Source organism: Alexandromys fortis, unplaced genomic scaffold, assembly GCF_014885135.2.
Source record: "Alexandromys fortis isolate MF-2015 unplaced genomic scaffold, M_Fortis_MF-2015_v1.1 scaffold_108, whole genome shotgun sequence".
NCBI lineage: Eukaryota > Metazoa > Chordata > Mammalia > Rodentia > Cricetidae > Alexandromys > Alexandromys fortis.
In genome coordinates this window covers 1439452-1511540 of record NW_026067994.1, presented here as the reverse complement: position 1 = coordinate 1511540, position 72089 = coordinate 1439452, and the positions used below count along the sequence as shown (strand labels likewise).

General features: G+C 43.4%; 1 protein-coding gene across 2 annotated transcripts; it reads left to right on the top strand.

The window, feature by feature from the left end:
* The first annotated feature begins 18366 nt into the window (after window positions 1-18366).
* Snx19 (sorting nexin 19) lies at window positions 18367-52687 on the top strand. 2 transcript variants are annotated; one of them, XM_050160037.1, is made up of 11 exons: window positions 18367-20314; window positions 22954-23092; window positions 23991-24091; window positions 24201-24320; window positions 26497-26627; window positions 27973-28069; window positions 28560-28740; window positions 30893-31022; window positions 48418-48602; window positions 49368-49455; window positions 50483-52687. In XM_050160037.1, exons 1-11 carry the CDS (start codon window positions 18944-18946, stop codon window positions 50613-50615), a joined length of 2676 nt encoding a protein of 891 aa, XP_050015994.1. In that variant the 5' UTR covers window positions 18367-18943; the 3' UTR covers window positions 50616-52687. The 2 variants fall into 2 exon arrangements, with proteins under 2 accessions (XP_050015994.1, XP_050015993.1); XM_050160036.1 differs by having other exon boundaries at window positions 18383-20620.
* The last annotated feature ends 19402 nt before the right edge of the window (window positions 52688-72089 follow it).

Here is a 72089-nt window from a genome sequence, read left to right as displayed (position 1 = left end):
TCATCCATCATCCATCAAGAAAATTCCCCAGACCGGTTTTAACCCAGGCTTTTTCAGACCCAGGCCAGCAGGCCTTGGTGAGTTCCTGATAGAACATCCCCATTGTCTCAGTGTGTAGGTGTACCCCTCGCGGTCCTGAGTTCCTTGCTCATGCTCTCTCTCCTGGTGCTCCTGATTTGGACCTTGAGATTTCAGTCCGGTTCTTCAATGTGGGTCTCTGTCTCCTTTCATCGCCTGATAAAGGTTAATTTTGATCCTACTGCACCTATTGGTTTTGTGGGAGCCTAGGCAGTTTGGATGCTCACCTTACTAGACCTGGATGGAGGTGGGTGGTCCTTGGACTTCCCACAGGGCAGAAAACCCTGATTGCTCTTTGGGCTGACGAGGGAGGGGGTCTTGATTGGGGGAAGGGGAGGGAAAGGGGAGGCGGCGGTGGGGAAGAGACAGAAATCTTTAATTAATTAATAAAGAAATAAATAAATTAAAAAAATAAATAAATAAAAAGAAAATTCCCCAGAGACCTGCCCACAGGCTAATCTGAGAGAAGCAAGTCTATAACTGTGGCTCCCTCTTCCCAGATGACTCTAGCCAGTTGAGGGGGCACGGAACTAACTCAACATAAGGCATAGGAAAAGCAGAAGATAACACTTCCAGCAAAAGAATTCTACAAAAAATAATGCTAAGTCCTCTAGACAGAAAAAAATATCAAAATAAGACAAATCATAGAGTCTTGCAGTGTCACCAGCCTCAGTAAGTGTGCTCAGAAATGGAATGTTTTCTTTATTGCTTAAATCTTTTTAAAGCAAAGTGATGTAATAGAGTCTAGTGATTTCAAAATGAGCTGACTTGAATGTATAACAATAATATGTTAGTATGTTAGTCAGAAATAGAGAAACGAATGTACACTGTTGCAATATTACTAGAGTATATGTAAAGTGTGCTGTATTGTTTGATAGGAAATCATATTAAGTTAAAATAGATGCTATAAATCTTAAAAGAAATTGTGTGTGTGTGTGTGTGTGTGTGTGTGTGTATCAAATGGAATGACAAAATAAAAAACACGGTGTTAGTAAAGTTGCAATTTTGGGCAATTTTGCTTAAGAGCACTGGCTGCTCTTCCAGAGGTTCTGAGTTCAATTCCTAGCTACCACATGGCAACTCGGAACCATCTAAAATGGGATCTGATGCCCTCTTCTGGCTTGCAGACATACATGCAGATAGAGCACTCATACATAAAACACATGAATAAATACAATTTTAAAAATTGAAATTTAACCAAGAAAAAAACTTAAAAAGGAAGGGGAAACAGTATAGATAAAACAAGCAAAAAGCAATTCGCAAGGTAATGGGTTTAAATTAAGTAATCACATATATACTTATGATACATTTAAGTAATTAAACACTTTATCTAAAAGATACTGACATATGGGGGAGGGGACCTTAAACTATCTTCAAGAAACTCTATTTATATTTTGTTCAAATTTGATAAGAGGAACTATGTGGTATATATACTGTATACCATTCTGAACAAAAGAAATCTTGGATGTAATTAGATAATTATCTCCATAGCCAATTTGCATTTAGTCAGCGCATCATAAAGAATCATGGCAGATAACTGAAAATCAGAGGCTCCCAGCTCATTTGTAAAAGAATTGCTGTCACATCCAAACAAAAAGTCAGAATGTAAAAACACACGGAAAAACATTTATTTTAAAATGTGTGCATGTTTTTTTCCTTTTCTTGCATTAATTGAATATTTTAATAATACTGTATTTTAGATTTTATTATTTTACACACATATACATTGACTCTTCATAAACATTATTCTGTTCTGTCCTGGTAAGTTTTTGTCAGCGTGACAATATACATAGTCATCTGGGAACTTCAGCTGAGAAAATGCCTCCCTTGTGTGTGGCATACATCTCCAGATAGACTGCTGTCCAGGATCCATCAGCTCTATTATGAAGATGGGTCTGCGGACAAAGCTCTTTTCAGTGGGAAGCATCCCTAGGCCTTGGGGGATACCTTTCCCAAATCCTAGGGTTATACTGCCCCTTGCTGCCTAACTGTGGATGAAAAATGCTGTTGTGTTCAACTTTATTTTATTTTTGTACAAGTAGTAGATATTGCATCTCAATATGCGTGGGGCTGGAGTGGTTCCAGATGGTTTAAATGTATATAGTTGATTTCTTCTTCTGGAGTAACATGACTGATAGAACTCTTACACGGAGAGGAACTGGAGAAACAGCATCTTAATTAGTTTGTGATTTTTTTCCTGGGGCTTCTGGAGTTACTATTCTAAACTGATAAGATTTACAGACAGTAATAACTTTATTATAATAAAGAGGGCACTGATAACTCTTTGGCATACTGTGGAAATAGAAATGAATTAAATATTTCAGGCAAACTCAAGGTAATGAATAGGCAATAGAAAGGGGGGAAAGATGGAGGAAGAAAATGGTTTTTTGCTTGTTTGTTTGTTTGCTTGCTTTTTGTCTATCTGTTTGTTCTTGTCTTTTGTCTGTGTTTGTGTTTGTTTGATATTCTTATTTGTATTTTTATTAATTTTTTAGATTTTTATTTTGTTTTTAAGTTTTCCTTTGAGAGATGCTACAAGGGTAAAGGGCAGATATGGGGGGACTGAAAGATGAGTGGGATTGAGATACATAATGTGAAATTCCAAAAGAATCAATAAAAAATTATGTTAAAAGTATTCTAGAAAAAATGGCAAACACCCATAAACCAAGAACCAGGGAGACTGAGGCAGGCTGATTGAGATGGTAAAGCCCTATATATAGAGAGAGGTTCAAGGACAGCCTGAGCTATGGAACAAGTCTCCATTTCATCAAAAAATAAATAAATAAACACAAGGAAAGAAGTGTATAAAATATCCCTATTGGATATGTCTAACCCAAATACAGTGAGACCACATAATGACATTCATGTAAATGACTGACCTCATTTGCGATGGGGTCTCATAAGCTTTTATCTCCTAATGAAAACACAGCTATCTCGGTGGCGAAAGCACTGTGTATGGTTTTTGAACAACGAGCAAAAACAAAACAAAAAAGCACCCAGTGACACATTATCAGACGCTACCCTATTATTAGGTGGTGCATGTACATGGTTATAAAAGCAAGGTCCTGGATGCCATTGTATTTGATATTTAAACATTTTAGTTCAACTATCTGGTATAATGAAACTGTTACTAATAGAAAAAGGAAAAATGACCTTGAGCCCCGGTATTGAAATTCCCAGCTCAAGCTGATATAAATAAGAGAAAATGTCTATGTCATTTTGGAAAGAAATCCTACCACCTATGGGAACACAGCTGAGATTTCTAAAATCCAAACTCAGAGTCTAACTGGTTTTTTTGGTTGAATTAGAGCCTGGATTAACTTTTTAACTTTGCAGAGTACAGACAGCATCCTTAGGAACCAACAAAATGATTTTAGAACTACTCCTGGATCCCATCAGAGTGGTTACCATCAAGAAAACAGAACAGTGAGTGTGATGTGAATTCAGGGAAGGAGGAACCCTTTCCACGTGGCTGGGAGGAATGTAAACTGGTACAGCCACCATGGAAACCAGCAAGAAGCTCCTACAATAATACCACCGCATTGTTCAACCACACCACTTCTGGGTAGTCAACAAAGGACTGTCAGCTAGCTCACTACACAAACCATTGCGTGCCCATATTGTTCCAGGATTCACAACAGCCAAGACATAATACAGCCAGTCTAGATCCTAGCCAATGAAAAAAGTATAGTCCTATGCAGAAGAATACACAGAGATAGAGAAAGAGAGAGAATAATAAAAACAGAAGGGGAACTAAGTAAAAGAACTAAAAGATCTAAGGTGAGAAGAAGAGGAACAAGAGAGCATAATGGGAAGGAATATAAACAAAAATATCACTTTTTCTCTCCTGAAGAATTATTGGAAGGTGGGGAACGCAAGCAACATTCAACTCTGTACTATGAAACACCAGATAGCAAATAAGTAGCTGGTACAGCAATGTATTAGCTACTCCATGCATTGTTGGGACAAATGCCTGACAAAAGTGACTTAAAGAAGAGAGGGCTCACAGTCTGACAGCACAGCCCACCGTGGTGAGAGAGCCATGGTGCCAGGAGTTTGAGGCAGCTGGTCACAGGGCATCCTCGGGCAGGGAGCAAAGGGGAATGAATTCTGGTGCTTAGACAGCCTTTTCCTTTGCATTCAGAAGTTCCTTTCCATGGTGATACTAAATATTATCATGCTGTGAGCAAGCTTAACCATATAAAGTATTAACTAGAGATACACATTTTCCAAAGAAATTGCAGTATGAAGAGCAGCTTGGAATTGGGATCATTACAGGCAATGGGGATAGTGAATCCCACAGGAGAAAGTCAAGTGGTGGCACTTAATCACCAAAGGTGAGTTAGGTGAGGATACCATGAAAGACAGAAGGTGAAAGCAGCAGGCAGAGCAGTCTTTCTTGAGGAAATCTGCTGTTTGAGGGTTGTGCTTTAAACAGAAATAGACGTGCAATCTATTAAAGTGGTATGTTCTTAGTCAAGCAGGATGACCACTGACTTCCATCACTGAAATAGAAGGGTCATTGCCCCCAATCAATTCCCAGCCTTGAGCTACTTTTGCCCAAGTGACTGCACTGGTGGAAGGGAAGTACCCCCAGCATGCCTAGGACCATGGGTAACTTGATCTGACCTGAAACTCATCCAGGAGATCACAATTGTCATTTGTCCTGCCAGCCATAGTAGAGACATATAGACCTGAAGGTTTAGATCTGGTGTATCTTGCTGTGTTATTTTTTTCCTCCTAGTCCTGGAATGCAGGATTATTAAAGTAGACACTCTCAGCCTCCGGCAGAATCCCACACTGCTTCCCTCACCAGTGGAGTGAGGGCTGTTACAGAAGGAAAGGCCAAATGAAATCCCTAGCACTGATGATGTCAGGAAAGTAGGAAGCCAAAGCACGTTTGCATCTGTGGAGGGACTTCAGGGATTGGTGCCACTTCAAGGCCTTGAAAGTTGGAAGGCTGGTGAGGTCCACCACATTGCCATTTAACTCCTATGTTGAAAAGTTGAAAACAGATGGGTTTTGAAAATGTGATGGGATATTATAAAATCTTAAACAGGTGGTGATTCCATTGCACCTGCTGTTCCAGATGTGATTTCATTGCTGGAACAAACTGACATATACGCTGCCACCTGGCATGTAGCTGTTGAGGTAGAAAATGCTTTTGTCCCTGTGGCTGTTACTAAAGCCCAGCAGGACTCAGTTGCTCTCTCGTGGTGATACAACGGCACCAGTTTCATTTCAGGACTCTATCCCCTCTCATGCCTTAGGTCCACAGGGATTCCGATCACTAGATATGTTTGCCAAATATCCACAGGTCCATCTCTTCAGAGGTATTGGTGACATTGTGTTGACTAAACCTGGTAGGCTATTAGTGGTAACTAGTGTAAACTGCGTGCCAGGTGGTAGGACAAAAACAATGACAAAATTTAAAGAGTCTTCCACAGATTTGATATTGTGGCACATGTCATCGTGTCCCTAGATTATCATGGGAACAATGCATAGTGGCCTTCTTTGGGCTAAAAAAGAACCATGTTATTCATCTAAGATGTCACCTCAGTCTTTTTACAGAGTCATCCAAGCAGCTTTTAATTTTGAGTGATGCTTAGAAGAGAAGGCTCACCAGCTATCCAGGATGATGCCCAAGCTGCTGAGACACTTGGACCAAACCATCCACTAGCTCTACTGGTTGTTAAAGAGTCAGCCAAACGGAAGTGTTCTCTGGAACCTCTGCATGGCCCTTAAGTGTACATTACAGAGTAGACCTTTGGACTGTAGAGCAAATTGTTAACATCGCAAGCAGACAACTACTTTCCTTCTGAGAAACAGCCTTTGGATTAATAGTGTGACTTAATAAACCTTGTTCTACCTAAAACTTGGGTTGCCCCAGCAGGCTGGACGTGTACAACATAGGCAACAGCACCTGGTCGTCAGATGAACATATATACAGGAATGGGCCCAAATATGTGAAGCAGCTGCCTATATATTTCTAGTCACTCTCCTGTTACACCCCTTCTCAACTTTCCCCAGTCTGCACCTGTGACATCATATGGGATCCCCTACAAGTGGATGGTGAAATGGAAGAAGAGACAACTCATGTTTGGTTTACAGATGGTAATACACAAGCATCATACAGAAATAGACAAGGGCAGCACTGCAGTTTCTCTATGGGACACTGCAGAAAGACGCGAGGGAAGTGTAGCCTTGAAGCAGTGCACCGATCACTCTCTTCGCTTGGGAAGAGAACAGACGTGTAACTATATAAGAACCCGCTGGCTCAGGCCAATTGTTTGACTAGATATTCAGGGCTTCAAATGAACATGGTCAGAACAAGGCATCAAAGAGGTCTGAGAAGAGATATTGTAAAGTTTTGTTATAAAGCGAACCACACACTCTGAGAGGAGAATATTAATAAGGCACTTGTATCAGAAATTAAGACTTTAAGAATCCAATAATAATAAAGCAAATAAACCAATAATAAAATTGGGTAAATATTTTAACACACTTTTTCTACCCAGAGAGAGAAATAGAGGGAAAAAAATCATTGAAAGATGTTCACCTGTTATTTTCTTTTTTAATTGTTGTTGCCTTTTAAGTTATGGCTATCCGAGTCAGCAACTGCAACTCCTCCACTACCAGCAGCGGTTAGGCCACCAGAGCCACAGCCTGTAAAAATTCTGCTCTTGCACACACTGACTCTTCAAAGCTACAACAGGAACTTGTTTAAATCTCTATCCCTCTAAAGAACTCAAGATTCAAAAGTTGAGTACCCTGCTCCCCAAAGAAGCTGAACAGCAGACAGCTCACCTCCTTCCATCTCCCAAGAAGTTCTCCTGCTTCTGTTGGTGTACAAAAGAGTTCCACAATAGCCTGAAATAGAGTATAACTAAGGTTTATTTATTTGGGGATAAACTCACAGAAAGAGTAGCAATCCATGGTCCTCTATAAGCGCTGGGAACTAGAATTGAATCCAACAGCCAAGAGGCTTGTGTACACTTTCCATCTGCATTTACAGTACATGAGCCCATGTCCAATGTGGGCTGGTATCTTAAAGGCTATTGGTTAAAGGAGTTCCCACAGCACCTCCCCCTTTTGTCTAAATAAGAGAGCTCTAAGTTTAATACAAAACTATATACAATAAGGTATATATTGATATATATATAAGGTATATATATATATAGTATTTTCCAGGGAAAAGAAGAGGCAAAACATACATAAAAATTAGAATTACAACCAGCATAAACAACATCAAACAAGAAACATATGTTAAATGTTTCAATAATTATCCTATCCTAAGAAGTCCAAGTCTTAAATTGAAAATGACTTGGCTAAGTCATGAGAGGAAAGTAACTATGACTATCTAGTCTTCAACCCCATCAAAGACCTGAGAAGGGAAATAATATTTCTTGAGTAAACAGAAGTGCAATCATGCAACTTCCAACAGGTACAAGAAATAACAGAGACAACAGGCTTCCTGGGCAATCACCCAAAGTCTCATTTGCAATGTTGGGGCAACCAACTGTGGGTCCTGCATGTCCAGCTTATCAAGCAGTCCAGGCAAGAGCAGTTTCTTTCCCAAATGGTCAGCAATCTCCATAAGGAACCTCTTTGATGCCCATATTCCTCTTGAAGTAGTTTGGTGCTGCCAGGAGCAGATGTGCCTCATTGTCATGAAAAGTTCCAAGTTCTTAAAACATTTTAAATGCCATATTATGTAGTCTTTGAAAGGTTTGAATATTATCTATCTAACTGAAATATGTATATGTGTATATATATAAAACCTAACATAATAACAAGTTTGACTATTATACATGATTATCTATCAACCTATATTTCTTAATTATACATTACATTTCTAAACAAACTGCCAAACACAAGACCTTAATCAAGAGCAGAAATATACATGTAACAAAATTGACCTTAAATTTGTATCAATAAACCAAGATCCATACCAATGCAAAGTATCCATCTCTATGGCATATTCCCTTTTAAATGTAAACAAATATTTATAAACAATTTTTTAGGGAATTTGGTCATAGTTCTCTCCAAACTGCTTCCTGCTTTTTGTTGGACAAAGTACTTTTGGGGGTGTTGACCTTTCAGGGTGTCTTGGTCCATTAAGCCACATTAGTCTGGAAGGATTTTACAGGTTCTCATCTTCTGTGGAAACAAAAAAGAACTTCTTTACCAAAGCAACGAATCCTTAGACATAAATTTTGAAGATGAGATACCTTTATGTTGTTTTAACCTAGCAGTTCATACAATGAAATGTCTTTCTGTACTTAATTCCTTCACAGTAAAAAAAAAATTTAAAGAAAATACAATAATATACATAATCCAGCCTATATGTATATATTCCATCTTTACATGGCTTATTTGTTTTTATTCCATTACTTTTTAATATTTATTTTATTATCTTTACTCCTTTATTTTATGACTGCCTGTATTCTGTGTCTTTAAAGACTTTGTTTTTTTTTCTTAAACCATTTATTTCTTTTTATAACTCCCTATACTTTTTTCTTCTCTCTCCCAAGTCTACATACATTCATCCAGCACTGTGACTCATTTAGAGTTCTTTTATGTCTGAATCTGTCCTATTGTGCATCTGTAATTCTGTCCAGGAGTGTTTCTTAAAATGCTAAGTGCTTATAATGCTGCTTTGCCTTTTGGCTCCACCTAGCCCAACATGGTGGGGCAGAGGTCTGTTTAGCATGAGCCATGCTCACAATCCCATTTTTATGCACACAATGGCTCTATGTTTCCATTAAGCAAGTTGTAGCGCTCTGCTCACAAATCCCATTTAAATGCTCGGCCTCCTGAAAGAGCCAGAGTTCTGGCTGGCAGCACAGCCCAGGAAGCTGCTGTTTTGAAACTGTGTAGTTTTGGCTGCTACTGTTGAGTCAGGAAATGTTCTCTTAAAAGAATTGTGCCTTTAGCAAACAGAGCCCACCAGAGAAAATGCTTAACTTTTTTTGTGTATCTAGAATTCCTTTTGAAGCCCCCTCAGGTTTTACATGGATTTAGTTAGTTCCATGTTAGTACACAAATTTGTTGTAGGAGGCTGCTTGTTTCCCAGCCACCTAGACTCCTGAAATAACCACACAGAAATTGTATTAATTAAATCAATGTTTGGCCTGTTAGCTCTAGCTTCTTATTGGCTAACTTTTACATATTAATTTAACCCATTTCTATTCATCTGTGTATTGCTATGAGGTTGTTGCTTACTGGGTAAAGTTCTGGCATCTGTCTTCATTGGGGCTACATGGCCTTCTGACTCTGACTTCTTTCTCCCAGCATTCAGTTTAGTTTTCCCCACCTACTCTGCTGAGCCACTAGGTAAAAAAGATTCTTTATTAACAAATGGTATTCACAGCATACAGAGGAGAATATCAGTAACCCCAAAACCATCTTAAAGTGGTATTGTCAGTATAATGGCATCATATCAACCAGGTGAAATCATTGTTATAGATCCCCATCTTTTTCCTGGAACTTTAAAGATTACTGAAGGAAAATTTATTCTTCGTTGTGGAAAACGTAAACGTTATTCATATAGACATATATTCAGCGAAAAGTACCATAAAGACAAAGATGTGTAAGGGAGAAGTAAAATTTTTTTGAAAGCAGAGTTTTGATAATAGTAGTCCCGAAATTTTATCTTCCTTCTGTCCTACACTACATGGCTCTTGATATGAGACAGAAGCTTCGAAATTTTTAACAACATTCCTTTGGTTTAGAGACACTAAAGGGTTCTCTTGGGCCTTGTATAACCTTAGTATATGATTCAATTCTTCTTCCTTATTTTTGAATCCTGTCCCAACCATTCAAGGCTGCTTCATGGCATAGGGACAAGATATGTTCATTGTAAATAGTTTGACTCTGTGGATCAACATTATGGCCCTCGCCAAGAATTTGATCTTTGGAAGCCTCAAATCCTTTGACTCTACCTTGCTGTTCTAGATCCTTAGTCTCCTCTCCAATAGCCCTTCCACTGTAACTGTGGCCCATCTTCTAGTACTGCTGACACTAAATAAAGTCAATCATGTGGAGTAACCCTATTGCTTGAAGTCCATGTCTTTACCATATCCCTAGGAAATGGTGACTGTATGCCATAAGATACTATTGCTTGCTTAATTTTTTTTTTTAGATCTTTCATACCTATAGGTTTCCATTTATATTCTTTGTATCTATTTAAGTATTGAGCATTTGCTGGCTTTTCAGAGGTAATTACAGGACAAGTAGTTAAAACTTTGCTAAGTCATCTCTGACTCTGAGAGGTACTGGCAATGCTAAATCCTTTGCCAGCAAATTCCCCTTGCTCCTCCTTAAAAAAAAATTCACATGGTTCCTCCCAACAATTCTGGTCAGCTAGCTACGGAGGCAGCTCCTGACCACAGGTGAATTTTATTTAATCAAACACATCTTTGCATCATTAAACAAATGTTCCAAAGTATAAACAAAAGTAACACACCTTAAAATAATATTGTACAACATTCATCAATATTATTCATTAGAGACTTGCAATTAAAAATAACAACTGGATTAAAGCTATACAATAAATAGAATATTTAAAGTTCAAAAAGTAATAAAGGAGGCCTGGAAAGGTTGATCAGCAGTTAGGAGTGCTTACTGCTCTTCCAGAAGACCAGAGTTTAGTTCCCAGCACCCACATCAGGCAGCTCACAACGGACTGTAACTTTAATTTTATGACATCTGAAACCATCTTATAGCATGTACTATTACCTGGACACACATACACACAAGCATGAACACACATCTTAACAAAAGTAAAAATAAATCATTTTTAAAGGCCATAAGAAAAATAATTTTTTAAAAAGAACCCAGGTGAGAGTGTTGGTGTATGCCTTTAATCTCAGTACTTGAAAGGCAGAGGTAGGCAGAACTCAATGAGTTTGATTACAGCCTGGTTCACAAAAGTGAGTCCCAGGACAGCACAGCCAGGGTTGTTACACAGAGAAACCCTGGCTCGAAAGAGAGAGAGAGAGAGAGAGAGAGAGAGAGAGAGAGAGAGAGAGAGAGAGAGAGAGAGAGAGAGAGAGAGAGAGAGAGAGAGAGAAGAAGAAGAAGAAGAAGAAGAAGAAGAAGAAGAAGAAGAAGAAGAAGAAGAAGAAGAAGAAGAAGAAGAAGAAGAAGAAGAAGAAGAAAATAAAGAACCCTGAAACCCTCTCAAGCTTCTTGTGGGAATACAAAGCTGTAAAACTTGTCTTGAAGACAGTTTATAAACTTTACCATGAACCTACCATAGCTCAGGCATTATTTTAGTAGCTACTTTTTCAAGAGAAATGAAAGGACAGTTTTATTGAAACACTCATATACTTGCAGACATTCCAGCTTCATTGGTAACAACCCAAACCAGAAAACAATCACCCACACACAGGTAAGAGGAAACACATTATCATGTCTATGCAGTGGAACACTACCTATCTATCAAAGGCATAAAGTGTTGATCAAACAACATGAGTGACTTTCCAGATAATAATTATGCAAAGAAAGAAAAGTCAAGCACAAAGAAAGTGAATCATGTGTGGCTACACTTGTACATATTTCAGGGAAAATGCTGATAAGCAGCAAGATGGCAGATCTGTTGGTTGTCTTTGTGAATTTTGTTTGGAGAGTATCTATGTATGCCAATCCACCCCAGCCAAAATGTGACCTGAGCCAAAATGTATTAAACTGTACTTAACTCATTGAAATCTGCCTGTCAATTGCACCTCAATTGAGCTATAGAAACATAAGAAAACAAGTGAATGGAGAAAGGTGCTTCTAGTATTGCCCATTCAGATAACCACTGGGAGGAATTTCCTAGGCAGGTTCTTTGTGTTTACTTGAAATCATGAACAGCTTTAGCAGTGGCCTTTAAGGTGTATCATGAAAGAGATTAAAAAAAAAAAAGCCCATGACCAAACACACCTGATGATGGCTAAAGCCTCTCATGTGGCCAAAACAGTGCAGATTTCCTGTCCTCCAAAAGTGTCCTTGTTACAAATGTTGTCAGGAGGGTCACCGGGTGAGGGCCTATTGAATGTTTTTTAAATGCTTGTATTAAATCTTCTGACATAACATAAGGATACCCCCCTTACTGTAGCAACTGATGAGAGTCATCTTTCTATTAAAACATCCTGCAGGATTTTGCTTCATGCCCACAGCTCCGGACCTAGTCAGCTGATAACTGTGGGTGTTTCTCCGCCCAGATCAGTTCAGAAACAATGCAGTGTCTCTCGATTTTCTTCCCTGTCCAGTTATTTCAAGCTTCTTATATGTTCCAAGGCTGTAAAACATGTGCCCTTTACCCTCTGAAAATTCATATTCAATTTCACAAGTTGAAAATGATCCATTCTATTTGAAATTAGTTGGAAAGAGTAAGTAGTAGGATGGCCTAGCCATAAACTTTTACAAAGTTATTTAATTTCATAATAAATGGGGATCTATCCAGTCACACCAGTGCTTCTTGGGTTACTTTGAAGTTTTTAATTTTCCAATATTTTTCTACTTTAAAGTTCCTATCACGAAGTTGAATTATTAAGCTCTTATATGTCTGTAATTATATATCTTTTCTAGACTTTATGTTGTTTATTATCTTTCTTTTTCAACAAAGATCAATTTCCCTTGAATTTTACAACAATCACCCTTTGGGTTTGTCGATCTCATTTAGATTACTAATGCGTCTTAAAGCTATAGTTCTATACTTTGATCACAACTTTAAAAATTTCTCTGCCCGGTGCTTCTTAAGGGTTTCTTTCTCCCCCATTCCCTCTATTAACAGATGCTGGACTACCGAGTGTATTCAAATTATTACTCTGTTCTCCATCTCTCTTAATTTCTTTTTTAATCATCTATCTTCCCACTCTGTGTGCCGCAGTCTAAGTAATTTATTTCAACAAATGGTCTAGGTCGATAATTCTATCTGCCATTATNGGATCCAGGAAGCAGAAGAAAGCCTGCTTCCTTTTAACTGTTTCCTTTAGGCATTTGGTTACAATAACCAAAAAGCTAACAAAGGCCCAGAGAGTTCTAAACAATTTATTTAACACACTTATTAAGGATCTTATCTTATTGCCATAGTCACACAATGAGGAAAATTCTAGTCAGTTGTATTTTGAATCTGGACAACCACCCTGACACTCTATTTTTGTTAAGTCCTATTTGTGTGTTCTTTCTTTGAAGTTCTTGCCTAGATCTTACTATCTGATGACTTCTGTAGCTATAGCCTGCGTGTCCTGTAAATATGTTTCTTCAGTCTTCACTGCATACTACATATATGTTCCTCCAGTCCTCACTTTCTTTTCCAAAGACTTAATAGTCTCGAACTGAAAGTTCAGATTTAGTCCATCTTAAGGTTATTCTTATCTTATAGTCTCCAAATGAAAATACTTTCTTCCAGAAAAGGTTCATGACTATCACTCATAAGGTTCTGCTAAGATAGAATTTCTTCAAGCATCTTTCAAGGACTATAGCTCAAACTAAAAGTCTGAGACTCAGTTCTACTTTCTCATGGCTACAACAAAGTTGTGAACTGAAATGTAGTTCTACTTAGAATCTCTTTCCCTGTGGCCACCCTTCCCTCCTCATCTGACTACTGTTCACTACTCTCAGTTCTACCCTGATCTCAACATTTGTTTCTTTACTTTATTTCAAGATTGGATTAGATATTGCAGCTCAGCTTCCTGGATTACTATACATCCTCTTATGTAGCCATAAATCTGCCACAGTGTTTTCCCTTCAGTGTCTAGCATGTTCTGCAGTGGGAGCACCTACCAGAACATGTATGTATGTTCCAAATGTATGTATGTAGCCAGACACAAAAGCTATTCCAGAGCTCTATCTTATGAAATTAAAAGAAATGTTGGAAACTATCAGAGCTATTTGCCTCCACTTAGTATCCTGATAATTGAAACACACACACATTTATATAACCACCAGGTAGAAAGGAAGTGTTAAGGATCAAAATTGCATCCTTTCAAAAATCAAATTGTACAGCCGCACTGTTCAGTATATTTCAGAGTGAAGCTGTGTTTGGAGACTAGATGTTTAAAGTGGTAATTAAAGCTAAACAAGATCATAATAGAGGGACTCAGCATCCTCAGAAATGCCCAAGCACTCCATAAAGAGACAATAAAATGATTATTACCTTCAAACCAACGAGAGACCCTCAGAAGGGCCAACCATGTCAGCACCTTGACTTTGCACTTCCAATGTCTAAAATTATAAGAACCAAATTCTGATATTGAAAAGATTTAGTCTGTAATGTTTTCTTGTGAGTCCTATCAAACTTACAAAGAATTAAGTGTCCTTCTCTACGTAAATTCCCTTAATCCACCTCATTCCCATATTTTGACATATTTCCACTGTAGTACTTTTACACTGTATCAGTGTTTGTCTCTGTCATTAGATGTGAATTCCTGAAGAGAAGTTGCCTAAAGTCCATCTTTAAATTCTCAGTTTCTATGACAGTCCTTGTAGAATGTGTGGCTAAGATGCAATTTCTCAGGCAACCGCACTCGTTGCTGCCCTCTGGTGTCCATTTATTTTCCAACACAGCATTCAAGGTAGAACCAGGACAACACCCAGGCTTTCAAGGCCTCTTTTAGGCAGTTGACTTTGAAATTTACAAGAACTTGTTTATGTCTCCACCGGCATTAACGTCTCCACTTTCTACAGCCTCTGCAACTTTCTGGTCATGAGTGTTTATTAGTAACTTGTGTAACGACATTCTCAATCCTCTCTATCCTAAAATCGATGACTTCCAAGCCTAGCCAGATTACATTCCTTATAAATCCAGACTCACCCGGGCACTGTGGTACAATATTTAATCCCTGTATTTGAGAGGTATGGGCTCTAAAGTGGGTTTGATACCTTATCTTTAAAAAGAAAAAGATTCCAAATTCCTAATAATTTATTCATATTTTACTTAATAAACCCATTATTTGCCTGCATTCAGACTTACCTATCAAAAGCTTTCATCTATATACACTTTAGCTCTGCCCCAGCCAGTGTCTTCTAGAAGATTCTCCTTGCTGACTTATGCGTCCTGAGAATGTGTTGCTTTACTTGGTCAAAGAGACTTTGTAGGTATGATGAAGAGATGGGAAGACCTCGGGATGGGAAGAGAGCTCTGAAATACAAGAGAGGGTCTGATGCAATCACAAAGGTCCTCATATAAAGGCAGGAGAGGAGGTTCAGAGGTAGGAGAGAGATGTGACGGCAGATGCCGAGGAGTGGAGGTAGCAGGAATGTGGGGCCAGGAGCCAGAGAGCACAGGTGTTACCTAGAAACTGGGAAGGACTAGAAAGCACATTCTCGCTTCTGGCCTCCAGGAAGAGCACAGTTCTGCCAACCCATTTGAGGCTGCTAACTTCCCAAAGTGCCTGAGAATAAATTGTGATGCTGCTAGCCACAGGGCTCATGGCAACTTGACAAGACAGTAATAAGAAACTCCAGTAGACGGATCGCCAGCCTATCAGAAGCCTTTTTCTGGTTTGCATATACACTTTTCCTACTATATTCAAGCATGTTCTTCTGACCAATTGTCCATCCGATGGCTTTATTTCGTTTTCCATGCACCTCGATAGTATGGTTTTTAATTTTAGTACTCCACTTCTCAGGGTGTTGAGGTTCTAACCACTTGCCGTTTCTCTTTATCTATTCTCAAAATCTCAACATGGCAACATATCCAAATCATACATCTTGTGAGAAAACAACTGAACAATAAATATTAATGAAACTCCAGACTCATGCCTGGCGATCTCAGCTAATTCCTCCAGCCCTCTATTTCCTTTATGTGAATTTCACCACTTCCTGTTTTCCAGCAATAATTCTATGCCATTATCCCTTCTGAACTCTTCTGTACTGTCATCGGAATTATCTCCAGTAAGCTCCCTTATCTTCTTCATTATTGATTAATGCAAGGCCTTCATTCAGGCAAGAAGCTTGACAACATTTGCCCACGGAACAACTCCTACACTTGCAGCATTGTTTCTTTATGTTTGAATAGGGTTTAAGTAAGTTGCTCAAGCTGCCCTTGAGCTGTAGCCCAGGCAGACCTTTCCACCCAGCTGCCTTGGGCTCCCAAGTTTCTTTTAATACAAGCCCACAACATCAAGCCTATCTTGTCTTCTGTGTTTAAGAGAAATGTGGGGAACGGTATGGACTTGTTTCAAGCTGGCCTCTTGCCACAACAGTGCCTTTTGCTCTCATGGCACTAAAGACCTCCCCCATTCTCTCTGGTCTACATTTCCCTAAAACATGTTGACCTCTTTTCTGTTTGCAAATTTAGGGGTAAACATCTATGAACCACCCTACGTACCAGGTGGCTACCGACCCTTTGTGTGTGCAGTTTATTGAACTCTCTCCTATGCCAACTGTCACGTCTCATCACCTTAAGCATGACATCATGTTTGAATGCATTCCTCTTGAATGAACCTCTCCTTTGGTTAGACTGCAGATTCCTTTAGGTGAATGAATGGTATCTGTCTTCTCAGTCCTAACACTCTAGCTCTATGTCTAAGAAACAGTAAGTAGAAAGGGAAGAAGAGACGCGGGGGAGATGAGTGGCCAGTCACCCTCCCCCATCTTGGGCACATACTGTTCTATACTAAGCATGACTCTCACCTCCTCCCAATGATTAATCTGCTTGGAGACTCAGATCTGTCCCAAATCCCCGGGCAGAAGCTCATAGCCATCCAAATGACAAGTGCCTTGGCACGTCCATCAAATCTGCTTCAGAATCAGGAAGACACTCTTGGCTACCTCAGTACTCCAGACCATCTGGTCAGGTGGCATAACGCCCACTTACAAGGTCAGTTCCTTACTGCCCTGCACTCCCCATATTGTGATAATGGGAACTTTTTCTCCGAGCTTCATAGTGAAGTCTTAAGTGGCGTCTCCGGTTCCTCCATCATTTAACTTTCTGCCGTAATTCTCAACGAGGCAGCAGGGATATTTATTTCTCCAGAACATTACTGTCAAGCAGCTCTTCCCAAGAACAAAAGAATGGTTTGGGAGGGCATAAGGAGTTATATGCCATTCTCATGTCCCCTTCCATTGGGGGGATGGTGGCAGCGAAGTGACATTCACCAGAGAAACAGGGACCAGTGACTTTTGACTTCACAGATTGCCTTGCCTGTTTAGCGGACACGTTGATCCTAAATTATATTGTTGGCCTTAGAAGTGATACGCCATCAGCTACATCCAATTGCAAATGATGGTTTCTTTTGCATTCAAGTGAAATCATTGCCTCAACAGCAGAGGTGAAGATGAAAAAGGCAAAGGTAGCTATAATATGCCTCTTGGTGGTATAGGGTATTTTGGTTAGAATTTACCTGAAGATTCCTTCAAGCCTCTTGGAAGTAAATGGCTCCTGACAGAGGATGGAATGACAAAGAACTGTGCAAATGACATTCATCTGTCCCAAAAAGAAAGGAGAACCACATTGCAGACACGGTTCCTAAGGACCAAGTTGGAGGCCTATACAGACTCCATACAAAACAGATACAAACACTTCTACACACGGTCGGTCCCACCGCCTTCAGATACTGACTCTCTTTGTAGGCCACCCTTTTGAGTAGACAACTGACAGATGAATTCAAAGCTGAACAAAATCATAGGCATATCCCAAACCAAATGCGTTAGAGGATAACCTAAAAACTACATCTCTATCTCTGCCTCGCTTACCTATGCATCTGGAAAGAAACGGAAGGGAGAGAAATCCTTCAAGATTCAGTACAAAGGCTATTTTCTCCACAGGCTCCCTTTAACTACTGCGATTCTCTGAGATTGCTCCTGAACACCCTCAGGATGTTGCGTTTCACTATGTCCCATACAGACTGGCTTTACTGAAGATCCATTTATTTCAAACAAACTCATTTCCCCCGATTAACTGCAAGGTCTATAAGGACCCATTCTCCAACCCAGTAACTGAACATAGGAAATGCTCACTAGAAACCTACTCCACACCACAAATATGACTTGATATTTATCTTTCACAACTCCGGAGAACAAATGAGACTCTTAAGGATTTAAGGACTTAAGGGCAGTGTGTATAGGAGAGGGCGAAAGTAATGATTTCTGGAGGAAACAGGGATATCAAAAATCCATGAAGCTACTAAAAATACGTGTCCCAGGGAATTAAAACAAATTAGATTAGTGAAAGTTTACCTCGGCGGCTAGGGATATTTACACACAACACTTTTCAGAGCCTGGGCGAGTTCTGAAGACTGGGTCTCAGGCCAGCCGACTCCTGTGCGCGCCCGCCGGCACCACGGCTCCTCACCAGCAGGGGGCGCAGGTAGCGCGCATCCACCGGGCAGCTCTCCCAGCGTACCCCGCTCCCGCAGGCCACGACCCGGAAGCTGTCGCCGGCTGGCGGCCGGCTGGCGGCTTTGACCGCTTTGGAGCTGCGAAAAGCAGTTGCCCGGGCTGCCGGGGCTGGCTGTGGCTGCTGACCGCGGCAGTCGGAAGGAACCCCCAATGAGTCCGCTCCGGACAGGGGCTCAGTCTGGGCACGCGACCCCCGGCGACATGTGACCCGATCTGCCGGCCGCTTCGGCGTTCGTAAGTGTCCGTGGGCCGCGCGGGGCTGCGAAGAGACTCTCCGCCTGGGCCGTGATGAAGGCGGTCAAGTTCTCCTCACCTCGATGGGAAGAGACTACTCGGTGGGCTCTGTTGACAGAAGCGAGCGGGAGAAGCAGGGCTATCTCCGTCGCTTTGCAGTGCCCGTAGTGCCGAGGGTGCGGAGTTCACTCAGTAGCACCCGGACTTGTTCTTTTACTGGGCCAATTCATGCTCTCACTCCTGTCACCAAAGTGAAATAGGTGGCTGTCATCTGTGGAAACCATCTGTTCTTTGAGCCATGAAGGCAGAAACAGTGTCCCCTACCCAGGAGACTACCCCAGAGTCCAGCTGTGGCTTCGGTAATCTATGGAGTAGCCGGAAGCTGATGGTTGTGGGGGTCTTGCTGGGCTGGCTACTTGTCATCCACCTTCTGGTCAACATGTGGCTTCTGATCCTTCTGTGCGCATCGTTGGTGGTGCTGGGAGGTTGGCTAGGCGCCAGTGCTGTTGCAGGGGCTTCAGGTCAATTGCACCTGGAGCGGTTCATCACGGTCACCGCCTGTCCTCCGTGCCCCGAGGCAGAAAGGCAGCTGGAACAGGAGATTAACTGCACCATCCAGATGATAATCCGAGATTTTGTGTTATCCTGGTATCGTTCAGTGAGCCAGGAGCCAGCATTCGAGGCGGAGATGGAGGCAGCCATGAAGGGGTTGGTTCAGGAGCTTCGAAGGCGGATGAGCAGAGCGGACAGACATGCTCTTACACAGAGGGTTCTCACTCTCTGTGGTTGTCACCTGCAGAGCTATATTCAGGCAAAGGAGGCCGCAGCCAGGGAGCAGAGCTGTTCAGTTCAGCCCTCCCAGCTGTGGGATGCTTACTGCCAGGCCACTCCTCCCCATCCTGCCTTGCACAGCCCTACCACTGAGGTCACCTATGCACGCGGCATTGTGAATTTGTTACTTAAAGAGTTAGTGCCCAAGCCCCACCTGGAGACTAGGACTGGACGCCACGTAGTAGTTGAACTCGTCACGTGCAATGTGATCTTACCACTGATCAGTAAGCTATCAGATCCTGACTGGATCCACCTTATACTTGTGAATATCTTTTCCAAGTATAGACACGATGCAGCCCAAGGAACCAAACCCCTGGGCTCAGGCAGTGTCCTAGAGCAGCCGTCAGTGCCCACCTCTCTGCCACTGGTTGTTGAAGTAGAGAGTCTGCCCACAGGAAAAGCACCTTCTCCAGTACACATAACCTGCAGCGAGCCAGCCCCCTCCCCAGAGGTCGAAGAAGGTCATGAAGCTGCAGAGGGAGATTTGTCTGGGATGCTTGAAGAAAGAAGAATAGGAAATAACTCATCCCATTTTCTACAGCCGGATATTCGAGGCCCCTTGTTCTTATGCGAAGACTCGGAGCTGGAGTCACCACTGTCTGAACTGGGCAAAGAAACCATCATGCTAATGACCCCAGGCAACTTCCTCTCTGACAGGATTCAGGATGCTCTGTGTGCACTAGAGGATTCCCGGGCCCTGGAGCCTAAGGATGGTGAGGGAACTGAAGGGATGGAAGGATCCGAAGCTGAGGAAGCTCCAGGAACAGAAACAGACACGGGCCTACTGGTCTCCATGCTGAACTGCCCAGAGATCCAGATTGACACAGCAGACAAGGAGGTAGAGCAAGGAGATGTCACCTCTCTTACGACTTTGTTAGAGGAGCCAGAAAAACCCTGCCCCCCAAGACCTTCATGCTTGGAAAAGGATCTCACCAGTGGTGTGAGCTCCCTTGAGCCTACCCTGCCACCAGTTCCACTTTCCTCCTCTCCCCCTGGTCCTCTCAGCTCAGCCACCTTCAGCTTTGAGCCCCTGAGCAGTCCCGATGGCCCAGTTGTCATCCAGAACCTTCGGATCACTGGCACCATCACCGCCCGAGAGCACAGTGGTACTGGATTCCACCCATACACGCTGTACACTGTGAAGGTAACACGACTACAGCTGTGGCCATTCACTCTGGGAACGACTGTGCAGAGGAGAGTCGGTAAACAGAATGCTACAAGGGCAGAGAAGAGTAGCCTGCGTTTAATTAAACACATGTGTGGCTGGCGCGTGGCTAAGTTGGAAGGCAGAGCAGGCTCTTACTCCATAGCCGTACAAACAGTCCTAGAAGCTCAGTGTTAGAGTACTGCAGGTCAGATTTTTTTTGTTGGTTCTCCAACCTGGTTTCGCCTCAGAATCACTTGGGCTCCTTTTTAAATAAATTGATTCTGATAGGCAGGCAGATTCTGAATGAGAATTTCTAAGAATGAATCCCAAGATTCTACATTTAAAAAAAAAAGATTTACTTATTTTTATTTCATGTGTGTATTTTGCCTGCGTGTATGTAAATGCATTGTGTACCTGATGCCTGTGGAGGCTAGAAGAGGGGTCTAGATCCCCTAAAATTGCAGTTACAAACAAAATGTAAGTTGCCATGTGAGGGCTGGGAACCAAACCCTGGTTGTCTGCAAGAGCAGCAAGGGTTCTTCTCCATTCCCCCATGTTTGTTTTTTAAATGAAACTTTTCAGTCAACACATTGGTCCACAGCCTGGCTTAAGGGGACATCTGTGACTCTAGTCAACTTTCCTCGTATCTTCTCTGCATAGTTGTTCCCAAGTCTGTGCTTAAATACCTCAGGAATAAGGAACCTGCCACCTTCTGATGTAAATTTTTGTTCTACCTTTCTATAATAAAAATGCAAAAGATACTAGTATTTTATAAAGAAAGAAATTAGGAAGAAGAAGTTTAGAAAGTTTCTTGGCAGGAGGCACTGGTTGACTTTACCTGCCTTCTGGAATTTCTGTGGAGCTCACCAGCCTTGTACTGGTGTGTCCAAGCACCACCACCACACAGGGCTAGATACACACTCCTGGGGAAGTCCAAGCCAATAAAGTGGGCAGGGCCTGCTGAAGGAGCTGCAGGATGACCTGGCATTTTAAAACTCACATGACATTTAAAGTTAAGACGGTGACCCTAATTAGATGCACCTTTGCACTCATTGCAATGACATCAGTCACATGGTCTTTATAGAACAGGTATCATTTGGAAACACAGACATCTGGTCATGAGTAACTGGCGACTGTCAACCAGTTACCTACTGTGTTGTTCCCCTAATTCTAGGTGTCACTCTGGCATGCCCTGTGCTCACGTAGCAATGCTAGATTCTGGCTGTTTCATCTTCTTCTTATGACATATTCATGGACTAATAGCAGAGAACAGTTTTTTCGTATTACCAGAAAATTCAAGTTGTCCTCAAGGGTAGAATATTCCACAGAAAGCATCCTAGCTCCTAGGTGCTCAAAGCTTGGAAGCTCTGTCCTGAATTCTGCCTGTTCTTTTCTTCTCAGTACTTGACTTCCAAGACTTCCTTGCTTACCGCAGCTGTAGTGGATTTCTCGTTCTCTCTAGCTCTCAAATATTTAAACACCAGCTCAAGAACTTTCAACAAGGAGATCGTTTTTCGTTTTGTTATTTTAAATCACTTGCCATCCTATAATATTTCACTCAGAGAGTGATCAGTTTCTGCTAGGAACAAGCACAGGCTCACAGCAGCTCTGCATCTTAACTCCTTTGTCACAGAATTTCTCGTGCCATAGCTTCCATGCTGCTCAGGGCTTCCTTCCCTAGGCGTGTGCTGTGTGTGTCGTCCCCCCTGTGACGCATGAAGGCAGCAGACTGCCCTCAGAACATTTCCAGTCATCATGGGATGTCTAATGATACAGCTAATATATACCTAAGACAAAGAATTTTAGTTCAACTCCAGGAATAACAATTAGGAAGATTAATCTGCTCAAGGCAACAAAAAAAAAGAAAACATTTCAGGCAAAGACATGTCTTAAGGTTATCTGTCTGGGTTTGCTGATTCTTCCCCCAAACAAGCGTTAGTGACTAGGTGTGATGGCAAAGTGATTTGCTCCTGATGAGGGCACTCCTGTCATTTAGCAGTAGTCCCTTTTGAAGGTATTATGACTTCTGTTTTATAATGTCTTTAGGATTTAAAAACATTACATAGCTACTTTGGGGGTGAAAAGTTTTGGATAGAAGTAATGGAAGGAACAGTGAAAAGTATTTCTGACCAAACAAGGGGTGCCGGGAAGTACAGCTCATTCTACCACCTTGGAGTTTGGGTCGTTAGTTACAACTGAGGGTGGCAGTCCGATGCAGAAGGCTCAGCAGCATAAAGGAGCAGCCTTCTCCCTTTACTAGTGCTCCACTGTGACCACTGAATAATTTCCCAAGCCCCCTGATTTCATTGATAATTCTGTTCCTTCCACAGTATGAGACAGCCCTTAATGGTGAGAACAGCAGCGGCCTACAGCAGCTGGCCTACCACACCGTGAACCGCCGCTACCGGGAGTTCTTGAATCTGCAGACCCGCCTGGAGGAGAAACCAGATCTACGAAAGTTTATCAAAAGTCAGAAGTTCCCTAAGCCCCAAATGCCATCTTGCATATCACATCTGGCCACTCTGATCTGCATGCTTGGTGGCCTCTGGGTTTGTGGGGAGGAGAAGACAGCGTTGAGAGTGTCTTGCCCCCGAGTTTGCTTGAGAGGCTGTGGGGTTTAGAGCTGAACAGCTGTGATGGCATCCTTACTGAGGTTGTCCTTGGTTACATGCTTTATTCTACTGTCCCCTCGTAGTTTACACATTCCTACCCATGCTCACAGAACCACTTGAGCTGAGTAGCTTTTCCAGGTCTGTGGGTTACCCGTCTTAAATAACCCAGATATCCCTGTCTTTAACAACCAAGCCGTTTGTGTGCAGTTAGACACATCCAAGGCACAGAGAAGTGTTTAAAATATAATAAAATTTAATTACAAATAAGCTAGGAACTGGCTACTTTGTTCCCCTTTGTTATTGTTCTAGATGCTAATGATCACCTAAGTAAATGATAGGTTGAATATAACATAGGTAACACTAGGACAGGTTTTAGAAGTGTGTCAGGTTCTCTTCTACATGCTTTACATGTGTTAGCTCATGTCCTCCTGTAACCATGAAGGTAGATTCTATCATTCCTTCTTATAGAAAAGCAACAGTTGCAGATCATGTGGCTTGCCTGAGGTCTTTATTATAGCAGGAATTGGAGCGAGAACTTAAACTTTGGACCTGCCTTATAACCACTGCATTATGTGCTCTCTTCACACTAATGAGAGTAGACTGTTGCGTCACAACCATGGGAACAGTTGGAAGTCCCTAAATTAACAAAAACCTAGAAACAAAGCCTAGTGAAATATATTCAGTGATTCTGTCTGTTTTATATGGAATACCTCTGCATGAATGCTAACTAGATGAATTTGTTGTTTGTTTTGAAGATATTAAGGGTCCAAAAAAGCTCTTTCCAGATCTTCCATTTGGAAACATGGATAGTGACAGAGTAGAGGCCCGGAAGAGCCTCCTGGAGTCCTTCCTGAAGGTCGGCATCTGATCCTCTGGCTTGGCTCACATTCTGACCCTAAAACATCCAACCCAAAGTGGTGAGATCTGGGGCCTAGGGTTTCTTCTGAAATATTTGTCTTTTGCAGCAACTCTGTGCCATTCCTGAGATTGCCAACAGCGAGGAGGTGCAGGAGTTCCTTGCACTGAATACAGATGCTCGGATCGCCTTTGTCAAAAAACCATTCATGGTCTCTAGAATAGACAAGGTAACAGCAGAGCTACTCTGCTCAGCATTCTTCCTGTCTGCAAGTGTGACGTGTTTATTAGACTGGAGACCATGTTGGGAAAATAAGGGCTTAGGTAGAGGAAGCATAGAGGGTCAGTAGAACATGCACTAAAATTTTCAAGACCTGTTGCTAAATACGGGCTGGATCATCGACTTGCTGAGTCACGGTGAGCAGTGGTTAGAAGACAGTACCCTCACGCTATGTGTTTATGTACCACCAGGAGTTATTGCAGTCTTGTTCTAATAGAAGCATGTGAGGATAGACGTGAACCTCTGACGGTGGCAGGAGGCTCTCTTTGGAGAGATAAGTTATTCACATTATTGGGTACTCAGTAGAGAGCTCTAAGCCAGGACATTAATCTGGATTTGGATTGGTGTAGTGATCCTCTGCTGGAGAACAGAATGTACAGAGAACCATATATTCTTCAAGAGGGCGTCTCAGCACCTGTGTAGGTGGTAAGGGAAGCATACTTGGGAAATACAGTACACTGGAGCCTCGGTTGATATCATCAGCAATTTTATAAGCAAACTGAATTCTTTGTAGGAGGTATGCCTCCTGACTCTGGCTGGATTTTCATGTGGTAGATATTAGGGAACATTCTTTATTATGATCCCAAACTAGAAGGGATCAAGTAGGTAAAAACCCCTGGAGTTCTGAGCAGATGTGTTCATTGGTTCTTTCCTTATTTCCTTATGGGGAAATTGCTTTGTTATAGCCTGTTTCTTTGTTTTGGGCTTGTTGAGACAGGATCTCACTGTACCCTAGTCTGGCCTGGAACTACCAGTATAGTCCAATTGGTCTCAAACTCTTCCTCCTTAGCCTCCCAAATGCTTGGATTACAGACATATGCCATCACGTTCAGCCAGACTGACAATTTTGAGCAAGGCACTGTGCTAATTTCCAGTAAGGCCAAAGTGGAGGGCACAGATAAAGGCCCTCCCCTCAATTACAATCCTGAGACAGGAAAGAAAATTAAATAAATAAATAAATTTCATGTATATGCATATGCACACCAGTGTATTCACCCACGCATGTGTGTGGAAGACATGGAATCTCTTCCTGCATCATATATATTTGAGACAAGGTTTCTCACTGAACCTCAATTTCTCTTCTAGCTAGGCTGGCTAGCAAGCCTGTGCGGTCTGCCTCCAGACCAGCAGCACTGGAGTTACAGATATGCATCATGACACCCAGTTTTTATATAGGTACTTAGGAGTCTGAGCTTGGGTTCTCATGAGTAAAGACTTTGCCCAGTGAACCATCTCCTCAGCCTGCAAGGCGTGTTTTATAAGCAGTATTATTTATGTTCATGCATTCCATCCTCTGTTCCCTTCCTGGTTTGTTTTTCCTGGTGTTCCCTGTGGTCTTGCTGGTTGTCCGGTGTGCCTTGGCTGTACAGGCTGTGCTCCTGTGGGGCATTCATTACCGTTGCTTACTTCCTTTCCCTTGATGGTTCTCCTTTGTACACTTCCTTTAATAGCAAATATATGCATGTCAACTTACTCTGAAAAACTGTAGATGAGTCTTACTTTCCACAGATAGTTTTTTTTTCTTTATAGCAATTCCAGATAACTTAACTACCAGCCTGTGTGATTTTTATTCTTTCTGTACCTAAAGAAGAGAATTGTTTGATTTGACTATAAACCCAACTTATTACTCTATGAATCCTTGCAACATGTTTATATTATTTAAGCTGCTACACTGGATTTTCTCTTTTCTTCTTATCATCTTCATTTTTCCCCTTACATGCCTTTGTAATTTCTACTGAGTCACACTTTGGTGATGGTATTGTCAGTTTGGAAGCTAGGAATCACCCTTTAATGTAAAAAAAAAAAAAAAAAAAAAAGAAAGAAAGAAAGATTTACTGAATGTGTTCTCTAGTGTGAAGAACTTGCTTGAGTTTTTATTTCTCCCTGTTTTGCTTTTGGCTTCTTGTCCGTGGTATTGTATGTCTTACTCTGAAGAAAAGATTGTTCTAGACAGGGAGCAAAAGACTTCTTGTCACTGGCTGTTGTCCAGTTTTCTCAAAGGCTCTGTGGATGGCTGCATCCTTCATCCTTTGGTATAAAGCACAGAGAGATAATGGCTCTGTTCTCCTTCACTGCCCATCAGGAATGTGCATAGTCATACTGACCCTGTACCTCCAACCTTGCAGATGGTGGTGAGTGCGATTGTGGACACCTTGAAGACAGCGTTTCCTCGCTCTGAACCCCAGAGCCCCACAGAGGAGCTGAGTGAAGCCGAGAATGAAAGCAAGCCCCAGACAGAAGGCAAGAAGGCTAGCAAGTGAGAAGCCCTTCAGTGGTCCAGGGCCCCTGTCCTCAGGTGTCAAAGCCCCATTCCATTCTCAAACCCTAGAAGAGAGGAGGTGCATGGTACCCATCAGCTTCTTAGCCAGGCCAGAGGCTGGGTTCCACAGTGCTGTACCCAGGGAGTCTGAGTAGGCAGTACTGCTGAGTGTTTGCTCCTACCCAGGGAACCCTGGGCCCACTCACTGGGAGTTGTTGACTAGAAGGGAAAACTAAAGGCGTAATACTCTTCTTTTTGTAGAAATTGAGGTATTTCTTTCCTAGAAAGAATTAAATTAAGACTTACAATTGATTTGTTTGCCATCATTTCCGGAAACTTTGGCTCAGAGACTACTTACTCTAGCAGTAATTGGGAAGGGACTAGAATGGAATCCTGCGGGGTGTACTTTAGTAGCTGGTAGACTGTTGCTGCTCTTGCCGCATTGATGTCCCAGCTGGTCCCTGGAAACACTCCACGCCAGCAGGTGGAGGGGTAAGAACAACACATGCACCCTAACTCTACTGAAAGCATTGTGTGAATGTAGTTCATTAGAGAGAGAGAGAGAGAGAGAGAGAGAGAGAATTTAAATGAATATGTACCTGACTGGTTGTCTTCATTTTTATGTTCATATTAAGAGCCAGAAATACTATCCTTGTAGCAGGCTTTAAAATAAAAAGATTTATTATTTTTATGTGTGTGTGCACGTGCGTGCACGCTGGTACCCACAGAGAAGAGAAAAGGATATCGGGTCCCCCGGAACTGGAGTCACAGGCAGCCCTGAGCTACCTGACACGGGTGCTGAAAGAACAATAGATGCGCTTCTTCTCTAGTCACCCGTGGTCTCAGTACTTGGCCTTCCAGCTGTGCTCATATATGAAACAATAACCACGATGCCTGTTGTGGTTGTCATTTGCAATTGCTTGTCCAGTCTTATTTGGAATATAAGGGAAACAAGTGATTGTCCCAAAAAGATACCAAAACAGTAACAAAAGACCTTAGTCTGTGATATTTGTCTGTTAATCTGTTCAACAGATTTCTTATGCAAACCTGTCATCACGGCTCTGGGAATGTAGCCATGACAGAATAAGCACTATTTTACTTGAAAAAAATCCTTTCACAAATGCACTATAGAAATAGCATAAATATGGCACTATTTGAAGAATTACCAGGTATACGTTGTTTGAGGGATTTCGGGGTCCCATCTTCCAGGTAGTTGTGATCACACTAAGTCCCCCTGGAGTAAGAATGGATGCTTCTGCTTTAATGTGTTGTCGATACTTACCAGACTCTTTTATAGGGACTATGATCTTGACTTGCATCTCATTCTTTGTCTCTGTGTCAGGTCCAGACTGAGGTTCTCCTTCAGTAAAATTGCTCCTGCGCTGAATATAGCCGAGGTGCAGGACAGGGTTCTCTACTGTCTCCAGGAGGGCAATGCGGTAAGAGCAAACCAAGAGAACTGCTAGAATCACAATTGAGGTTTTGATTCTGCAGATATATTATGTAGGAGGCTTCTCTGAAGTCAGATAAGAATCAGGTGTCCTGGTCAAGGACTTGGCTGATATCTGGGTCTGGAAAGTTTATGCTAACAGTGTTTCCTCTGAGTACTTTAGAATTCTCAGTTCTGAGTTGGTAAGTTGGCTTCGTATGGTAATGGCTTTGCGATAGTAATGATAGGATGAGAAGAAAAAGGGAAACCAGTTTCTCAATGAGAACAGATGACCCAGCAGTGTACAAAAGTGATTGTCCCAGAGCAGGCTAGTTTTACTTGCAACTTGGGTAAGGAGTGAGAACTTTCCTGAAGTGGCCTAGGGTTAGTGGGGCTCTGTACCCATTGTACTTTTGCAGGTGGAAGATAGGAAACCTAGATGTTACATTTATTCTACCTCCTGCATTCTTGGTGATCCTTGCCACTGACTGTTTCTCCAGGAGTCAGAGATCCTGTCCATGTCTGGGATGGAATCCTTCATTGAGAAGCAGACAAAGTTACTGGAAATGCAGCCAGCAGATGTATCAGATAAAGATCCCCAACAAGTCCCTAAAGAATGTGTGGATAACTGTTTGCGAGATACAGCTGTAGTAGCCCAAGAATTCACCAACAGTGACCCAGGTGAGTGATAAGATTTTTGCTTTCTCAAAGAGGATCCAGGGAGAAGTCCACTGGGACTTAGGGAAAGTGGACTTTGTAGTTCACATTTCTCTTGTGCTCAGCCAAGAGATCCATGTTTTGAACTCCTCCAGAATTAGAGGTGCTAGGGCCAGAGCTGGGTAAGATGGAAATGGTCCTCAGAGCCAGTCAAGCAGCAGGGAAAATCTGCATGCATAATATATGCATAGTATCAGTGTGTTGTTTTTGACACAGGGGCTACTGTCTTCTTCTAGACATCTCCCTCCCTCAGTGTCTGTGGTACCAATTACCTGATGTTTCTTTCTTTCTTTCTTTCTCTTTCTTTCTCTCTATCCCTTTTGGGTTCCTTTACATCATTCTGGATATTTAGTTATAGGTTGTGTTCTTACTCTGTGCCCTCCCTACCAAGGGACTGTCACAACCTGACTGTCAGCTTCTGCCTTTGTACATGTATCATTGATGCCTAAATATCAAATAGCATGCGTCTTTAAATGGGTAGACCACAGAATCACCACATAGAATTCATCTTCTCTCAGATCTGGTCCTACTTTACTTCCTGCATTGCAAGGAAAAAGAGAGAAGAGCATTTTCTTCCCAGGAGAAGATCAAACGTTCCCTACAGAGGAAGAATCAGAACCTAGCTTTTAGTGTGTTGTTGTGATATAGAACTTAAAAAGAAGAATTATATTAATTAACTAAAACAAAGACCCCTCAAAGACTAAATGATCACAAAATTTTGAGATCAGAAGGGGATGAAAAAACTAATTTCATATTTACTCCCAGGTGCCCAAGAACAACTTACCTGGCTTCTACTGTGTGGACCTCAATTTAAGTATGTGACAGATGGCTCTTACTACTGTCCTGTGCAGCTATAATTGTCAGCAAGATGCAGGCTTGAGTCATCTGAGAGGAAAACCTCCATTGAGTAGGGAATTACTTAAGTCATTGTCTTGATTATTAGTGCTTGTGTGTTAGAGAGTTTATCTTGTTCTTCAAGAGGCCCTTGTGGCTCCTTGTTTGCACTGCTATGACTAGATGTAACCACAGGGTGGCAGCTGCAGACAAATGCTCAAGCTGAGGAGATGACGGCAGTGAGGAGGGTTTCCTGAGGGAGGAGTAGCCCACCTTTGAGCAAATGAATGGAAAACAACTCATCATTTCCCACACCCCCTTGAAATACAGCACAGAAAAACAAAAATAGGTATTGGGCAAAGTTTAAAAAAAGGTGAGATTCAGTTCTAATAGATCTGCCCAAATCCAAAGTGATTTGTTTTCTGGAACACCCTTGGAAGAGGAAAGCTGGCGCAGGCTCTTCCAGAGATCCCCAGTGAGTGTAGACCAGCAGAGTGAGCATTGAAAATAATAGTGATAAATTTGCTCACAGCAGAAGTACCAGGATTCCCCTAATCATCGTGGACATCAGCATGACGCGGGAGCTCAGCACAGATTTAGAGAAGAGATGCTCCTGTCCAGTTAACAGATGTTCAGATCACTCCAGCAGAGCATAAGCATGAGCTCATCTGTGGCCCCTCATGTCTTCCAAATAGGAAAAAAATTGGTAAATGTCATGGCATTTTACCAGAGGTGTGGTACTCTTTCTAGAACCACATGTTATCTCAGAATCCGCTAAAGCTTCTGGACCCCAACCCCACAGCTCTGTGTAATGGAGATGGGTTTTCTGCAGGAGAATGAAGCTGAGCTCTTTTTCCTGATCTGCCCACTCTTTTCCATCATTTGCTGTGGGGGCGAGTGGAAGGGACAAGGCCTTGCCAATTCCAGTTAGTCACCAGTTGTGAGCCCGTATTCGGAGTAGAATGTAGTCAGTGTCTTGGAGAAAGACAGAGGAAGGGGAAACCGATGCCAGATAAGTAAAATAATTAAGTGTAAAGCTTGTTAATAAGATTTTTTTAAAAAAAAAGAAAAACCTGTGGAGAGGAGACAGCATCAGAACATAAAGAATTTGGAAAACCATACAGAGCATATAACTCGATGATCTAGATACAAGTGTTTCTTGATTTATATTGTGCAGAGGGATCTCAAAACTCTAAGATGATGGCATGAAGCTGGAGAAGACCTGGCTGCTACCTAAAGCTCTGAAAGAGGAAGGGTTACTTGTGATACCTTTGTCCCGCAGGAGCAGAGACCGAGTTAGCCGACACGGCCTTGGATCTGATCCTGCTGCTGTTAATGGAGCAGTGGAAATGGCTGTGTACCGAAAGCATGCAGAAGTTCTTCCGCCTTGTTTTTGGAACTCTAGTTCAAAGGTAAGATTGCTGAGCTCTCCATCATCTTAGCCTCAGTTTGCTAAGAAATTGGACATGAGACTCATTTCTATACTAGGAAGGTGTAATGTTGCATCCAAGAAACCCATGAACTCAGCAGAAGGTAGATTCCCTAATATAGGGGTGTGGGGAAGAAGCCCCTATAGAAGCCCTTTAGTAACCACCTTGACCAAAGTTTGAATGTATCCAATTCTCTAAGATTTCTGACATATCTAGCACACTGAATTAGAGACACTGCCTGTGTTCTTAGAGTACTTTAACTCAGTCTGCCTGCTTTAGCACATGAGTTCAACACATTAGAGATTTCTCACACAGGGCACCAAAATGCAGTCAATTTAAATACATTAGCGACTATCTCAGTCACCAAGCATGCGTTGGTATCACATTATCTTGGAGTCATTTGACCAAGAGTGAGCCCAGACTTCAGTTTTCCACTTCTCTCCTGTGTCTTCTGTCTCTCTGTGGCTTACGGTCTCTGGCTTGTCTGTAATCTGTTGTATGGTATGAATCTTTGTTGCTATGCATATGTTCTGTTTTTCACCTTTGTGCAGTGAGCATTTCTCTTACTAGGACATAGTGCTTACAGGATGGTAAAACAGAGAGAGAAACTCAAGGCTTGTATCTTAGCTTTGTCTGGGCTTCACAGGTGGCTTGAAAAATTTATGAATGTGGAGGTTCCTGTGGCTGATTTCTTATCCATTGTTATGACCTTCCCCATTCTCTCATGCTTGACATAGTAATAAACGTTTTTCAGATACTGAAGACCAGATTTCATTTGTTCTGTGGAGCTTGTAATGGCATCCTCTCTCACTGCCCCTGAAACTGAGGAATCCTCTGCTCGTCCTCTTTGACAGTGATTCTTCTGATATAGATTATCTATTTTCCCAAAAGCAGTGATTCTCAATGGGGTTCTTTTGTTCCCAGGGACATTTAGCAACATTGGAGAAGTTTTTGGTTGTCAAGTAGGGGTGGAGGGTAGAAACACCTCCTGGCAGGCATCTGGTGGGTGAAGAACATTGGTGCTGCTTTCCTTCTATGTTACACAGAGCACCCCCCACACACACACTGCACTCCTTCCTTCCCCTACCCAGAGCATACACAGCGATGACATACTCTTCCCAAAATGCCTCTAGTGCTAAGATTGAGAAATTGCTCCTTCACTGGTAGTTCAAGGGCCACAAGGACCTCTCATTGCCTATAAATCATTTCCCCATCTTTTTGTAGTGTTTTTGATTTGTTTCTCAGAATCCATTCTAGTTTTATAATGTTCTAGACACTTTCTTAATAAGAGGAAGGGGGCAGGGCTTATGGCCTTTGAAGAATGGAACATTTCCCTCCACCCAAAAGCTTTAGGGACCTGACCCCTGTGGCCCATAGTCTTCCATCAACAAGTCTCCAGATGTGTGGTGACATGAAGAAAACAGGGCCCACTTCAGCATCCATAGCCTCACAATGGATAATCTTCTTGGCTTAAGTGTAGGTACTATGCAGCAAATGTCTATTGAGAGGTTAATTCACTCAGACATTATATGTGTCACTTTGAGGATATTTTATAGTTTAATCCTTTTAAAGAGCTCTGTGAAAGAGTTATTATAATTCCCACCTCTAATATGAAAAATCTATGGCTTGTAAGGAATTTGAGTTATTAAACCATAAAGTTCATAAATAACATATGCAGAATCTAAAACACATTTTTACACTTTTAATCTATAGTAATTCTCTTAACTTTCAGGATAAGACCTTTGCCCCATAGTTTCAAGGGTCAAGAATCACCCCAAAAATCACTGCTCAGAGTGGGGATCATTCCCTTGGGAGAGATTATCAGGTATTCATAGACTCCAAACTGGATGTCCATGTCTACATGGAGCAAGGAGAACCTCTTACACGAGCCTCCATCTCTTCCCTAGATAGACCAGGGACTTTATTTTTAAAAACGTGTTTGTGTGGTAAGCAAAGAAGCTGGGAACTGGATCCCTCCTGGAGCAGCAGCACACACACACACCACGCCCACCCTGACTCCACTACAAGGGATGATGTATGAGGTCCTAGTGTCCCCATGACCGACTCCCACATTTCCATCCAAAACCTCAGAGCACTTGAGTTCCTGTCCTTTATGTGCTTTAAGAAGCTTGGTGGTTGTCCCTGGCCACAGCTAGCTGCTGTTGCAGCTTTACTTGTCCTGACCACTGTGCAGTCTGGGTATCCAGGATAGGACAGCCACCTAGATGTAGGTGCCATGCCCCCTTAAGACGTCCTGACATTCCACCCTCCAGCTCTCTATCTCCAAGCAGACGTGCTTCATGCTTCCTTCTCTGGCTTCCAGCTTCCTTTACTCTCCCTGCTCCCTTAAAAGACCTATATACAGAACTGCCTTGGACTCCAGGGACTCCTGCCAAGTTGTAAGCGCACTCTCTGTAGCCTGCAAAGGCGGGGCAGGGGAGACAGAGTAAATCCAACCCCATGACCCCTCCTTCTAAGCCAACTTCGGAGGAGTTCTAATCTGTGCCAGGCTTATAAATCTCCCTTGATTGTTGATGGTGTGGAGGGAATGGGGGAGGGAAGCTCAAGAGAAGTTAGTTGCCCAAAAAAGGTATCGTTAAGTCAAAGGCAAGTCTTGCACGCATGCGTGGCTGACCTCATGTCAGCTTCTGTGCTGGGAACATCCAATTATGTAATGAGGAGAGCTCCTTATTTGGAGGAAAGGGGAGTGAGGATAGCAGTCTAAGCCAAGGAACCATGAAGCCAGCTTGTGCAAACTTCTCGTGTCTGAAAACATAAGAAATCCAGCAGTTCCCTGTATGCATCAGAGCTGGATTTAGGAAACTGGAAAAGCACTCAGAGCTAGTCTGGGTTTGAGGGAAGGAGAGATGCACTGTGCCCCATTGATGGTAGAAGGCTTGGGGCAGGAAGACCCAGCCAAGGTAAGGGGTAAAATTATTTTGGAGCCCTGATGTAGAGAGTAAAGGAATGAGAAGAAGCTGGACCAGCTCCCTGCCTAGATGCCCAGAGCCATGCCACGATAAAAATAGGAGCCAGGCCAGCATCAGAGTACGTGAATGCCATGTCCATGACTCTGCCCTCCCCACGGCCCCGAGATGGCATCAGACCCTATGTCAAAAGTCCAGCAGACACATTCCTGGCATCTTTGTCTAGATTTCCGAAAGTGTGAGAGAAAGAGAGAAAATGAGTGTGTCCATGTGTCTGAGAGATGGAGATGGAATTACCTGACACAGCAGAGAAAACAATCAGTGAGGTAGGAAGTAAGGAGAGTAAAGAATACCTAAGTAACTATAGCAAAAAGAAGAAACGAACATGTGGGTTGAAGAAATCCAACAGCAGTAAACCTGTAAATTCAATATTCAATGCAATTCTAAAGCTTATGCTAGGCCATGGATCCTCTCAGGTAAGGTGTTGTTCAGCGCACTATCTCCCAAGAAAGTCCAGAAGGTGGAGGCAGAGCTTGGGACTACTAGAGAGTGTAGGCTACCCAGGGGGATAGCCTTGCTCCGAAGGGCAATTGGCAATGGCGGATATGAACACTCCTGCTCCTACTGTTCTCTTAAGCCACTTCAGAGTTGTAGGTGTTACTGGGGTAGAACTCCACTCAAGGTTTCTTTCTCAGTGAGTGTGTGCATGTTACAACCCAAGAGGCGTTTGTGACAGTATCTATTAAGAGAAACTGAAGGCTGGACCTCAAAAGGATACAAGCAATTACAGCAGGAAGGAGCTGACATTATTACAGACTCACTATAGCAGGTGCGCCTACTTACCATACACACTGATGTGCAGTTCTGTAAGATAGGCATGCATGCTCACGTTTTGCAGGTGAGGAAATTGATACTCACTTCCTTCCACTCACACTGCCTGCCTCTTTTGTGTGCAAATTTCCTCACAAAAGAACCTAGGTTCCAGACTCTTAGTCCCATCTAGTCTTTGCTTTTCCCCAGACTGCTCTCTGGGTCAGACGCATCTAATGGTACCACAATCACTTGCCTCCATCAGCAGGCTCTGACTTAATTCGAAGCACTGCTGGGCCAGAGATTAGCCCTTCCTAGTGTTTCTATTCTATACCCTGTTCACAACTGGAGAAAGAATATCAAACAATTCAGAATCAGCCACGCATGTGCTGTGTCCCATTACTCTGTGACTTCACACCTTCCAGTACAGCTTCAGTGTCTTTGTCTCACACCTGACTTCTTCCTGCGACAGCTTCTTTAGAAACAGTATGTACTTTTGGAAGAGCCCCGAATCCTTTTCAGCAAGTAAGTCTTCACTTTCTTGTGTTAGGTTATTTCAAGCCTACAAGTATCATTGACTTGAGCTGTTTCTAAAGGTGCTGAAATTAGGGGTTGTTTATTTGTGTTTGCAGTGATAGCTTTGCTCAGATTGTATAGTGTCTCCTTGAGAAGAAGGATGTTTCATGTCATGCTTCCTCCACGAAGGATGTTAAAGGGAAGCCCTTGACCTTTGTGGACTGGGTCAGGAGGGACCCCAGCCGTTTTGTCTACCATATACATTGTCTGCCTTGCATTTGGGGAGATATAACTTGCTCTAAATTCACATTATGTTAAAGACACCATGCCCTATCCTATTACATATGAAAATCTCTACTTAATGTGTCTTTAACTTTGTGATAGATGTGTAACCGAATAACTTCTGCCTGTGAATTGTGTTTGTTCTTTTGTGTGTTTTATATGTTCTTAAATTGTCATATAGCCCAATAGAAATAGAGCACTAATCATTAGAAAATGAAGGGGAAATGCAGAATATTGAGGCATAAACTCAAAGAGGCTTTCATTAACAAGCCACATTATTGGTAGCTTTTGCTTAAGTGCAACCATAAGTAGGAAGCTGGGAGTCTGAGGTTTTGACAAAAGCTTTGAATGTGTGAGATCCTTGAAGACAAAGGCTGTCCTGTTCACAGTTGTGTCCTCACCTTCATCTGACTGACACCTACAAGACAGACTGGATTTGTGTCAAATGATAAGATGTGCACGGTCACACACAGTTCTACTTATTCCAGTACTTCGCTCGTCACTAGTGAGAATGCCAAGCATCTTCAGCAGTGCTGGGGGCAAGAGGCACCCAGAGAAACCAGAGGAGTCTCCCCAGCCTTCCCTTGCAGGAAGTCCCCGGCTGGACTGGGCAGCTCCGATACCCAGAGCCATGGTTGTGCCTGCACACAGAGGCTTTCCTTTCAGGCCATCTACCGCAATGGCTCCATTTTACTTTCCAAAAAGGCACAGTGCCCTTGAGCATGTTGTCCCCACTGTGAGGACCCAGTGAGCTTACCCTGTCTGGAAGCATGTCCTGATGTGATGCTGTCTGTTCCCCCTCTCTACAAAGAAAGAATGGATGTGGACATTGAAATCAGACAGGTCCAAATTTAAATCCTGCCGTGTGCCTCACTACCTGTGTGACCTAGAAAACAAGTCACTTCACCTCACTCTGTCTAAACTCTTCTCTAAGTAGGTCATTTAGGGAAAAGCTAATGTGGAATAAATTTTAGGAAGGCTTACTAGAGGAAGGTAAGAGGAGGTGTTTGGAGCTGGATCTTATAAGATAGGCGTCATTTAAGCTAAGTAGTATTTCAAATGGTGACACATTTTTAAATAGAGTGTGTTACTTGTACTTTTAAATAGCAAGCATCTCATATTTTGAATGGTTTTAACCTGGCTCTCTGAACGGGTGAGTGCACATCTGCAACTTGGAAAAATGAGTACCAGAATTCTCCCTATAGGCACCAGGTGGCGCTGCAGGTTAAAAAATACCCATTCGCCTTTGAGAAAGAACTGTTTAGCGGTAGTTCTCCTGCCTTAGCTAGTGATAATGCCCAAGCCTTGCCCCATAATTCAGAAGCCACTCCGTGGTGCCAGTGACATAAACAAGCTGAGTTTCTTTCGTCTTCCACATTCCTTTTCCTCCCTCCTTTCTGATGGGTCCTCAGCATGCTATTTTTCTCTGCCCAGGCCTGTCAGAGATGCCCTTTTGAGTGGGCTGTGTCCCTTATGAATTCTGTGCTGGGACTGATGCATTCAGAACAGAACGAACAGAGATGTGGTAATAATGAGCCAGTTGCACATCTGAATTGGAAGAATTTGCCAGTCCTCTATGAGATCACCTACATTCAAGCCCTTTTGGATCCCAGAGCCTTAGATGTCCATGATAATACATGTGACTGAAGTAGAGACCATCAGGGCCACACTGCCCAATGCTGCTGTCTTGGGAAACTATGATATAAGCGTGGACATTTCTCATTTCTTTCAGCCAGGCATTGAGATCCTGTGGCTCGCTGCTATTAGCTCACTTTGGAGAAGCAGTCAATGTTAATGCCCATTTTTATCCCTCCTTCCCCCACATGAGGATTAAGCCTCCCATGACTTACGCAAATGCTCTGCCATTGAACTAAACCCCCAGCTCCATTCTGATCTTTACTATGTCCTTAGAGTTGCCATCAGGTGCCCTGCACAGGAAGAAAGCTTGTTTGGAGCAGGGAAGGAGAAAATATGGACTCAAGGACTATGCTTTACTCCAGCGGACTGCAGTTCTCGAGGAGAATTAAGCCTGTCTGTGAGGGAGACTTCCTGTGTAGTGTGTGTCAAGACTAGCCCCTGGTAGCCCCTTTCTCTCTCTGCTGTGGTTTCTCTTCTTGAATTTTATGCATTACTTCCCACGTTTTCTAACTACAGTTGATTATCAGAGACTCTGGAGCTGCCACCATGCTGTCCTTGTATCCTGAGTGTCTCTCCTTGGTGTCAGCATAGCCTTCGACTTGAGCAGGTTTGGAAATCATCTTAAAGACAAGAAAGCAAAAGCCAGTGCTATTAAATAACCCCCAGGTGAATCCCCACCCAGTTGTTTTTCTTCTCTCCGGTTCCCCTGCCAGTATCCTACTGTTTCTTTCTCGGGGACATCTCCTTCTCCTGTTGATCCTTTGTTCTCAAGGCTGGACTTTTCCAGCCTTCTGTGGCCATTTCCTTTGCCTGACTGGAAGCCCTGCTATGTCTACTTATTTAAATAGGATCCCAGGTAGTTCTCTTCCAAATCCTGGCTGTGCACACTCTAACTCTGGTGCTTCTAATAGCGGGGACATGTGAAAGTTTCCCCTTCTAATAAAGAGCTCATAATTACTTACTCTTCTCCCTCTGTGTCCTTTCTTCTTCCCTCCAGTGGTGATCATGCCCTCAGCCAAGAGGGGAGCACTCCCAGTGAGTTAAAGTTGCTAGGAGCAATAGGGACCCTGGTTGTCAGGACAACCACTAAATTACGGCTTCTTCCTTCCTTTGTATCTTGCCTTTCTTCCTGCTGCTCCAGTACTAAGGACTTCGCACCCTCTCACTGCCCTTTCCCCTTCAGCTGACTCCATTTCCTTCTGAATGGTCGCCCTTTTAATTACCCTTGCCTTCTTAGCCACCTCCCTGCCTTTGCACACCACTGAGAAAGGCAGGCGCGGGGTAACTACCTAGGGACTGTGAATGAGCCAGACCTGCAGTTCACATGGGGCTGGGGAGATGGAAAGGGGCAGTGTGCATCTTCTAGTCTCAAAAATGAAAGTGTCGTTGTTTAACCAAAGAGGTTAAGCTTTGAGAAGGTTCTGACATAATTTTCATGTTGTTCCTAACTCCACAGGCTTCTCTCCAGTCTGGTTAGTCACTCCCTACTACTAACTTACGTACTGTCTACTGGCTTACTGTTTCTGTCTTTCTTTCCCTGACCCTGCTGGGAAGGAGGGAAATTGAGGCATGAAGTACAAAGCTCACTGTCTTCTGCTGTCCTGTCTCTAGATCTGGTCATGGTTGTTACAAAGATCAAAAGGGGGCATTTTCTCTGCCACATGCATAAATAAGCACAGCATCTTCAAAAACATTCATTTTTTTCATCTTTTCCAGTTGATCTTGTGAAGAAGAGAGCATAAGAATTCTCCTATTTTAAAAAGACAGAGACCTAAACTCAGTTCATTTAACTTCTAAGAAGTCAAGCCAGCCAGAGGTGTTTGTAGTTATGCTGTGCCTTCCTAACAAATGGCGGGAAGGCTTGACTGTCTTCAGAAGCACCCTAGACATATGTAATAAGCTTTCAAATTAAAGTCTTAAAGGTGTCACAGTGCCCGAATCTGGAAGAATGTCTGCAGATCACCCTTTGCACTCCATCTTATATCTCCCCAAACTCAAGATCTATAAATGTCTTCTTTCCATGCCGTATTTGTTAGAAAGGGATCCCAGCTTTTGATTTTTGTTTGTGTCCCTACCCTATCCCCATCTTGCTGCATTCTTTTCTTCTTTCTTATTTCAAAAAATTGGTTGGAAGAAGCTTGGTATTGTTCCATCCATGAACGGCACTTCCCAAAACACAGGGCTGACTTAGTCATCATAGACCCCTGTGTTTGACTTTCAGCCCCTTCTGTCCTCAGGGCTCACTTGCCAAGAAAACCAACAGAAGCTTAGGCAGTCGGCCGGCAGCTATCTACCTTCTCTGAGATTTATAGTGTGCAGATAGAAACCATGGCTGGGCCACTAGCCCTTGCTTTTCACCTCCTGTCCCTTCCAATGGGATGCATAAGTATGTGTGACTTGCCCATTGCATAGACTATTCATGATAAATGCCTCATTCTACATCAGCTGACTTATTACCACATACTCCTGACAGCACCCAGTTGCAGCGGGTGTACAGCCTACATTTTAATTTGACTGCTAGCTTTCAAAAGGGTCTTTATTAGGAATGTAAAGCTGGGGTTTATGAGCAGACATTTATGTAACTACATATGGAATGCAAATACAAAGCATTTCTGTATTGTATACAGTCTCTTGGGGGTTTGTTTCTGTTTTGTTTTGGGCTTTGGGTTCACGATGTAGCCCAGACTGGCTTCCAGCTCTTACTCTTTCTCTCTCACCTTCCCAAGTTCTAGGATTGCAACTGAATGCCACCATGCCCAGTGCCTGCTTATCTGTTTGCTTTGGGACAGTCTTTCTTTGAAGCCCACATTGGCTTCACTCATGATCCTCTTGCCTCAGCCTCAAAGTGATACGATTGCAGGTTTGCACTGCCATACCTTGTCCACGGGACTTTAAATCTGTCATTGTCCTCCACCAGAAGCATGGATAATTAAAAGCTTACCACTTGTTTTCTTCTTTAAATATTGGGGAATGTGCTTTGTACAGAGCTAATTTTGTACTGTGGTCATACTCTAAGACCATGTACCTAACATAGATGAGTCCAGTCTGTGAAACTGGATAAATTTATATTTACCACTAGAGATCTAAGGTCAATAAGAAATGATCATTTGGGGATGGATTACATATGGACACATGTCTTTCCGTTAAAAATATAGATATAGATTATGTACCCAAATGTTTTCTGAACACTCAGGAAAGGAAGTAGTGAATCCAAGGTGGTGGAAAGGATTCTGTAGGCACATGCCCTGCCTAGTTATAGTTTGACAGAACAATGAAAGGAAATAGTGATGGTAACATATGTCTGCATTTCAACAGGTATTTGTTATGATATGTCTATAGATAAAGATGAACATATTTGACCAGGATCAATTAGCACTTTTAAGTAATTTGTGGCTAGTTCAAGTGGTTTTTACACACACACACACACACACAGGGTGGGGTGGGGTAAACTGATGCTTTTGTCCTGGGAAGCCATTTCTAGTGATGGAGAATTGCTCCTCCCTTCCCCTCTTCAGTGTTTTTCATCAGTAATTTTGGAAACAACCCAATCTTAGAGGAATGACAAAGTGAATATTCAAAAAGATTTGAAAGGTTGGCATTATTATCTAAGACCAGAAAATAGAATTTGGATGGCATACATATAAGCTAAATTTTAGATTTTCTTTTTTGTTTCTTTGAAACAGGGTCTTTCTACTCATACAGATAGACCTGGGCCTTCAAATCCCCCTCCTTCGACCTTCCTTTCTGGGATTGCAGACATGTGTTACCATACCTGACTCCTACATGTTTATGTTGCACATTTACAGATTTAATGACAAACTGTTATTTTTTTAATGTACATATGTGGACTTAACGATTTTAGTTGACTGCAAAGGCAGTGTCAGTTAGTGCTTGTGTATGCCCAAATGCCAGCATAGTGGTAAACTGTCAACTGACAGACAGCATCAAGATCAAATGTAGGGTTCTGTTCCCTACATGCAGCAGGTCAGGTCACCTCTCAGGCATATTTGGTTCTGGGTACTCTTAATTTAAGAAAGGAATCTTGAAGCAGCAGAAATTTAGAGGATGGAGCCAAGATGAGAAGTAGTTCATTTCTCTCTATCATTCAAGACATCATTAGGTGGCTGATGGGTGCCCAGCTTTGGGGCTGGAAGAGTCATGTCTATGTAGCTTATAGAAGAGAGGAAGACTGGAATAATTACTGAATTAAAACTGTAGTATACCATCTTTAGAGATAGATTTGCCCTAATACTGTTAACTCAGGAGATAAATCTAAAACAAGGGAGTAGAATTCACAAGGAGACAATGTTTAAAAAGCACTTCTAATATACTAAAATTATGCTTTTGATTAAGCTTCCCTAAGGACACATTGCTAATGAATGGCAGAAGTAAAATAAAAGCCTATTTCTAGACTCAGCAGACAAGACAACAACGTGCCTTGAACTTACAGAGCAGGACTCTGCTTCAAAAGGAAGTTGGATAGGATAACTTCCTTTCTGGTTCTTAAGTTGTTTATTTCTGTAAGCCACTTCTAAAGGCTTTTTATTGGTTCTCAACATTTACTTGTGTCAGACTGAGAAAGATCATCTCTACAGTTCAACAGAAGGTTTCTAGAAGTTCCTTGCTTAAGATCCTTGAATTCTTAATGCATATTAACTTAATCTATGATTTATAGATTCTTAATTAAAAAGAAAACCGTGGCTGTTGCTCCAAGGTTAAGAACACTTGCTACTCTTCTGAAGTCCTAGGTTCAGTCCCAAGCACCTACATGATGATAACTCCAGTCCCAGAGGATCTGATCTCCTCTTCTGGTGTCTGCAGGTACCAGGCACACATGTGGTGTACAGACATACATGGAGGCAATATACCCATACATACAAAAGAAGTTTAAATATATATTGCCTGTAATTCTGAAAGATTTATTAAAATTATGTTTCATAAAGCCATTGCCTGTTTTCCCTAATAGCTGTAGTGTTAAGGAGGGTTAGGTCTTCTTTTGATGACTTGACTTAGAGATGTAGACCCATGATCCAAACCATGGAAGCAGAAATCACAGAAGGCTTGTACATACCCAGTAAGCCATTTCAGACTCACAATAAGTGTATGGAGGAAGAAGCTGGAGCTCTTCACCCTCAGAGTTCATTTCCTCCTCATTCTTCTCCTATAGAGGACAGGAAAGGTTAGTGACCTAAATACACAGTCAGAGGGCAGCAATGTTGAACTTTCTCAGACACAGCCGAGGAACTTGCGTCTGGCTGGCTATCAGACTGAGAAGTGTAAAGCTGCCAGCTGACAACAGAGATTGTGAATAAACACAAGAAGGGGCCATCGCAGGAAAAGAAGCCAGAGAAAGGAATCTGGGAAAGAAGCTGCTCTATCAAGTGTGAAACCGGCAAAAGCAGTTTACTTAATGGGAAAGACCTGGGTCTGCACTGTGCCTCCCCTGAGCCTGCTTTCCCCCCCCTCCCACTCTATAGATTAGTGCTACTGAGCGGTGAGCCAGTGCTCAGCATGCTAAGTATATAATTTACAGGACACTGGGAGGTGGCTGATATTTCTAGGAAATGAAAAATGACTTAGGCTTTCTCGGAATTCCTAGTCCGTTATATTGTATCATTGTATTGCAACTTTTCTGAAAACTTCTGTCCACAGGAAGAAATAAATTTTAACTTGAAAATTTTATTGAATGCACATGTGTACAGACATGTATACAGTTATACATACATATTTAATCTATATACATGTAGGCACGTGCATGCATGAGACAAACAAAACTATCCTAAAATATATAATACACTTGTATATTTCCTATTCAATTTCTACTTAGAGTTCTTAAATTGTTGTTACAAATGATAGCACATGTTCGCTAATGATGTCCAGCCACAATTTGAAATATACTAAATGTGTTAAACTGCTGAGCTCTTCAAACTCACTGTGAAAGTGGCCCAGTATATTGAATCTAAACAACCCTAAGACTAGCACAGTTATTCTCAACCAGAGCCATGTTATTCTGAAGGGGCGTATGGCAATGTCTGAGTACTTTTGATTGTCATAGCTACTATCTAGTTAGGTAGAGGGACAGAGATACTAGCTAAATACTTCCTAACACCCAGAATAGCCTTCACAGTGAAGAATTAGTTTGAAGAAGATGGTTTGACTAAACCATCAGGAAGAATATGGTCAAAAACCTTCCTTCAAGGGTCCTATGGTGAGTCGCCACTTTTAATATACTGTAGGCCTGTTTCAAATGGTAGAAATGTCCATAAACAAAAGAACAGGTCGTTAAAGGTTAGCTTTAACCGATCACCTTTTCTCTCTTTCTCTTTGAACTGTATTTGATACCTTTCAGTGAGGCTGGAGTATCTTCTTGGGCTATGGGGTACAGCGCAGTAGATAACTAGGAGATCTCTTTTATTTTGTATTATAAATTTTATTTATTCTGTATTTTATTCAGAATACATGGGGAAGTTTTGTTAGAATATTATTAATACACATATTTTCTATTTCATGACTTCACCGTCATTTCTCTTCTATTTAAGTCATTTAATCCAGGCCCTTCCCTCACTTAGCCTGTAGCTCTCTTAGACAAGAAGTGAGAGGAGAACTCAACTATCTCCATTAGACACGATCTCCAATGTCTTCTCCCCTCCCTTAGGAGATTTGATTCTGCTGTTTTGATGGGACGTGACCTTCTACTAACCTTGAAGTGCTGTCCTAAGCCCTGGTATTAAACTGTCTCCGTTTTAGCCCCTGCTCCATTTCTCTATCTGTAGCTATTTCAGACCAGCTTCTTCTGAACATGGGAGTAACATGCATTCCTCTGTAGCTGCAAACCCTAATTTTCATACCCTCCTTTCATATCTGGCAAAGCGGAAGCCCCTCCAATGTCCCAGATGTCCTAGTGCAGTCTCTTAGTTATCCTTTTTTGTTATTGTTGTTTGCTTCGTTTTGAATTTTGGTCATGTTATTTGCTGTTTTGGAGTCTTCCATTCCCAGATGCTTGACAGACTAAGCTTGTGAGTGGGGGTTGGAGAGTGGAGGGATAAAGGTGGAGTGACAGAAAAAGGCCTCTCTAAATCAAATATCAGACCTGGAATAGTGATGGGAAATGAAGCCGGTGCTGCTGGAGGCTATTCTCTACCATTTATTTCAGTGTGTTTACTTCAGGCGTCTTGTGTTACGTAAACAATGGTATTTGTGTTGTAAGTGATGCAGCAGAAGTTACTTCTGATAACTGTGAGAGAGATGTGTGTGTTTATAGCCACCTTGAAACTTTAGATTTAGATTAACCAGAGGGTAAGAGAGCTGGTTATAGTGAAGTCCCAGCAGCAGAAGGTAAAGGTAGGAAGACGACGTGTCAAGGCCAGTCTGGGTTATATGAGGCTAGAGACCCTGCTTTAGTCCATCAGTTCATCCATTTACTTAAGGGAGCTGTAGCAATACAGATCTCTTTAACTTTTCCTTCGCTGTGTTAAGAATGAGTAAGACAGGGCTGGAAAGAACCCAATAGTCAAGGGGACTTGATGCTCTCACAGAGGACTGATGTAGGTGGCTCACAACCAGTAGAGTTCCCAGTAGAGCTAAAGTCCTCTTCTGGCCTCTCTGAATACCCATATGCACTTACACATACACCTAAGTAAACAAGAAAATAATTTTTAAAGAGAAAATTTTAAAGGAATAGGATAATGTATGCAGTAGAGAGAAGAAAGGAACAAATGAAGGTCACAAGATCATGCTTTCTTGATCACTCCTTCATGTCTGCCTTCCCTGAGGCAGGTAGGTAGCTTGATTTCAGAGTGAGCCCAATAGAACTCAGGGAGTTAAAGTTTGATAAAGAAATGGAAGGGTGGAGCTGGAGAGGTGGGTCAGGGGTTGGGGCATTGGCCAGTCTTGCAGAGGACCTAGGTTCAATTCCCTGGATCCACATGGTGCCCAATAGTCAGCTCTAACTACAGTCCTAGGGGATCAAACCTCCTTTTCTGGCCTCCACAGACCCTGCACACACACATGGTGCACAGGTACACATGGATGTAAAATACCCATATAAATAAAATCTCAAAAAATTTAAATAAATGGGCTTAGAGAAAAATGACAGAATAAAAGAAAGGGAACCTGGGGCTAGAATCTCATCCCTCTTTGTTTTCTAGAATCTCTTGGTGTTTCTTTCTATGTAGACATCAAGAAAAGCAAATTATACCAAATACCTGAATCTACAGCTCAGAAATACATCCTATGTAATACTAAAACATGTCTTAGACACTTGAGAGTAGTGTTTGAGGAGCAGGACGCTTAGGCAAGGGTAGTTATGGTGGCAGTCTTCTTAGTTTGCGCTTGGTCACCTTTCCCTGTAGCACTGGAGTGTTAGTTGTTCATGATGGGATACCACCCAGCCCTCCAGTTAGAGCACAGAGAATGTGTTGACTAGGACCAGGAAGTGAGGTGGGACTGGGGAAAGCGGACTGCAGGAAATACTGGAAAGAGGACAGTTCTGGAAAGAATGGCTATTTAAGTCACATGTGCCACATGTGACCTGTGAGATGCACTCTAGAACTCTTCTTTGTAGAACTGAATTCTTTTCTATTTCTGCCAGTTTGCCCTAAACTTGTTTCAGACATTCCTGGGGTTGACTTTGGGGCCTTCAGATGACCAGCTCTGTGCTTCAACTTCGTCCTGCCTTCCAGTGATTGTTGCATTAGCTTGGCAGTTCCAGTCCTCACTGACAGTTCCCCTGTTTTGCCTCCCCATATTTAGCTTACCAACTCAGCCCCATCTCCAGGAGCTGAATTTTACCATTTTGGGCTTTGATTCTTCTTCCCAGCATTTGTAGGATTTGAAGAATTATAGTCAGACTTGTATAAGTTTATGCTTTGCAACATACTAAACACTGTTTGCACCCTGCGTCAGTGCATGAGATGCTAAATTCCTGTGGGAGACAGCAAAGAGAACATCCTTGCCAGAGTAAAATCTGGATAAATTAATATAGACTCAAAACCCCTGATCTCTGAGTTAAAGTTTGATTAACAAAGGGAAGGGTGGAGCTGGAGAGGTGGGTCAGGGGTTGGCGCATTGGCCACTCTTTTATTGCCCAGAAAATGACCGATGCACCCAGATGCACTCTTGTCTAAGGAAAGATTGTGTGGATGCTGCGGTTGCTTAGGAGACTTTGAATACCACATTACCAGCCCAGAAGACAGGAAAGAGACAGACTAGTTTATTCTATGCATACACGAATGAAGCTGAGCTAATTTCATCCTGCTTAATATGTCTTGGGTCAAGATTTGCCACTCTCTTTGAAGATTGGAGTTAGCAAGCAAGCCTTTGCCCATTTCCCCATTCTTAGACGAGAGCTAGCACACATGGTTCACCTTAGTGAAAAATGCAAACACGTACATGGCTTTCAGGGAAGAGGGAGTCCTGGAGCCACCTTACCCCTGGAGAGAACCTGATCAGGTCATTGCAGCTACCTCCCTTGGGTGCTGCTCTTCTATAAACAGGAACAGGAATTCTTCTTGCCACTAGATCCCTGTTGTCAGGTGGCTTAGGCCTGCTGAATGAAAAGCCTTGTGAAAGGAGATGCAGCCCTAATAATAACAGGCACGATCCTGTTGGCTATTCTGGGCAAGGGAGGCTTTGTGCCGCGCTTGATCTCTATCGATGCCTGCCATTCTTGCCCTGCTGTTACCTTTGGACTTCCTATTCTTAGAATCATTTGTGAGCCCCGGACTTGGGGGATTGCAGCCCCCAGGACTGGAATGCCCAGCGTGAGTGGAATGCAGACAGTCTGAAGAATGGAGGTTAAATAAAGTTTGCCTTGTCGGCCCCTCTTCTCTGGGATGGCTAGCAGGTAGTTGGGATATAAGAGCAATGGCGTGAGCTGTCATGTAGTGTAGTCCCAAACAACCTTCTGGATATAAGTGGAAGTGGTTGATGGTCCATCCTTGACCAACATAGCCATGCCTGTCTCCAAGGAGATACATACTAAGAAGGCCTCAACAGTGACTCCGTGTCACTAGGGAAAAATACAGAAACGTAAAGAATAATGTTGACACACCTTCCAGGTTTCCAGCTGAGTTCCAGAACTGGTTTATCTGTGCCTGAGAGTTAGTGAATCATGTTTGAAAGCAAGACAGAGGGAAAGGCCTTCATAATGAAACTAGATATCACTCAGCAAACATTTCTTGGGACACAAGGTACTTTGCGGATTTTGAAGAAGTACAAGGCATTGAATTCTTGTTGACCTGACAGTCTAGTTAAAACATAAAGCTCTAAACACATGGGAAAGAAATTCATATGCCAGAGTATGTTAACTACACACCTTCTGACAGCGCCAAGTGCCGGAGGAGGCGTCAGGAGGAAAGCACTTGAGCTGGGCCTCTCAAGGAGAGTTTCATGCAACAGGGAGTGAGTGTTTGCATGAGAGTTTGTGGAAGCAGAGAGGAAAGCTTGAAGCAGTGTGTGGGTGTAGAACATCCTGAAGACAAAGGCTTTACAGGCCTTCTGACCATACCAGATGGCAAGGAAGAAGAATAAGAGATTGTGTGGAAATCACCATCTTAACTCCAGGGCAGTGAGTACAGGAGAGAAGGAGACTCTGGGTACAACCCAAAGATTGCTTTGAGATTGGGGCCCACTAGCATTTCCTCTGCAAGGGCCTGGTACAGTGTTATCACAATTGCTTGTCTTGAAATGTGTGGTCCTACTTGTTGAGCTGGCTTGGTTTTCCAGTAAGACTGTGGCTACTTACATGAGTATACTCTTGTTAGTTATACTCTTGTTATACTCTTGTTAGTCTTGTTAGTCTATTAGGACGAACCTAGGAAAAATATAGTGGATACGTAAAGCTTGTAAACAATGGGAATTCGCTTTTCACACTTCTCAGGACTGAGAAGTCAGGGTCCTGATACTGACAGAATCAGTCATATGCCTACTTTTTGGTTCACAGACTTCTATCTCATTCCTATGTTCTTACATGGTAAAAGATGAAACACGTCTTTTGGAGGCTTAAGTCTCTTTAGAAAGAACACTACAGCCATGTTCACAGAGGCTATGTCCCATGACCTAATTACCTCAGAGCCCATGCTCACTAATACTGTCTCTTCACAGCTGGGATTTCAAAATATGAGTCTGAAAGGAGAGGTAGACAGCCAGCCTGTTGCCTTGAAAGTGCCTGGCTTTTCTGAGCTTTCTTCTTTCTTCTACCACAGGTGGCTAGAAGTCCAGGTGGCTAATCTAATGTGTCCCCAGCGCTGGGTGCAGTACCTCCGGCTTCTTCGGGAATCTATCTGGCCTGGTGGGGTGTTGCCTAAGTTTCCACGGCCTGGGAGGACTCAGGCACAGAAAGCAGCTACTGAGAAGCAGGCTTTGCAGAGCTTGATGAGTATCCTGCCAGGTAATGGGCTCAGTGAGATGGTGATGCTTTCTGCTAATGCATATTCTTCCCTCCCATCCTGCCTGACACCTTCCCCATCTCCAAAAGGGTCCTTACGGTCCCATTTCTCCAACTGATGGGAGGATGGCCACAGCTGTGATTCTTCCATCACTCAGGTTTGATGACGAGAGTAGAAGGATCACACAGATACTAAAGAATAGACGTGTGGGTTCAAGACTTTGGGACAGTTCTGAAAAAGCTGTTGCTGCAATAGCAGATCTCAACACTGTTCCCACCTCGTAACGATGCTGAGTTCTCTGCTAACTGATGGTATTTGGGGACTAGAGAAGAGCATGCTGCCTCCTGAGAGCTCACACTTGATTAATTGTGTCCTTAGCAATAGTAAAAACACGGCCTTCTCTTGTGTTGTTTTTCAGTGCCAGGGAAGGCCGTTTGTTGCTTGTGGCTGTGGTAACCAGGGAAGAGTAATGAGTTCAGCTCTGGACAACCCACTTGAGTTACTTTTTCACCAGCCTAAGCACTGGCCTCAAAAAATATCTCTCCACCTTTGTGGCAGGTCGCAAAGCCCTTGAGGTGCATTCTAAATTACATATTTTTAAAAGCCGTATTTTTTCACAACTTCTTTCTGTTCTATGGTATTTTTATTTGGCTGTGTACCTTAGGGCTATGCTAGAAGTAGCCAATCTGTGGGCTAGCATGAGTTCTGGGAGATGCTCTTCTTTGATTCTAAGGCTGCGGTGGTCTTACTTGTTTTTTCTCCTTCAGATTTTTTAGTGGACATCCTGGGGGTGAACAAGTGCCGGCTGAGCTGGAGTCTAGTCTTGGAGTCGTTCCAGCAACCCCTCATCAACAGGTAGGCCAGAATACGCAATACCCAGCACAGTGTAGGTAGAGCTGTCTGCTGTCACAGGTATAAGGTTGGTAAGGTCAGAGCCCACTGTCAGAATAGGTCTGCACTTGTGCTGACCAAAGGGTCAGTAATCCAGATTCTACACACACTCAGGGAAAGCTGTGCTGCCAGCTTCTGAGCAGTGACTTGGTGGTAGAAGGCTGCTGTGGGACCAGTCACTGTTTGTGTCTGGAAGAACTCAGTGCAGACCCCAGCAAGAGCTGCTAAAAGTGCTCTGCTAACCTCCAGGCAAGAGCAGTCCTTGTGACTAAATTCCATAAAATGCCACTTTACACAATTACTTCAGCACTTCAGCACTGTGCTGAGGAAATGTGCTCAATGGTTTTCCCCAACATTTGTCAGTTCCTATGTCAGGAGTATGCCCTGACCTGCTCAGGCTACGTGATGTCTTCCAGCACAGGTTCCCAGCTTCACCGCAAAGCTGTGATTAGTACTGAGATCAGAAATTGTCATTGTTTAGTGGGACATAGATAGGGTTGCATCATATAAAGGGACTAGAACCTAGAACACTTCAGGAGATAGATCCTATCTCTAAGGCGGGACAGCTTTGAGAAAGTATCATATCCCCTAGCACCTGCCTTCTCAAGCCTCCATCAGTGTCTAAGTTCTCAACTCTCAGACTCAAGGACTCAGTTCACAGAGAGTAAATTCACTGCGATCCATCATCAGAAGCAACAGTCAGCTGTCGTGACATCCCAACAGTTCTTCCCAACAGAAGAGCAGTTGTGCAGAGTAGTGCTGGCGTGCTGACGCCACTCTGCAGAGAATGTGGTTTTGCACAGCCTGGTCTCCAGTACTGCTCTTGTCTTCGTTGAGCTGTAGCTTTCAGTAGTGCAGTAAGCACTGATTCCATGGCAGCTGTGCTACAGACTTTGCAGCTGCTGGTAACAGTTGAAGCATCTTAGAGTTCGAAGACAAGAGCTATATGAGGCAGGCACTCTTCTCAGTTGGTTCTATCTATTTCTTTTAGACATTTGATTTACTGCCTTGGAGACATCATCCTGGAGTTCTTGGACCTCAGTGACACCGTTGAGGAGCCTGCGCCAACCACCTCTGCCTCAGATTCCCCAGGCAGCCTCAAGAGAATGGCTTTCTCTGCTTAGATAGAAGTCATTCACACCGTCCTCAAAGGCTTGAAAAAGAGAGCTTTCAACCACCCAAAGACCGATTAAGATATCTGTGCCCTCTGGAGCTAAGCTACCTTAACTAGCCTCCATCTCAGGGGCTCGATTCTCCTGCCAGATCTCCCTTAGTAACAGGTGATGGGGATCAGTAACCCAATTGCATGCATATCTGTTTCCATAGTCATGCGGATTGCTGCTGATGAGGAGGTCTTGTTTCGTGGGAAAGGACGCTGTGAAGCAGAGACTTCTCCTTTGCCTTCTCACCATCATGGTTTACCAACAGCATGGCCCTGTGCATGTGTACACCTAATCCACAAATGCACAAGCATTGGGTAGTACAGGAGAAAACTATAGCCAGATTTCCTAGGAGGAGAAACAGTCTCCTGAGCTCTCTCTTCCCACCTGGAAACTAAACGTTTGTTCGGGATCACTCCTTTGCCCTGCCTGGTGCTGCGGTAATTCCAGAAGAGGGAAGGAAAGTATATCTCAAGGGACTTCTTGCTCTTTGGCTGTTTTCTCACACAGTGGCCTTTTAGGGGATGTCAGGAATGCTGTTTCCTTGGGTGGCTATACTTTTCCTGTCCAGAAGGCTTCAGAGCACACAGTCAAACTTCTGGTAAATCCACCCCACCCTTCACACCCTTTCCTGCAAGGGTTTACACTACAGATTTTCTTAACTCTCCTACCCAAGAGCAAATGAGTTTCAGGTTTGTAAGTTTCCCTCTATCCTAACAGAATTGCATGACAAGTTATATATTCAGCCTCAGTTTTTCCAAAGAGGAGGGAAAGTACTTGTTCCATGGCTGAGGGTGTACAAAGAACAGCAGTTGGGATAAGTGGGAATCCCCTCACAAGACTTGGCCAAGAATCGTTTATTCTGAACACATAATATAGCAAACTTGCAGGATATAGATTTTATTTCCCATTCCGTAATTAATCCTTATGAGCCTAGCGATGAAGGCAGAAGTGTTCTGCATCCATTGGAAAAATGGAACAACTCAGAGGAACTGTTAGACGAAAAGGGAGTTGGAGGGAGTCACAAGGGAAATGCTACTTCCAGTAAATGCTTATGAGTCGCTGGCATTCACATGGTACCAATGAGAGACCATACCCAACCCCCAGCTCATTAGGATGCACATGGATGGGGCCTTGGAGGAAGGCTGATGAGAATGGGATGAGGCATCAAGAGCCAGCATCAAGGTTTACCACTCTGAAGTATGTAATGAGCACACAATTAAGTTGTTCATAGAAAAGGGTCGTGCCCTGAGAGGCTCATCACTGCACATCAATCACTCTCTGATGTGACTGGGAGGCTTGGGCTGCTGCTCTTGCCGAAAAGCAAGAGGTGGGTAAGATAAAGTTTCATGGCCTCTTCTGGCCTTGAAGCACGACTTGATGGCTCCAGAGCCCTTTGGCCCTTACAGGCAGAGGTAACTCAACATGCTGTCCTTTGAGGTTCCAGGGAACTCCTGAGATCTGCTCCTGCAAGAAGGACCACTTTCTTCTCTTTTGGTGGAGTGATCAGTCCTGATATCTGGAACTCTGCACTCCCCACACCCAGCCCTCCACATGTCCATAGTCACCTGTGTCACTTTGAATCTACTACCAGTCCTGGCACACGTGCGTAAACCTGTCAGTAGTCCATTACACCGTGAGTTCCCTATTGCAGTGAAGTCCAAGGGATCTTTTCATGCATGCAACCCAGAGAACTTCCTTGCATTTTATTTTATGTAAGAGACCCACCTGCCCCAGCAGATAAGCTTTCCTCAAGAGGAAAATGATAAAGATAACTAGGGAGATCATCAGAACCCATATGGCTTTGAAAAAGACCTGCTAGGTTTGGGTGTCATGGTCAGGCCATGTGATCATCAGCATGTGGAAGAGCCCGAGTGTCAGGATGATGCTCAGGTTGGGAGAATGAAAAGCAGGGAAGAACTGAGTCCACACTGGCCTGCTGCTTTTCTCTCCTTTTTGTTTGTTGTTTGTTTTGCTCTGGCTTTTTTATGACTATGTTTACTCATTAATTCAAAATATTAATATCTGAAACAAGACCAACACTCTGTCTTGATGATGTATCTAGTAAAAATATGAGGGATGGAAGGACACTGAGCTCTTTCTGTCAAACTCTAAATGTGATCCTTACCATTATTTATTGAAGTGCAAGAAAACTGTATTTAATTATATAATATTATATAGCTATAATAGCCCACAATTTTTTTCAAGATATTGGATTAAGTTTTATAGAATCTAGAAGGAAAATGCACTCCCAGATCTGAGCATAGGAACATGTACAAATTTAATATTAAGAGAAGTTACCCTGACTTCCATTGTGAAGTTTCCAACAAACAACATGACTTTTTGTTACAGAGGTGCCATGGAGTTTTGCCTATAAACACTGTTGTGCACCACATCGCTAAAGATTTCCATCATGCGTAACTAACTTTATACTCCGTGGAAAGCAATCTCTCCCAATCTTGCTGGTTGTTGTGGTGTATTGGATGGTCACCATTCCACTTTCTGTGTGTGTGAATCTCACTTCAGTTGAGTGGAGCTGTGCAGTGTGTGCCCTATGGCTGACTTACTTCACTTAGCATTGTGGCTTCTGGCTCATCTGTGTAATAGCATGTGAAAACAATCCCTTTTAGACTCAACAATGTTCTGTTTTATGCGTACGCCACATTTTCTTCATCTATTCATCCAGTGATGGACATTTAGGCAGCTTTCATTTCTTGGTTACTGTAAATACAATGGAAAATAGCAGTGCAAGTACTTCTGTGGAACCCTGCATTCTATACTCTTAGATAAAAGTGCCCAAAAGTAAGATTGCTGGGCTATATAATCATTGTATTTTCATTGTGATTAAAATTCTGTCCTGTGTAGCAGCTACATTTCTACAAGCAGTGCATAAGGTTCCAATTTCTGATGTGCTTGCACTCACGTGTAACAATTGCCTGCCTCACTGTGGAGTGCTGCTTCACTGTGCCTTGATGTGTATCACCCAGACCTTCTTGAGTCCTGCTTTGCCTTACTCCTCCCGTTGATTTTTTTATTTGCTCCCAGCACCTAACAGTTGTTGGGTCCTAGATGGGGTGACAGTGTATAAACATAGTCCCTGGATATATGAGTTAGGGTGTTCTGGGTAGGAATTAAGTTGCTAGGAACATTGTATTTTCTTCCATAAAGTCAGTGCATATGTAAATGTTCCAGAGGTTCACTGCTTCAACAACGTTGGGACCTTACAAGAGCTGTTTTTGTTATTGCTGTTGTTTGTTTGTTTTTCTGCTCTTCCATCCTAAATGTTTTAGGTCTGTCCTAAGACACCCTAGTCCATGCTAACTGTGCTTCCTGACACCCCATCCAGATCTACTGTCTGAAAGGTAGGGCGTCACTTTCAGAGACTGAGGGGTCCATTCAGGAACTCCTCCGGGAATCGTCTCACTCATTGCCCCACCCTCACTGCTGGACCGCACACATTCAAAATGGTTGGCTTACAGTAGTACTTACTCCCAAGGATACAACAAGTACTAAATGAAAGTCAGACAGATAAAAGAATAGTTTTTCAAGGAATAAACAATGAGTGTGTGTTGATAGACATTGTCTCCGTAGGCATTCATTCTGCCCATCAATCTCCCATGGAAGTTGCCTTTTGTTGAGGTCATTTGCATATATTATCATTTGTCCCAGTAGTCAACAACATGGGGTAAGTTCTGCCATGTTGCTACTTTATAGACGTAGAGCATGACACATAAGTGACACACGACACATCAATTACTGTAGTGATACGAGCGGCAGGGCTGCGTCCCCGGCACCCGGCCACCGCATGGCTAGTTTATGCCTGAAATAATTACACGGAAACTGTATTCTTTTAAACACTGCCTGGCCCGGCTAGTTCCAGTTTCTTATTGGCTAGCTCTTACATATTAATCTAACCCATTTCTAATATTCTGTGTAGCCCATGAGCTAGCTTACCAGGAAAGATCTTAACCTGTGTCTGTCTGGAGTGGGAGAATCATGGCGACTCCTGATTCAGCTTCTTTTTCCCAGCATTCTCTTCTGTTTACTCCACCCACCTATGTTCTAACCAATAAAATGGGCCAAGGCAGTTTCTTTATTATAATTAACCAATGTCCTTCATCAAATTACTTGCAAGGAAGTGACAGAGCCTGGATCCAAATCCCATCAGTCTCTCTGAGCATACTACAGACCACTCAATACTTACTCAGTTCTAATGCTCCCAGTCCTCAGCTGCCTTCTTGTCTTACACAGGAAAATCTGACCAGGTTCTCAGTTTTTGAGAAGTCCCTAGCCTGATGCAGTACCCAGAGGGCTCCTGTAAAAAGATGGAACGCAAATACTTCAGGCGCTGTGACTGCATCCTCAGCTGTAGCCACTCAGTTCCTCCATGGTCGTGAAAACAGCCACCAACAATCCATAAATAAGGGAAGCCGTGTTCCAGCAAAGTGTGAATTAAAAACACAGGCAGCTGGCCAGACTTGATCCTTGAGCGGTAGTTTTCAGACCTAGTCCAGTGAGTTACAAGAGTGCTACTAAACTGCTATGCCTGCAATTCACCTGCAATCCTGTTTAAAAAGAGAGAGAGAGAGAGAGAGAGAGAGAGAGAGAGAGAGAGAGAGAGAAGAAAGAGAGAGAGAGAAAGAAAGAGAGAGAGAGAAAGAGAAAGAAAGAAAGAAAAGAAAGAAAGAAAGAAAGAAAGAAAGAAAGAAAGAAAGAAAGAAAGAAAAAAAAATTTTGACTCTAGTCTGGGACCCAGTAAAAATACAAATGCCTTGTTCTGTGATGTTGATGACATACTTCCCACCCCTATACTGAGGAGACAGGTGAAAGACTTCCTTCAGGGACCCCACCCAGCACCTGTCACATGTCCTTTCTACCACAGCAATATGACTTTTCTTCCAGCTGAAGGCTTGCCTGTCCAGGATAGGAAAGGGATGGGCACCTGGGAAGAGCTGGTCATTGGCAAGGAGAGGAACTATGGTACTTTTGTAGTTGAAGGCCCAGCTGGATAACTCTGCCATAACTTGGCCTCCTCTGTTTCCTTTCCACTGGAAATAACAGAGATCACAGGACAGTCATTCTCACTGCCTTTGTGGAAAAGAGAATGAAACCATTGAAGGGTGAAGTTCAGCTAGCAAGCCTGTATCATTACTTTGAGGTGAGACACTGCTACAGGAAAAATGGGATTTCTCAGGAGAGCATCCTGGGGGAGGCATTGTCCCGGGCATCATTCCACATCCTGAGCCTTAGCTGAAAGCTCCCATTGCATAGAGATAACACTGAGTGTCTTTTTGAATAAGCCCAGGGCAATGCAGAGATGGCTCCGCAACTGAGTACTGTTCTTGCAGAGCGATCAGTTTCCAGCATCCGTATCAGGATGCTGTTACTCAACTCCAGGAGATTCAACAGAGCCTTTTGGGCTCTGCTGGCACCCTCCCTCCCACACACACACACGTAAACAGATATCCACACACATGATTTTAAAATCGAAACCCAAAAGTAAGTTCAAGCACCAAGAAAGAAATAAGACCTATTCCTGTGGTGAGGTGGCATCAATGAAAGGGCAGATCCCGCTCAGAGGTGGCAGAGAAACCATGGAGGCCAAGTCACATGGCGGATATATGAGCTGCTCTCACACTGACCGTGGCTTCCTGCTGCCTTCCCAGTCACTTCTCACCTGTGTTTAGTTCAAAGGTCCCTGTCAACTCGGCTGCTTTGGACACAGAGCAAGCATGCAGCAGGAGGAAGAGAATGGCTTTTGATGGTCCTTGCCAATGTGACATTGAATTTCTCCAAAGATCCCCTCCTCCATTCTGCAGGTGTGTCTAGAGAAGTCAGTGTTACGGGTTCTGAAGTGTGGATGGTTGTGGTTGGGAGGGATGAATGAAAGAAAAAGGAAGAACCGAATCCAAATCCAAATGTAGAGAGCATGGCTTGCTTCTTGAGACACCATCTTTATGTAGCTTAGGCTAGTTTTGAACTTGTGACCCTTCCTCCTGTATCTCTAAAGTGCTGTGACTGTAAGTACCATACCCAGCCAAAAACCATTTCCTAAAGTAACATTATCTACTTCACCCAAAGTAGACCCAAGTCACCAGTAAGTGTTTGCTTAGGGAATACAAGCTAGGTGTAGGATTAAAGTGTCACAGTGGTTGACCATATGTCTGTGTGAGTGGCCCACACCTGGTTCTCCTCCCTTACTCCAAGTCACCGCTGCACACCATTGTTACATGCAAGGGAGAATTGGCTATGATTACTCAGAAACTTTAGTTCGTAAGGGTGAAAACCAAGCACAGAAGTCTGAGAACAAATAAAGAGCCTAACAGCCTGGAGAAATGGCCCAGGGGTTAAGAATGCTTGCGGCTCTTCCAGAGGACCAAGTTCAGTTTGCAGTGCTCTGACTGCAGCTTAGCAGCACCAGCATCTGTAGACCCAAGGGATCTGATGGCTTCTTCTGGACTCCAAGATAACTACAGTCACACGCACACACCCCCAAAACACCGGCATACATAGACATAATTAAAAATAAAATGTTAAAAAGAGAGAGACTTGGCTAGGTGGTGGTGGTCTTTAATCCCAGCACTTGGGAGGCAGAGGCAGGCAGATCTCTGTGAGTTCGAGGCCAGCCTGGTCTACAAGAGCTAGTTCCAGAACAGGCTCCAAAATTACAGAGAAACCCTATCTCGAAAAAAAGAAAGAAAAAAGAAAGAAAGAAACTCTGCCTGCCTATATGAGTTAACTTGAGTCTGGAGACCCATACCAGTCCACTTGCTGTAGAGCCATCCTGTCCTCATGGCTGTTAGAAAGATTAGCCTTTTGGCTATGTGTAAAGTGTCTGCACCCCATATCTTGCCACCAAGAGAAAAATACCTTCTTAAGGAGGGAAATCTCTTTTAGAGTTCACATCCCGTATCAGAACAACTCCTGTGAAATCCAGCAGGCTAGCTCCTTCTCATCTTCATGTGCTTGTGCACTCAACCTTCTACTCTCTAGGAAGGCAGGGGTTTTTTGTTGTTGTTGTTGTTGTTGTTGTTGTTGTTTTTGTTTTTGTTTTTTGCAGGAGAGAGCATTTTTCATTGAGGTCTCCTGGGTTACTGGCAGAGTCACAGATTGCATGGCAGTAGGGGTAGAATCTAATATGGAGATGGTTGGGGTAAGGGATTAGGAAAGAAAGCTTTACAGAAATCTTGGGGTTAGCATTCTGCCCCAAACAACCATGCTCTTTTCTGATTCTTTCCAGCCTCTGCCCCCTGATCTTGTTTTTGTTTCCATTGGGAAGATTATCTGATTACTGTCCCCGTCCCTATGAGCATGTGACTTCCCTTCTCCCCAGCAGGATCCATTAAAATTCTCCAATAAGCATTGTGTGATCTTATAGCCAAAGCTGCCCCACCCCTGGGTTTACATTGCCTCTGCAGTCAGGCCACATACACATAATATCTTCCATAGTTATTTGAGGGCAGTGAGCACATGTATGTCTTTTGTTCCTATTATATTCTTATGGCTGGATGTATGTCTGTGTGTGTATTTATATACATTTGTACCAACTATGCCATACACACACACATATATATGTATATCAACTATGCCATATATATGGCAAGTTGGTATAAAATAAAATATTTATATATAATATAATACTTTTTTTGGTTTTTCAAGACAGGGTTTCTCTGTGGCTTTGAAGCCTGTTCTGGAACTAGCTCTTGTAGACCAGGTTGGCCTCGAACTCACAGAGATCCGCCTGCCTCTGCCTCCCAAGTGCTGGTATTAAAGGCGTGCACCACTACCACCTGGCAATAAATATTATATGTATATCAACTATGCCATACATATGACATAGTTGGTATAAAATAAATATATATAATATAATAAATATATGGCATAGTTGGTACAAAATAATATTTACTTAAAGATCATATTTATTAACTCTAAGATATAAAATAGAAAATAATTCTAAAGAAGTAATTTTCAAGAGACAAGAGATAAATGCAGAAACAAAGGATGGTGGCAAATATTCGTTGTTAAGACCTTATTATATCCTTATTCACAGCAAATATCGAAAGTCTATTCTTATATTTCCTAGACAAGAACCTTTACAATTTAGGATATACTGTGTGCAGTGTAAGTAAGGTCACATAGGTCAGTCTGGCCTCCGTCTCCCAGAACTGGGATTACATGTATGTGCTACCATTCTGCCACCCCCGCCAAAAAAAAAAAAAAAAAAAAAAAAAAAAAAAAAAAAAAAAANAAAAACCAAAAAAACAAAAAAAAAAAAAAAAAAAAAAAAAAAAAAAAAAAAAAAAAAAAACCTCAGTTGTACTAAGTTCATTTCACCAAGATCGGAGAAAGTTGTCTACCTAAAGAAAACACTGAGTGCCTTCCCACATCTGACTGTAAGGAATGCTGCTGCCAAGAACAGACAATCAAGACCCCTGCTTTTGCTCACTATCTGAATTCCTTAATGCTGTCCTTGAGTTCCTTTGGCTCCAAGTTTAAAATCTTGCCTTACACCTCAAATTGTATCTAAGCAATGTCTTGGTGTCACACAAGACACCAAAACCTCTCAAATTGAAGTAATCTTTTTAAAGGAAGGATACCACAAATTCCTTACAAGATGGATGTCTGCTGTCTTCCATACTGTGTTGGCTGTTGTAGCTATGTATCCAAATCCAGATCAAAGGGACTGCTGTCATCAGAATGAAAACTAAGGGACCCAAGCTATCAGGCCTCCTGGGTAGGGTCCATAGGGACAAGATCGTCACCTGTTTCTCAGTCTGCAGCCTCCTGGCCATGGTGGGAAAGACCAACGAGCAGGTGGAGGAATAAAAAAGTTCAAAGAGTCAAGGCAGTATCGGGTCCCATAAAAGGAATCTAGCACCTCAGTGCCTGAGTTGAACGATAGTTTAGAATACACTTGTATACAGCGTGCATCTGCCGTGGAATGAGACCTGTTCCTTGTTCCAGGGTACATTTGCACAGCACATGATGTAAAATTGTATGGAGCCAAGACTGATTCTGCATCCACCCCTGGGGCAGATTGGTCCTTCTCCAGTGTAAACCTCCTTGGGATTAACCACTTATTCCAATGGCGAGCACTGGATAATGAATACCAGACCAGCCCCAGCCACTCTGAATGTCTTGCATACGGGTGAAGACCCACAAAGCTTCCTCGGCCTATTTGGATGAGGTTGAGACTCTGTGTTCTAACGTGAAAAGAGAGTGTGTGACTGCACAGATGCGGCCGTGTGGGGAGCATAGGCATTTATAGGGCAGATGAGAGGGGAATGATGCGCACGAGTGAATCCGGCAGTCATGGCTGTGAGCTTTCTGCTTGCCGGCCACAGAACTGTGTCCTCCTTTTTAGCATTCTGGGGAGACTGAGGCAAGGGACTGTGTTTCAGCAACTCCGTATCCTGCAGCTTGAGGAAGGGAAAAATTACCTGCTCTTACACCAAAATGACCTGAGTTCTTTGTGGGGTCAGGGTTTCTGTGGAATTTTTCCAAATGATAGAAATTTTCCTGATTTAGTCTCTTTCCTAGTAGCCAGCCTTGAATCAATGGTTCACTTTGTCCAGTTCCTTCTCTATGTTCATTCCTAGGAGAGTTGGGGGGAAGGTGCTATTCTTAAAAACTAGGCACACAGAAATCATAACAACAACAGCAAAAACAATTTAAAAGCTCCTCCTGTCTCTCTCATTTCTCCTTGCTTCATACAGCCCCCAAATTAATTTTTTTCTCAGCTTATCTTCTCTTCATGGTTGACTTGGACACCCTAATGTCTTTTTGATAATCACATGGTATCCACTTAACGGTATGGCCCTCATTTCCCCAGTTGATACTCTATCAGGGATATCAGCGTCCTTGCCAAGTTAAGGGTAAACACTCTGATGAACTTTCTCCGTCGTGTGCCCTGCTCACAGGCCTAGAGTTCAGCTTCCCTTGGTTTTTACCTCAGATTCCAAAGCCACGGGGTTTTAATGACCTGTTGAGCTCTCTGTTGTGAGAACTTTTTTGGTGCTGGGCGGGGCACCACAGCCTCTAGAAACACTGACGAAACTGCTTTCCCTTCCTGCCCCCACCCCAGTTATTTCTACAAGTTCATCCTCTTTGAGAAACTTTCCAAAAGATATGAGTACAAAGCTGACCACTTAGGGACTGGGGAGAGCCAAGTGACATGTAAAAGCCAAAACGCTGTTGTTCCTGGTACCTGGCCACGGCTCTGTAAACACCCCCTCCCCTGTGGATCTGCTGATGGACTATGATAATAAAGAGATCCCTTTGAGAGTTTCTCTTCAGTTAACTGCTTGAAACACACGCAACTTACTTCCAGAGAGGTACCCAGCTGGCAGATTCCGTGGAGTCTGCCTTCAGACTGTCTACACAGCTGTCTTCCCTTCTGGGCTGTAAACTCCCCACAGGCAACCTGATTCAGTCTCCCCAGCACTGAACAATGTGCCTGGCTCCCACTTTCTCCTCCTCACATATTCTGTCCCGTAGCCAGGTCTCGGGCGCCCAGACTCGCCCCTCAGCCCTCGCTCAGGCTAGTGGTGGTGGTGGCAAACTTTGTGCACTATTGCTTGATGAATAAATGAAGTTGTCCGGTATCCTCTCTCAGTGAACAACACTTTTCTTTCCTTCCGGTGAGCTTAGATGTCTCTCCGCCATCTGGAAGTTTTCTTCCCAGCTTCCTGTAGATATGAGCCCCCTCCCCCAGGCCCCCTTCAACTACCCAGAGACAGCAAGAACATCCTGTTCTGAGCAAGCAAACAGGGATGCCTCGGGCTTTGCCTCCCCCAGAACTCTCTTCTGCTGTGCAAACATATCAGGGGAGGGGAGGTCACTTCGCCTTTCTCTCAGAAGGAAGGGTCTCAAGTGAGTTCCACAGCTTCGTTTGCTTCTCTCTGAAACTTTGCAAGCTCCTGGGCTGTTGCTACAGTAACCAGCTGGCTCCTATGGCCAATGCCTTTGACTCAGCCTGTCTGATGTGAGGTGGAAATGGACCCCAGGCGGGCAGCTCTTACTCCAGTCACCTCATAAGCACATATCCAGCCGCAGTCTCTCAGTGGCTGGGGTGAAAGGACCTCGGTACCATGAGGAATTGGATGGGCTCAGAGAAGGTGCAGATTTTTGTGCCAGTACCAGACTGACCTCCCAACCCCTAAACAAACCCCTAGATCAAAGGTTTTTTTTTTTAGATTTTTTTTTTTTTGATCATGAGTAACTTCCAGTGGTTCTTCCTGCTCTCAGGATCACCCACCACAGTAAGCAGGTACTGGTTTCAAACCTAAAGGGAAGCATGGCCTTGCCACAGGAAGACATGATTAATAGCAGCCCTGAGACCCCTATAGCTTATCCATATTCACCTCTTTGGGCTGCACCAAGGAAAAGATGAACCATTCGAGAGATGAGCTGAAAAACAAAACCTCGTGTCGTGCTTTGTGGCTGACATAAAGCACACTCTGGCTCTTTAATAAATTCTTACCCACCCCAACCCCTTCTGGAAGGGAAGCAATGAAATGGGGAGGGACGCGTTTTCCTGTCATCAGAGTAACTGGCATCTAGTCACGGGTGCTGCATACCGTGGATCCGTCATCGCACCATCCTGGTCTTTGATTTCTTGCTTAAGAAGAGGTTGGATGGAACCACAGACAGTCCTCATTCCACCTGACGACTTCATTAGAGTCTGATCCAGGCCAGTTTGTGATGGTGGCCTCCAAGCTATGTCATGAGATGAACGAGTGGCTGCTGTGTCCAGCTTGGCTTTCCTTGGAGGTTTTCTTTAAGCTCGCATGAGTCTCAGTGCAGGGAAGGAAGAACAGAAGCGTAATGAAAGATGAAGGAGAGAAAGGGTGTCTGTGAAAGGAATGTGTTTGGCTTGGCTCTTCCAGCCTCCTCAAAGGAAGAGCTCTTCCCTGCCCATTTCCTCTTTGAACCTAGCACAGACCAGGTGATTCAGGATTCTGAAGAAGTCATGTCATCAAATGTCCATGAAATGGATGGGCCTTGCCTCGAATTAACCTTCCCCAGGAGGGTGGGGGTGTGGATCAGTGGGGCTCACACCTTTATTTTGTACCCTTTACCCATCTCATTTTATCTTTGGAGCCTTCTCCTGAGGAATAAACTTCACATGTGCATGGGGTTTCCTGATTCATACTATATCTGTCCATTATCCAACTTAGCTCTTAGCAACATCTTGGGTAACTTGGAGTTAGCCATGTCCTCATTTGACCAAATATAAACCCGAAATGTAGTTGATATTTGGCCCAGGCTTGCTCTCCCACTGGACGGGGACTGCAGACTTGAATGGGCTATGCCAACAGATAGCCAAGGGAAACTCCAACTCTGCCAGTGGCTAGCTCTGGAACTGTGCCTTAGATTCTTTATCTGTGAAATGGGAATAAGCATGGTGCTCTCTCACAGAGACAGACAGGTGGGAGGTTTCAGCCAGTCAGTGCACCTAAGTACAGCATCTGCCCCACAGTGTAGTATGTATCCATCATTATCATTGGCAAAACAAAGCCTGGGACCATAGCCTTCTGGCCTCCAATGCAATGATGGATGTTCCTGCTTCCCTATACCAGTGTTCACTGTAACATGTACATATCAATCTCAGCCTCCGCCTTCCAGGGAAGAACAGTTTCACCCATGGGCTTTCTGCTCCATAGGTCCAGTATCAAGGTTTCTGGGCTGCACTCAATTGTTGCATGACCATTCACGGCTCTGCACAGGAGCCAACCTTCAGATTTTTAGATGACAAGTTAGGCGCTCTCTTTCCATAAGACTGTCATAGAACATAGACTGTTAGCAAAGGCTACTTGTTCGTTTCCCAGATGCCCAAACCCGAAATAACCACACAGAAACTGTATTAATTAAAACACTGCTTGGCCTATTAGCTTATGCATATTTCTAGCTAGCTCTTAAATCTTAAATTACCTATTTCTATTAATCTGTGTATCGCCATGTGGTTGTGGTCTACCAGTAAGTTTCCATCCATAGTCTGTCTCCTGCAGCAACTACAGGGCATCTCTCTGATTCTGCCAACTCTCTCTCCCTATGTCTCTGTTCGGATTTCCCACCTGGCTTTACTCTGTTAAGCCATTGGCCAAAACCAACTTCTTTATTGACCAATGGCAATAAAACATATTCACAGCATACACGGGGGAATCCCACGTCTCTGGGAGAGGAGTCTTGTAACTCATTGCTACAGTTGTGCACTAACTGTTGGCCCTATCCCTAACATTTTCTCAGGCCATGTTTCTGTTGCAGAGCTGCAGGCCATTTGAATTTCTGAGGGTTTGTCTTTTCCTAAGTGTGTCTCTTGTCTACCATTCCGTAAGTGTGCTCTCCCTGAGGATATAGACTACATGGAGTATGGAAGGTCTCCCTCTCACTGCATCTGACAAAATGCTTGGTGGATAGCAGGCACATGCATATTTCCTGCTCCAAGAATTGACTGACTGGCTGACAGGGACCTCTCAAAGAAGTTCCTCTCTCTGTTGCAAATTTAGAGTGATCGAAGACCAGGCCTAGATGCATTCAATACCCTAGTGCCTAAGCTCGAGGGTGGGGGTGTTCAGGACCTAGACACTGGGGAGGGGTTCATTCTCCATGCATCACAGAATGCCATCTGTTGCAAAAACCCAGAGTGTGGGCCACACCCATTTGTCAACTCCACACTAGCACAGAAAACCAAGCCAAACCAGGCTTCTGCTCCCAGCAGTGTCTGTACACCTTGTGGTGAACTGCCATTAAATGTAACCTTGTCCTCAAGTCATTTGCCAGTGTCACCTGGCACCAAGCCCTGCGGCAGAGGGGCTCCGAGTAAAGGGCGGTTCAAATCCAGGCATTAAAATAACCCAAATGCTGTTGTTTTCTGATCAGACTCCTTTCCTTGTCGGGTTTGTGATTCTTGAGCCTGAGAATGTCCTTCTGAGCTCAGGTTTCTCTGCTGTCACACGAGTCTCCACTGGAATGTGAGCACTGGCCACTGAGATCTGATGGAACTATGTCACCATCCCAAAATGGAGAGACATTATCTCATAGGTGGTGGCATCAGGTGGACACCAGAGTGCTGCTGGCAGGCAGGGCCTAGCACTCAACCATGGACACTTGCCACTTCTACAGTTCTCGGGGAACACAGTCCACTGCCCCACACCCCCATCTGTGCCCTAAGGAGTTGAAATTTTGGGCGTCATCATCCCTGGAAGTGGAGATAGGCTCGGGGCATACTCATTTATGGTAGCCACTTTGGTTGTCAGATGATCCCTGGTCCTAAGATCCCGAGTCACCTGAAGTCTTGGACAGAATGCAAAGACAGCCATTCACATGGTGAAAGACATGCACTCGGATAATGTTAAGCCTCCATCCTTCAGCAGACAGCCCCAGGGACAGGGTTGCTTGACTCAAGGGCAAGTAGGTCCCCTGGCCTATGAGGTAACCATCCCTTTCAGCACTTGGAGACGATGAAGCCTCTGGGGAACCCATTACCCTCTCTGCAAATAATAGCATCAGAGTCCTGGTCATTTTGACCCCAGATGTGACTTTGAATTAAGGGGCAAAGCTTCTTATGTGCCCCTGGAAAGAGGGGACCTTCCTGCTTCCTTCCTCCTTAGTCAGCTCCCCCACCTTTGGGTCCCATTACTTGGTTAGGAGACATTTTGGCTTCTTTGTCAACTAGACCGCACCCCCTCTTCCCTTCCTTAACTTCATGAGCTCTTTTCACAAGATTCAGCTTAAACGCCCCCCTGCCCTGCTTATCCAGACATGCTTGAGTACCCCAGGCTCCTCCCCAACTCCAGAACTCCTTCAGAACTAATACTTTCAAGTGCCACCCTCTCCTGATCCCGAAAAGATCTCACAGGTGCTAGACAAATGCCACCTCCGAGTTGTAAGACCCTAGTCCTTGAATATGCATTGGATGCTTAGCTCACACCTTCCACCACTGTCATGTAGTTAGTGCATGTCCTTTAGGGCATCCTCCAGTACAGACGAGGAACACAAGGATTCTCACAGCCAAGCTGACTCACTACACTGATTCAGGGGTGCTTCTGCATCTCGGTGATTCAGGGGTGCATCAAAGTCTGAGACTGACGCCTGGATATAGCCTCACTTCCCAGAGCTCCCCAGTTTCCTTATCTTCTTCTTTTTTTCTCTTTCTTTCTTTCTTTCTTTCTTTCTTATTTATTTATTTAAGATTTCTGTCTCTTCCCCACCGCCGCCTCCCCTTTCCCTTCCCCTCCCCCAATCAAGTCCCCCTCCCTCGTCAGCCCAAAGAGCAATCAGGGTTCCCTGCCCTGTGGGAAGTCCAAGAACCACCCACCTCCATCCAGGTCTAGTAAGGTGAGCATCCAAACTGCCTAGGCTCCCACGAAACCAATAGGTACAGTAGGATCAAAGACCCATTGCCATTGTTCTTGAGGTCTCAGTAGTCCTCATTGTCCTCAATGTTCAGCGAGACCGGTTTTAACCCAGGCTTTTTCATACTCAGGCCAGCTGGCCTTGGTGAGTTTCCGATAGAACATCCCCATTGTCTCAGCGTGTGGGTGCACCCCTCGCGGTCCTGAGTTCCTTGCTTGTGCTCTCTCTCCTTCTGCTCCTGATTTGAACCTTGAGATTTCAGTCCGGTGCTCCAATGTGGGTCTCTGTCTCCTTTCATCGCCTGATGAAGGTTAATATTCAGGAGGATGCCTATATGATTTTCTTTGGGTTCTCCTTCTTATTTAGCTTCTCTAAGAACCCGAATTATAGGCTCAATGTCCTTTATTTCTGGCTAGAAACCAAATATGAGTGAGTATATCCCATGTTCCTCTTTTTGGGTCTGGCTTACCTCACTCAGGATAGTGTTTTCTATTTCCATCCATGGGTCAAGGAAGAAATTAAGAAAGAAATTACAGTCTTCCTTGAATTTAATGAAAATAAAGAGACAACATACTCAAACCTATGGGACACAACGAAAGCAGTGCTAAGAGGAAAGTTCATAGCACTAAGTGCCCACTTAAAGAAACCAGAGAAAGCATACATTGGGGACTTAAAGGCACACCTGAAAGCTTTAGAAAAAAAAGAAGCAGAGGTGCCCAGAAGGAGTAAAAGACTGGAAATAATAAAACTGAGGGCAGAAATCAACAAAATAGAAACACAGAAAACAGTCCAAAGAATCAATGAAACAAAAAGTTGGTTCTTGGAGAAAATCAACAAGATCGACAAACCCCTATCCAAACTAATTAAACAACAGAGAGAGAACACGCAAATAAATAAAATCAGAAATGAAAAGGGGGACATAACCACAGACACAGAGGAAATTTCAGAGAATCATTAGATCTTACTACAAAAGCCTGTATGCCACAAAACTGGAAAACACAAAAGAAATGGACTTTTTTTTAGATAAGTACCATATACCAAAGCTAAACCAAGACCAGGTGAATGATCTAAATAGACCTGTCAGTCGCGAAGAACTAGAAACTGTTATCAAAAATCTCCCTTCCAAAAAAAGCCCAGAACCAGATGGGTTCAATGCAGAATTCTACCAGAACTTCCAAGAAGAGCTAATACCTATACTCCTTAACGTATTTCACAATATAGAAACAGAAAATACATTGCCAAATTCCTTTTGTGAAGCTACAGTTACCCTGATACCAAAACCACACAAAGACCCAACCAAGAAAGAGAATTACAGGCCTATCTCACTCCTTATCTTCTTTAAGCACATTAAGCACGTCCCTGAATCAGTCTATTTATTTATTTATTTATTTATTTATTTATTTATTTATTATTCATACAGTATTCTGACTGTGTGTATGCCTGCAGGCCAGCAGAGAGCACCAGACCTCATTACACTCCATGTGGTTGCTGGGAATTGAACTCAGGACCTTTGGAAGAGCAGGCAATGCTCTTAACCCTTGAGCCATCTCTCCAGCCCCCCTGAATCAGTCCTTTATCCAGAATGATCTTCCCTGGATGTCCGGCAGCTCATTCCCCCACTCTGCTGTTTCTACCTCACTGCCACCTTCTCAGAGACCACTGCCCTGGCCATTCTGTCTAACAGATAGCATTCTTCATGCCTGTGATACTGATCTGCCGAGTTTCCCTTCACAATACTCACCGGCAACTGATTTAAATGAGTTTATGAGACCATGTCATATTGACATACAGTCTGTCAGGCTACATTTTGCAAACTTTTAAATTGGAAATTAAAATTAGTGTTTTAAAGAATAATTAAAATTAGTGTCTTAAGGAATAAAAAGCATTACATTATGATATGTGTATGAATTGATAACCAGATAAATTTTGATTATATATATAACATATATATTCCCTAACATTACCTTTTGCAATGAGGACACTTAAAATATATAATGTGTGTAATTTTTAAATATATAGTATGCTTCTGTTTCTGGGGTCACCATGCTATGTGGTTGATCCTGTAAAGTTATGCCTCCCATAGACAAATACTGCCCGGATACTGTTTCATTATTCTTCCTTACTTCCTGTTTGGCAGGACCTCAGAGGACTGTGTACATTCAGAATAAAGGGGAAAGCCAAACATATATCCAAAACTGAGTTGTACTTATGGCCATTGGTCTCCATTTGGTCTCCCCAGGCACCTATGAGATGCTGCTGGGGACAGTACAGGTAGCAGAGCCCTATTCAGGGAAACCTGAGCATGACTGGTTCAGCTGCACAGCCAACAGCCATCCCCTAGTGTTTCTGGTGTTGTTTTGAAGTCCTACCAAAGCAAGACCTTCTCTTCCAGCAGGCCTTCAAGGGCAGCTGCCTGCCGCTTTCCTGGGAAGACTGTGTTTGACAGCAATGAACACCAACGGTCACTTCTTGGCAGGACAGATGGGTATGAGACTTGTCCCCAAACAAAATAAGCCTTTCAGGGAAGTATATTTCAAGCCTAGCTCACGCCCCCAAGAGATTCTTATACGGCTGACACAGGAGCTGAGGCTGAGCCCTGGCCAGGGACAGCTCATTATTGCCAATAACACAGAGGACCCATCAGTTCAGAAATGGGAAACCGAACATGCCACGAACGCATCCTGGAGAAAGGCTTTGTGCTCCAGCGTGCTGCTTCTTGCTGGTGTTAGTGGCTCCAGCATAGGACAGAACAACAGCCCCTTCTGAACTTTCCTCCCAAGTGTTTTCACACACACACACACACACACACACACACACACACACACACACACACACACACACATGCTCCATGGCTCTTTCCTCTCCATCAACACCATTTCCATTGCTGTATCTGCCGCCTGGAGGAGTGTGCCTGGAAACTCGATATATCTACGCCTCTGACCCTCCGCACTGAAGTTGTAGCAAAGCCTTAATCTTTTTTTTTTTTTTTCAAAGCCTTAATCTTTTATGCTTTCTTTTACACCAGTCCGCAAAGTCAGACATCCCAGGGGAGGTTCCTCAGTCACCAAGTTACTCCTTGTCTCATCTTCCAAAGGTCCACAAGAGGGCACCCAAGATCACCCAAGCCAGAACGCACGCTGTGGCACTGAGACCAGCGGGTGGTGCTGTCGCTTCAGTCTTGGAGCTGTGAGACCTAACCTGAGGGCAGCGCTTTTGTGTGTGGAGAGCCATGGGAGAGTGATGCCAGGAAATGTGGCACCTGTCCCATATTAATGTCACCAACCACCCTGGGAAGCACATCAAGCCTCAAATGCTGGGTGTGAAAAAGAAGCCATCCAAGCTGCGTCTGAGGAGCCCCATTTCTTGGGCTCGTATTTGGCTGTGCTAGGAGACTGAAATTGGGGGGGGGGTCATTCTACCCTTCCTCCACACAGCTTCCTTCACCTTCTCTGCATCCAACACACATCTATAGTGTCAGGTGGCCTGGGATTGGGTTCATGGTGAGTCACAGTGCCAGGCCACCCCTAGGCACTAGGAGAAAGACATCACCCACCTGGGAGCTGCAGAGGAGTCAGGCAGTAGGGGCTTCCTTGGGAAGGGTTTGGGAAGGGCTTCTTAGATAAGAGCTTGAGGAAGTGGGCAGCACAGGGGGTGGGGTTCTCACATGAAGGAGCACAGCTAAGCAAGTGGTTAGATCAAGGACCAGAGGGGTGAGGGCAGCAGGTGGTGTGTGCAGACTTCCCCAGTAGGCTTCCTGCTCAGCATGCTTTGTACAGTTACAAAGAGCAACAGTGTCCACAGCACATGTATTCCTTTACAACTGTATAAACATAAGCTCTTGTGCAGACGCGTGAGTAGATCACAAGAGTATAGGAAACCTGGAGAAGACACTGAGGCTATCTATATCCACCGAGAGTTGGGGTTTACCTTGACTTAGTGTCAACACTAGTCATTCTCTCTCCCTTCTCTTCCCTTCCCTCTTCTCCCCCCTCCCCTTCTTTTCCCTCCCCTTCTTATCTCTCTGTTTCCATAACAAGAAAAACAGTAGTATATGATATCAATTTGTTACCATCTTGAATTAAAGCCCTGTTGACTCAGTCAGATTAACATACAAATCCCTTATTGGAAGATAAGTAGTCAGCATAAGTAAGTCAAATAAAGGCCCATGTTGTTATTTATTCATCAAAACTTAGGTTTCCGGTTTATGGAGGAGGAACTGAGATCTGCTGAGTTTAGACGGTTTCCTACTGGTGAGAGTTGGCACTGGCTCTCATCTAGATGGTCTCGCCTGATTAGATGGCTGACCCTCCACACATGAGGTGTCCCACTCTGGTTCACAAGGCTTACCATCTTGTTTGAGAAGGGAAGCTGAGTACCATTAGTGATCAGTACATTCTATATGAGACACCATGCCATATGACCCACAGGAGGGAAGATAGGGGCCAACATCCGTATGCTGCCATAGAATCACTAGCTGTTTTTTCTTTTCTAACCCCGCCGCCACATGTCAGTGTGAGCCCCGGAGGGTTATCTGCTCTGGTGACAGCTGGCATTGTACTATCAGGTCAAATGTGGCAGGAAACCAAAGTTCACCCTCACAGTTCCAGAGCCTGTAAGTCAGGACTGGGGTGCTGGGGGTTCAGCATCTGCTGAGGACCCACTTCTGGGTGTACAGCTGTCTTCTTGCTATGTCCTCACATGGCAGAAGGAGCAAACAAAGCCTGGCCTCTTCTACAAGGGCACTAATCCCACTTATGAGGGCTCCACCCTCATGATCTAATCACGTCCACCCACGAATCCTATCACTCTGAGGGGCTTCAGTTTCAGCATGTGAATGTGAGGAAGATACAGACTTCCAGTCCACAGTATGGGGAAGGTGTGTTCTACAAGGTCATGTATCAGGGCACTATGGCAAGGCAGCAGGGAGGGTCATCTGAGAGCATCTATGAGTTGGTACAGCCTTAGTTAAAGTGGCTGCTTTCCCAGATACTTGCTCTCCACACAGAGAGGCCTGCAATTTTATTCTTGGGAGTTTCTGTGGCAGAGATCCCTTTGCCAGTGTGTTGAAGTTTATTGAGAGAATGTTTTTAATCAGTGAAGTGTATCGAAGTGGTGCACCAAGTTCCAGGAAAGAACAAAACCCACCAGTGTGGCAAACAGTAATCCAGAAAAGACAGAGGATGCCACGTTAACCTTCACTGGGAATAAGATAAGCTGTGCTGGGGGCAGATCATGAAGAATACCATGGAACAAATGGCAAGCCAGAGTCCACAGGATCACATGTACACTTGCTGTGGATTTCCTCAAAGACCTAGTAGGGAGAAGAACCTAAGGAACCTGAGAGGATCTCAGGTCTCACCACCAACCGAAAACAGTGCATAATCCAAGAGACAGAAAGCTTTCCGTGACAAGAGTGCTAACATCCAAAATGGTTTACAACGTGTTGGGCGCTGGCTACAATGCTCTTCATAGTAAACTCTGTCCTCTCCAAGATTGCTATGAATTTTCCACCCATATTTACGCACTTGTAGACGGAGACACAGATGCTTCAAACTAAAGTAACTTGAACATCACTGTAACAAAGGGACAAGGCGGGGACTCAAACCCAGGCCAACTAATTCTGCAGCACATCCTCATAGACACTCGTTGTATTGCCTGCTCCAAAGACAGTGGCGAAATAACAAAAGAATGAGGGCCAATCAGTCCCTAACACCTCACCTCCTACTCTTCCTACTATTTAACTCTTTTCTTCTTTTTCTTTTGGTTTTTCGAGACGAATTACTCTGCAGGTTTTGAAGCCTGTCCTAGAACTAGTTCTTGTAGACCAGGTTGGCCTCAAACTCACAAAGATCTGCCTGCTTCTGCTTCCTGAGTGTTGGGATTAAAGGCATGTGCTACCACTGCCCTGCACTGTTCTACTCTTACTAAAACTCAAGGTTTATTAAGACCAACATCTTCATTTGCTTCAAGATAATACCCAAGTGCCTAGCACATATACACACTCGGTAATTCAGCAAATCAACAAACAAATGGGCAAGTACTGAAAGCACCCACAGGCCCGAAAACTGTAAACACCACTGT

Bases quoted from the DNA above. Each gene is read 5' to 3' on its own strand.
- Snx19 (XM_050160036.1), top strand. From the start codon at position 18,944: ATGAAGGCAGAAACAGTGTCCCCTACCCAGGAGACTACCCCAGAGTCC. The intron at 24,321-26,496 runs GTAACAGCAGAG...CCAACCTTGCAG, and splicing joins TGGTCTCTAGAATAGACAAG to ATGGTGGTGAGTGCGATTGT. The intron at 28,741-30,892 runs GTGAGTGATAAG...TTTGTCCCGCAG, and splicing joins ATTCACCAACAGTGACCCAG to GAGCAGAGACCGAGTTAGCC.